Raw genomic sequence first — 72089 nt, 5'->3', positions numbered from 1 at the left:
AGAAGCTACTTCCAACTTACTCTCACTTTGTGATGAAGAGCGATCCAATGAACTTCAGTGAACTATGTCAGGCTATGTTGAGTCTACAAAACAATGTAGCTAACACGCAAATTGATTTACACAGCTTTTTTGGAATTCAGTAGCGTTTTCTTACCAAAGAGATTTGGATTTTCTCCAAAGAGAAAGTTGTTTTCATTAACCGCACTACAGCTAAGCAACAGAGACAGACAACTAATTTCCTGAAATGCTGAGCACAAATAAAGTCTACAGCGATGTGTTTGGCAGCCTAAGTATTTCCAATCAAAGCAGCTCTGCTTGAAATTAAAAAAATAAATCTAAATATTTTAACATCAGAAGGTAACTATCCAGTAAATCACACGCTCTCAAGAGACAATTGCATTACCATCAGAAAACACCAGGGAAAACTTTCTGCATATGGAATTCTGACAGTGGGATTCAGTTTCTCACCATGCACAATTTTTGCAATTAAAACTTATTAGTCCTGCATCTCTATAGCAAGAAGAACTTTAAATAATAATAACCATACATTCAGCTTGAAAGCACTTTATAAATATACATTAATTAATCCTCATAGCCCCTTTGTAAGATGTGGGGTTTATTATCCATAATACAGAGGTGAGGAAGCTGAGGCAGAGAGTTAAGTGATTTGTTGAGGACATAGAAGAAGTTCATGGATTAGATCTCAAGTTCTCTGAAGAGTATATAGGGGCTAAAAAGGAGAAACAATAGTCCTATGCTACTCCCCCCATTGCAGAAGTTTGTGTAGGAAGTGGGACTAGGGGCAGGAGGAGGTGTACCCGTAGTGCTCAAAATTATAGGGATTCTTGTCTGTGGCACAGCTTTAAGCAGCAATGGGAAACACTGCCATAAATTAGACCTGCCTCAGAGCCTAGGGATATTTCTGTCCCAGCAGCACCCAGGAATCCAGCTACCTTTGCATCCCCTCCTCACAGCATCTGTCCAAGAAGAACAGAACACGGTCTTCTGCTAATAAAGATATGGTGGTTAGTGATCCCAGCACTCATAGTTATCACAATAAGCAGACACTATTCTGTTATATTACCTGTGTGAATGTTTAGTGGACTTCTTTCTGTCCTCAGATGAAGTGTCACACCAATCAATCCCTGGCAACATGTTTTGAGATATTATAAAATACAACTTATTCCCACTAGCGCAAACAGAGCAACTCCAACAGACAATATAGTCTGAAATATCACATTCTAATTAGCCATGTATCTGACTCCACTTGGATTCCCTACACTGGTTTCTCCTACATTATACTGAGTGTCCTGCATGATGATGTTTTTACTCCACTGGAGCACAGCATCTGGAGTATGATTCCATGACTGCTACCCCCAGGCAAGAATATTACCACATTGATGTATGTAGCTCATAAGACTATCCCAGAGAATATCAATTTAAAGTTACTACAAATATATACGTGCAAGTTAAGATTAATGGTCCTCTTGTCCCAAAACTCCTTAGATGGGGTTATCCTGTAAGATGTCCTTCACCTGAAGGGTGTTTGCATCCAAAAATTTCCACAGTGGAGCCTGAGTTTCTTTATTTCAGAACTTCCAGAATAGCCCAAATTCTAGACTCTCAGGTGTTTAAAGCAATGTACATCCTGTTCTGTTCTCTAGCTATGCATCTGTAATTCACTGGTCGTTGTGGTGCCCAGGTAGCATGTACTTGGTCAATCTTTCTCCAAAATTCAGAGAGCTCACCAAATTCACCACCACACCAGCATTAAACTACTTTCTTAAGTGGGGCTGTTCTTGCTTGTTGGTCTCCAGCTCAACAGGGCTGGGCCCTGGATTCCTAAAAGTGGTTATTTTTCAGGCTCCAGGATAGGACTGTGGCTGACAATTTTCCTTCTCAGGCACAATGGTGATGTTTATCACAAGGGTATAGCTTGTCTGTGCTGGAGACGGACCTTTCTCCGGGGCAGGTCCAAGGCTCTGGAACCAACTTCTCCAGGATCTAAGAACCACCACAAACCTCTCTGCTTTCTATTCCAAGTGTAAGGCACAGTTCAGTAATAAACACACAACAGATATCAAACATATAATAATAAACAATTATACTGAATTGAAAAATCTCACATACTTTTCCCCTTTGGAGAGGAAAAGGGAGAAAGAGAGCACTACACATAACAGCTGTCAGTCACATCACTCACAACGCTACTGGAAGGCCATCAGATACCATGGTGATGGGGGTGGTACAAGAACCTGAACAGAATGGAAAAGAGCAGAAGAAACATGGCTAGCCATTCTGCAGCTACCGTTAATGAGGTAAAAAGAAAAGGAGTACTTGTGGCACCTTAGAGACTAACCAATTTATTTGAGCATGAGCTTTCGTGAGCTACAGCTCACTTCATCGAGTGGCATATGCCATTCCCTCTTCTATTCACCCTCTCACTCTCCTCACTAACAAAATTCCATTATTTTGATCCTCAAATTAGTCAGTTGGTTTAAATAAAGGTAATGAAAATGTTTTAAAGAATGTATATATTTGCTTTTCTTTCCGCCCTTTAACATAATTGCAACTAGCCTTTCAAAACTGTGAAAACCATCAACATTACAAATCTGCCTTCCCAAGAAACTGAATGCAGGAATTAGAAGATTTGAGTATAGTCATTCAGGGATATTTTAGAGAAGGACAGTGCTGGCCTTGGGTTTATGGCAAGAAGTCCTTTGATATTGAAGATAGCCAGTAGCGAAATGCAACTGGCGTCAAAGCATTAACATCTCCAGTGTTCAACTTCCATGTATTAATGGTTAGGCTATCCCTTGCCAACCTCTGAAAAGTGTCTTGAGTGATATTCCAGGGTAAAGTGAGTGGATAAAAATGCCATCAAGAAAAGATGAGCAGAGAGCATTCTTACGGAAAAACCTGAACACTTTATTCTGAGGCGTGATAAGCACTCAGAAATAAATCTTGTGCAGTTCCCTATCTGCTAAGAGTGAAGCTGTAAAATCTGGACAGAGATATAAAACAAATAAAAAGAAAACCCAGCCTATCAGGCCGAGTGAAGCTGTAAAATCTGGACAGAGATATAAAACAAATAAAAAGAAAACCCAGCCTATCAGGCCTCTTTCTGCCTTTCTCCCACCTATCTTGCTTTTAAAACTTGAAGGTATTTTAGAGCGTCCTGGAGATCAACTCTCTCATCCATTTTAGCTCCACTGTCAAGAACCACAATCCAACAGCATAGGAATATATGGTGCTTAGAGAGATTTGGTAGGTTTTATTGAATTTCATACGGCCTCAACTGGATTTTAGTCTGTTTGCAGGATTTACCACAATTCTTTTTAGACAAAAAACAAACGCAACAATTCTTTTTAGAAAAAACAAATGCTGTGATTTACAAAGGAAACACATTCCCACCCAAGCGAAATACATGCTCCAGAGGAAAATGTTTACTGAAATTTAAGTATAAGATGGGGGTTCAGTAGGTTTCCAATATTTATCATAGCATTTTTTTTCTTTGAGAGTTTCTTTGTTTTGCCTTATTGTTCTTGACATTTCATACAGCATGTTATGAGTTTTCTCAGAGGAATGCTTTTTCCAAAGAAGCACAAATTGCTGGGTTTTCTCTCATGCTAAGCATTATTAAAAGACGCTCCTTTCCCAAATAATAGATGAAGGGCAAAGTGCCTTGTGTGCACTTGCAAAATGGAAGCACAAAGCCTCAAAGAGAGATGTGGTCTAATTTCTAATATGAAGAAAATCCTCTGAGCAGGATGGTGTGTGTTAGCATTTTCCATTATGCAGCTCTTCTGTGGTTCTGATGTAATGCTTCACCAAGACTTGAGATAAAAGCCATGTGGGACCATGTATAGGTAGGAAACAACTTTCCAGATTTCTGTTTATATGGTATATACCTAGAGTTCTACTGATTTCAGCCAAAAGACTGGAAAGCCCGTCTCTCCAAGCACAATTCCAGGGAGTCTGAAAGCCTAATCCTACTTCAATTCCCTTTAAAAGCCACAGAAGCAGCCAAAAGATACAAATAAAAATCAGAATTTTAAGCTAGATCCATATTCTCCCTTATAGTAATCCACTGAGATTCAGCCCTATTGGTAGTTACTCTTAAATAGATTTGAGATGAATAGTGGGTGACTGCAAAAGTGTTTTGTTGCTCTCTTGCTGGGCTGCTTTGGTGATTGCTCTTATATACAAATTGCTTGCACATCTACATAGGCAGAAACTCTTAATAGCAGTTATGCTTCTCAAATGACTCAGTTCAGTCAGACATTTACTAAAGATCATAGACTACAAGGCTAGGAGTAAATACTGTATTAGGCTTCTCCCAAACCTCCCCTCTCTTATGTTAGCTCCAGTAGAAAAAGTACTGAGGGAACTAGTTATTTATAACCTGTGTCAGGAATCACATGATGCCTGGCTTTTAATGGAACACACCCTTTCTAATTACACTCATGTAGTCAATTAACATACTTTAGCTTCTGTCCCTTTTCTGCCAAAATCCTCAGGCTTTTCAAGTGCTTTTCATCCTTACCTCCTTATATATCAGAAATACTGAAATTAGTAGTTTCCATAAAATCACAAATTAATAAATTGCTAATTAATTGAATTTGCTGAGCAATCCTGCATCTACTCTTTTGTCTTTGCCCTGTCCCAGTAAGGAGCAGAGACTGAGAATAATTAGGCCCATCAGCATAAGTAATCTGGTTTCTGAAGCTCATGCCTTTGTCTAATGCTTCCCTGTGGATAAAAGTCACAACTTTTTGACAGATTAAGGGCCTGGGCCTGTCCCCATTGAAACCAATGAAAGATTTGCTACTGACCTCAGTAGGAGCAGGATTCCCACCTCAATAATATAGAGCTTTGATATTTCTGATAATTTCCAACAAACAGCTGGAGTTAAGGAATTGGTCTCCAAATTAACTTCTGGGCCTGCAGTGATTGATAAAAGATATTTGCACTTTGCACCTTCTTTTTCAATCCACTTTACAAACAACATATTAATCCTTTTCCAAACCCCAGTAAAATAACCACCACATATTACATGTGTTGTGAAACAAGCAGGGAAGTGAGTTGCTCCAGGTTGTATAGTGAATCACTGGTGGAACTTCGGACTTCATTCACTGTTCCTAATACTAGTCCACACTCCCACTGCTGCTGTGGACTCAAATGTCTTTCTTAACTAATCATTTCACTGATGTAGTGCTTTCTTTTTGGCAACAGAGATGCAACAAATTTACTTATTTATCATAACATTTGTGATCTGTGATTTGACAAAATCATTTATCATGTTTTATAGGGTCTTATTACAGACTGACCCAGCTCCTCACTAGTATAACCCCTTCAGGGACAATGTTTCAGGACAGTGAGGAACATGGGCTTAGCAAAAGAATTTCTTAACCATAGACACTTTACTCTAAAAGCAATTGAGCAGTACATGACTTTGAAAATAAAGTCCCGAGACACATCCTCCCTGACTCTGAGCGCAATCCTCCTTGTGAGTCTCAGGTTTGACAATGTTTCAGGCTGGGTTGAGTCTCTTTTGTTCTCTTTCTTCTGCAAGCCCTTCTTAGGTATGGTGAGGGTTAGTCGCTCTGCACAGAGCAGCACCCTGTTTTTAAGTAGGTCTCCATCTCTCTTTGCCATGTGCTCCGCTGGGAAGCCCCAACCTTTCCCTTTCCCAGTCATGCTGTCCCCACCTACCTGTCCCCATGTGGAAAAACTATGGGCAGGCCATTAGTTGAGAGTCATTCAAAGTCAATAGCTTCAGATCTAGGTCTTGAGGACATAGTATTAGTCTTTCAGCAAGGTGTCAAACCATTTTTCCTGGGGAGGGAAACTATCTATAATGTAGTACAATAGGTTATCTTTGGCCATGTCCAGGCTTGTGTTCAATACACTACAAACTGGAATTAAAATTTGATACAGAAACCACACTGTCATAGGCCTGCCCCATTTTCTGATCCATGAGAGTTCACTGGCTCTTTGTCCTGAAGACTCTCCTTTGCTATTTTCACATCTTATAAATTGTGCAGAGCCCCACTGAAGTCCATGTGGATGGAGAAGTCCTTCACACAGCTACAGGATTGGGGGCCTTTGAATTTAAGTGTTTTATTGTACTTCCTCCTTCCTTTTTTTTTACTTAAAGATATGACATTTGAGGACCCTAATCCTGCTTTCTTTATACTTCCCAAACTAAGTCAACTCAAACTCAAGGAAGAGCTGGTCTGAAAAAGATTTTGTTTTTATTTTCCATGTGGAAAAGTTAAACAAAAACGGGCAGAAAATCCATTTTCATTTACATTTTCCACAGAAAATTCAAACACCAAAAGATTTTGACCAAAACCAGAAATATTTCAATTCAGAAATGCTGCTGTGGTGTCTCATGCTCCCATTCTGCTCTAATGGCTGGGTTCTATGGCTGGACTATATCTTCTATGATCCACTGCACTATCCTCTCTTAGAGAGCAGAGGCAGAGCATGATGGGAGTTCCTGGTCCTGGTGCATCTTGGGAACGTAGTCCAGCCAGGAAGCATAGCACACAGAGGAGAATGGGGATGTGAGGTAGGTGAACTACAACTCCCACGAGACATTATGGCAACATATCCAAATTGAAATATTTTTGTTCTCAGGTGTTTGGTTTTTTCAGCAACTAAAAGTTAAAAATTTTCAGGAAATCAAACACTTCAGGAAAAAAGTTGTTTTGTCAAAAGCCCAATTTTCTGTCAAAAAAACAGTTTTGAATGAAAATTTTCAGACCGCCTTATCTGGGAGTTCTGGGGGTACAGGGAATGTAGGATTATTATTTTTTTCTTGGCTTTTAATGGATGGCCTGATCCATTGTAAAAAAAAAACAACAACAACCCTGGATCATCTTCTATATAGAAGCTCTGCTGATACTACAGTGTGCTTGCAATTTTAAGTAATAAGACAAAATGTGACTTTTGAGGATCGTTTTACATATGGATGGAGTTTTGGAGGGCACATAGTTGTGGTAAGAAGGGTTTGTTTTCCTTAACTGAATACGCATGAGTTATGGATTAAAGTGAGGTACGTCCCATTTACAGTTGACTTTACCCTATTTAGTGTTGCTCTTGGGTGCATAGCAGAACCGTGGCTGCTTGTGCCAAGGAGGGTATAAGAAGTTAATGGAACACAGAAAACTCTGAGGTTTTCTGGAGTGAAGCTGATGTTAAACCCACATAAGTGATGCCACACATTTTTGTGATACGGTTTTGAACTTAACAAAACCAGTCACAATGCCTGAATCTCCTGGGAGAAATAACTAGGGAGTGTCTGGCGTTAAGACCTGAATTCTTGTCTCAGAAACCATTGGCGATGGCAGGAAAGAGGCTCTGAAGATTTTACTTAAAGATACAGACATTAAAACTTCTCTTGGCATTTGAGCCTGTAAGACACAGCAAAGCTAAATAGACGTACCTTCCGTCCAGCGATTATGGAAAGGATGGGGCAGATTCTGATCTATCTCAGTTACACCTGTGCAACTAAGATCAGGGTTGGACCAGGAGGTTCAATTCTGTGTTCCTCACAAACGCCAATCAGCAAAGGGTCAAAGGGTGGCTTTACTGCTCCCTCAATGAATAGTGCCAGTGCAGGCCCATCTATATGCTAAGAGTGGGGACAGCCCTGTCAGCTCTGTGTTGCCCCTGCAGAAGCCCTTAGTATAGAGGGAATTGTTTGTTGGGACTGGAGGAGAGCAGGGAGTGGGTGGATTATTGGCTGCAGGAGATGTGGCCAGGGTAATCCTGCAGCCTAGCAAGTTTCTGTTGCTGCAGGCACCAGGAAGCTTTGGCAGTGAAGTCTGCCCTAGCTTATGGTTGGGGCCAGAAGAGCCCTGGAAGCAGAAAGCTGCAAGTTCTTGAAAGAGAAGATGCAAAGGTGGTTTGAGGCACCTCTTGACCCAGCCCTCTGCATTAAACCTAAGCACATGCCTTGTGCTTAGCTGAACGGGGTCCATGGTTCTGCATGCAGATTTTCTATGCATTAGAAAAAAGTATACAGAAGTATATTATATCTAATAATAATATTTTCATTTAGGAGACCCAGTAAAACCATTCTTCAGGGGCCATATCATGCTATAAATTTTATTAAGCATTTACTTTAACGGTGATTGCCATTGACATGTCTTTTATTCATTACTTTTACCATTGCCATGTCTTTCAGCAAGGTGTCAAACTGAAATAGGCCCAGGTCCTTCAGATCCAGCACCTGGAAATGAGCTCATGTAGCATCAACAGAGACACAGAAGTATTTAATTTTCTAAATCAGGGGTTCTTCTTCTTTTCCTCTTTTCCTTTAGGATGCTCCGGCTAGAGCTGGCGAAATACTTCTCAGCAAATAATTCACTGTTCTTAATATAGCAGAAAGCAAATCAGACCTCACAAAGATAGAATGGACAGCAAAGAAAAAGGCAATCACAACAATCATTAAAATAAAAGAAAATAAAAGAATCATAAGCTTCTTAATGCAAGGCGAAAACTGATTATATTGGATTATATTGCTACTCTGAAACCTACATTGGAAGAGAAACCAGAGATGCTAAATCTTCCAAATAGCAGCAGCTTCTGCTTTCCATCATTATTATGTAGATCAAGATAAGGCAGCCGGAGAATATGGCCCTGGTCTGTAGATGTGATATCATTGCTATTAAAGGAGAGGGTCGACAGAAGGAGCCGTAGTAACTTGAAGCAAAGGGCTGAAATTAAGAAACGGAAAATTCAGACAACCAGGGAAATGTCCCAACTGTAAGAAACGCACTTAATGGGTGCTACTTCAAATAAATAAAACACTGTTAGGCTGTGGAATAGCCTCCCAAAGGGAGTCATGTCGTCAGAGACATTTAAAACTAGCCTGGACACAGCACCAGTAAATGTAACACTCCTGCGCTTGTAGTGGGATGGAGTAGTACTGTGCCTTAATAATGAGTAGAGGTTTATCGCCCCCTTGTGAAAAGGGAAAAAAATTGCAATGGTCTAGGAAAAGGAACACGAGCGAGTGTCGCTTATAGAGAATACTGAAAATGTGATGATACGGTGTCCATATAGTAATTTCACTAAACGCAAGATTAAGGGAGCCTGAGGCACTGTTCTTATTAACAGACTGTAACAATTTTATGTGAAAGAGATAAATGTGAAGCGTAAAAGAGGAAACTACAAACATGAGGAACTGAGCCAATTGGGAGTTTTTTTAAAAAAAGCAATTTCCCAGTGCTCCAGTCCCAAAGTTGTGTGGCTCAGTACTGCCTACAACATAGACCTATAATGGCACTAGCTGGCCCTAAGCAGGCCCATCTGGAGAAATTTGGGGCCCTGGTACATCATGTTCACTGGCCCCGTTGTGTGCCAGCCCTCCACTACACAATCATCCTCCCATTTTGCCCCACCCCTGTGCCCAGGTTTCCTCCATGGGCAGCCCCAGGTCTCTCTGGTGCCTATCGTTCCTTAGCAGCTTTAGCAGAAGACAGAGAGCCCTGAGTATTCTACCCTCTGTACAGACTGTGATGCCATCATGAGACTTTACTGAGCTAGGCACAGTGACTTATTACATGTTCTACCTCCTGCCTTCCCCTGGCTGCATTCCCCACCCCTCTACTGACCTGTCTGACTCAAACCCACTCACCATTCACCTCTTCCTTTTCATCTCCCTTGTTTTCCATTCTCTCACCCCCTTCTTACTTAGCCACTGGGTCCTTCTCCACCATCTTTTTCCCTGGCCCCATACTACTCCCCACCTCATCTTCCTTCTCCATTGCTCCTTCCCTCTACTTTCCCACCACACTTCCCCCTTTTTCTCCCCGCTTGTTTTCCCTGAGCTTCTACCCACCTCACCGTGCACCCTCCTAAAATCAAATGACTACCGTCACTTACCAACCTTCTCTCACCCTCTGCTGTCTTCTCTGTGTTAACTGTAAGCTCTTCAGGGTAGGAATAGTCTCTTAATTATGTATGGGGATCGCCTATCATAAAGTGCCAATGGCAGTTGGGGCTTCTAGGCACAATAGTCTGGACTGTGAAAAGTATTTAGGCATTGCTCTGCTCAGCACTGCAAGGCCTAAGTGACTTAGGAGTCTAGAGTCTTATGCACTTAGGAGCATAAATTCCATTGTCATTCAGTAAGACTTATGCTCCTAAGTGCCCACCTTTGAAAATGAGATTTAGGTCTTGCAGTTCTGAGCAGAACAATATCTAGATACCTTGAAAGATCCGGGCCTATGTCAATACAAATCAGTACTACTATTTCTACTACTACTACTACTACTAATAATAATAATAATAATAATAATTAATAATTAATAATTAATAATAATCCTGTCTGCCAAAATGCTTCTATAGCTCAACAATTAAATCTCACCTAAACACTACTTTGTGACATTTCCACCAAGTCGTGGTAGCAATACAGCCCTAAATATTACTTGATCATAAATAACAGAGGACTTATATTGTGAGGAACAAAAAATATAACAGCCTTCTACAGTAATCCTGTCGCTTCTACTGTGCTGCATTGGGTTATGTTGCCTCCCCTGATTCAGAATACACAAAGCATAAATCCTATCCAAATGCAAGATTTGCTAAGTCCTGCTAGCATAATGTAATACCCACTCATTATCTCAAGCAGTGTATTATTACCACTGAGCTTAGTAAATATTTAAAATTATATTACAGTAAAGAATACAAATTCACCTCCGTGCCTTTACTGTTCTTAGTTGTGAGACTTAATAAACACAGTTTTATAGCTACTATATTTAAATACAATTAGTTCCATACGTTTCCAGCTTAATAAGAAATAATACATATTCATTTCTGCTCATTAACAGTCAGTAAATAACTCTTAGCTAATGAACATTCAATTATGCTCCATGAATACATTGTGGGATAAATTCTCTTTTTGTTGCTCGTATCAGTTCACTTCAATTCAGTTTTTTCTAATTAAAATTATTTTGCCTCATGTAGACAAAACTGGGTTTTTTGAGTCCCTGGAGACTTCTCTAAGACTTCTTTTTTATCTCTATGTACTGTCAGCTCCCTAATTAATGTTTTAAATAGGGTAAACTTTACTGTTCCTCCTGGGTTTAGTTCAAAGGGAAAAAAACAGCAAGATTTTATATTTCATACACATCCAATTCACTAATTCTCTCTTTTTCTTGTAAATCTACTTTTTTTCTTTTGTTTTAAAGTGAACTCAGTGATCGTGGAAGATGACACTACAAGAGCCCTGGGAGTTGGATATGTAATCCTCCATCACCAGTTTGGACTCCCTCTGACCAAGGAAACATACACATATAAGAAATTCCCATCAAAGTATCCAGTTCTGCACCTGCCTCTGGCAGGGCACTCCTTGATGTAAATGAGAGTGTGTGTGAAACAGGCCGTAAGTCAATACTAACTTTACCTTCATTTAGAATCAGCAAGCCACATCTAATCGAACATAATTTAGCTAACTATTCAGTGTATCTAGGTAACCATATAGACCCATATCCAGTGAAGGATTTAAGCAAATGCTTCTCTTTAAATCCCATGGACTTGCATGGGACTAATCACATGCAAGCTAAGCACATGTTTAAGTGTTTTGTGGAGACCCTGTGCTTCATTTCTGATACACGACTTCCAAACCTAAAGGACCTGATTCTGGGTGCTTGCTTTTTCCTGCTTTACTCCACTCAAGTGGTGCAAAGAGCGAGGAAAGTCAGATTAAATGGCTATGTGGGAATTCTCTCAGCATAGGGGGAGTCTCTTCCCTGTTTTAGGTTGCATGGCCATGGGAACAGGGCATCACTTCACTGCCATTATATGCCAGCTATTCTTGGATGCCTGAATGACCCATTAGAGCAATGGACAGTCCAACTGTCAGGCTGCTCTAGCTTATCCTATGGACTGGACTGGATCCTGGTGGCCCCAGAATCCAGGAAGCTGTGTATAGTTACTTACACCCCTCTTGTCAATTGCTAGAGCTTTGTTCACAGATTTCAAGTTATGTTGCTAACTCATCCTGGCAGCCAGTGAATGTGATGCCTATTTGCTTCCACCCAGGATATGAGAGCTTCGAAAGTCTCAATAAGGCAGAAGGAACAAGGGATGGAGACAGGAATGGGAATTTTTCTGAAAATACTGTAGGAATAGCCAAGCTACGGAGAAAACTTAGGTTTAGCTTAGTTTTGTTGGTGTTTAACAAGAAAGGAAATCTCCAGGCATTAGATCAGTTTGGACCAGAGCCAAAGTGTGTGTGTGTGTGTGTGTGTGTGTGTGTGTGTGTGTGTGTTTGTTTTTCAAGAGCAATGACAGGACTACAAGTTGTGTGCATCCATGTTCTAAGTTACATAACTTTCTGAAACTTTCAGTTTTGGGGCTAAGATTTTGCGGACTTGATTTCTTACTGAGGGGGGATTTTGTTTAAAAGTTGAAAAAAAAAATTCTACTCTGACTTCAGTACCAGACAAACTCGTTGAAACTATAGTAAAGAACAAAATTGTCAGACACATAGATGAACATAATTTGTTGGGGAAGACTCAACATAGTTTATGTAAAGGAAAATCATGCCTCACTAATCTACTAGAATTCTTTGAGGGGAGTCAACAAGCATGTGGACAAGCGGGCTTCAATGGATATAGTGTATTTAGATTTTCAGAAAGCCTTTGACAAGGTCCCTCACCAAAGGCTCTTCAGCCAAGTAAGCAGTCATGGGATAAGAGGGAAGGTGCTCTCATTGGTTGGTAACTGGTTAAAACATAGGAAACAAAGGGTAGGAAAAAATAGTCAGTTTTCAGAATGGAGAGAGGTAAATAGTGGTGTCCCCCAGGGGTCTGTACTGGGACCAGTCCTATTCAACATATTCATAAATGATCTGGAAAAAGGGGTAAACAGTGAGGTGGCAAAATTTGCAGATGATACTAAACTACTCAAGGTAGTTGAGTCCTACGCAGACTGTGAAGAGCTACAAAAGGATCTCTCAAAAGTGGGTGACGGAGCAAAAAAATGGCAGATGAAATTCAATGTTAATAAATGCAAAGTAATGCACATTGGAAACCATAATCCCAACTATACATATAAAATGATGGGGTCTAAATTAGCTGTTACCACTCAAGAAAGAGATCTTGGAGTCGTTGTGGATAGTTCTCTGAAAACATCCACTCAATGTACAGCGGCAGTCAAAAAAGCAAACAGAATGTTGGGAATCATTAAGAAAGGGATAGAGAAGAAGACAGAAAATATCATATTGCCTCTATATAAATCCATGGTACGTCCACATCCTGAATACTGCGTGCAGATGTGGTCGCCCCATCTCAAAAAAGATACATTGGAACTGGAAAAGGTTCAGAAAAGGTCAACAAAAATTATTAGGGGTATGGAACGGCTGCCAAATGAGGAGAGATTATTAAGTCTGGGACTTTTCAGCTTGGAAAAGAGGCAACTAAGGGGTGATATGATAGAGGTCTATAAAATCATGACTGGTGTGGAGAAAGTAAATAAGGAAGTGTTACTTACTTACTCATTCTCATAACACAAGAACTAGGGGTCACCAAATGAAATGAATAGGCAGCATGTTTAAAACAAACAAAAGTAAGTATTTTTTCACACAATGCACAGTCAACCCGTGGAACTGCTTGACAGAGGATTTTGTGAAGGCCAAGACTATAAAAGAATTCAAAAAAGAACTAAATAAGTTCATGGAGGATAGGTCTATCAATGGCTATTAGCCAGGATGGGCAGGGATGGTGTCTCAAGTCTCTGTTTGCCAGAAGCTGGGAATGGGTGACAGGGAATGGATCACTTGATGATTACCTGTTTTGTTCAATCTGTCTGGAGCACCTGGCATTGGCCACTGTCGGAAGAGAGGATACTGGGCTAGATGGACCTTTGGTCTGACCCAGTATTGCCGCTCTTATGTTGTACTTTATTTTATATATATACATACATACATACTACAAACACACATACATACTTTGTACCAGATCCTCATCCTATTAAAGTCAGTCACTGGAGCTATGTAACACCAGAGTATCTGGCCCTTTGAGCAATACATATAAAATTTGTTTTATGTTTGTTTCATAATTAAATAGATATTACCTCTAGAAACTGATCACTTCTAGTATGTCTTATATCCTTTTAGAATGTGACCCCTTTCTGTTTCTAGATCTGCCATTTATAATGATCCTTATTATTATGGACCATAGCTTGTGCTACTGGTTTTCTTTTCTCAGTCTGCATTTTGGCTACCTAACAACTGGTAATTTCTACACATAGAGTGTGATTCTTTTCTCACACCAGTTTTACACCACGTATAACTGAATTGGGTTCAACTGAACTCCTTCTAATTTACACCAGTGCAAGCAAGAAGAGAGTCAGGCCCATCGAATTTAGTAATCTCTTATGGCATTATTTGTGCAGGGTTATTGTAGCCCACCTTGAGAAAGGGCTGTGGGGATCAGTTACTGAACAAAGTGCTGAGTTTTGTTGTGGTAGAGCAGTGTGACCACCAGATGGGGCTCATTTTTCAAAAGCAAGTGGGAATCTGCCTTAAACAAAGTGGGTTTTCAATTTATATGTCAGAAATGCCTTTGTGAGTGTGTTCTATAAAGATAAGACACTGGGGCTAATCAGGATAATTAATCAGTGAATGGCTATAAGGAGCAACATCTGTTAGCTTGTGGTACAGGGGAGAAATGACAGACAGCAGATTTCAAAAATGTGTGAGTGCATGTATTTAGTCTCACACTTTAGAATATGTATTTTCTTCCATTCCATACGTACTGGAAATAAACACTAAAATGAGTTTCTGATGTTTTATTTCCCATCCTTATGGTATGGAACAAATTCTCTAGGAACAAATTCGCGCTAACGCAAAGAAAGGAGAGTTATTTCTTCCTGAAACGAGTACTAAGGGGAAGATGCTAGTGTGGTATAACTAGTCATAGTGCCACTGACGTCAATGAAGTTATGACAATCTACACCAAAGGAAAATCTACCCCCTACAGGATATATTCTGCAAAACATGGCACAATCTGCCGGCATGTTTCACATGGGTTGTATGTACAGACTGCAGATGTACTGGACGCAGGGGTTTAACACAGAGGTGAAAGTAAGCTGGTACTCCCCGGTATGGTGTACCGGCAAGAGCCAGTGCACTGTACTGGGGCAGCCTGGCTTCCCCAGAGGACAATTTAAAGGGCCTGGGGCTCCCAGCAGTGGCTGGAGCCCCAGGCCCTTTAAATTGCCTCCAGAGCCCCGCTGCTGGAGCCCTGGGATAGTGGCTGCGGGGCTTCAGCAGCTATTTAAAGGACCGGGGTGGTAGAAGCAGGGGAGCCGCGGGCCCTTTAAATAGCCCCTGGAGCCCTGGGCTGCTGCTGCTACCCCGGTGGGGTAGGGGGGAGGAGGAGGAGGAGGAGAAGTGGGGGGCACTTACCTTACAGAGTGGGCTGGGGCTGGCTCTGACCCCCTCAGCCCCTTCCACCCTAGGCCCCGCCCCTCCCAGGGGCCAGAGCTGGGCCCAGCATACCGGTAAGTCACTCAACTTACTTTCACCCCTGGTTTAACATCAGCAGATTTAACTGCAGGATCAGGATCTTAGATTGTAAGCTCTTTTTGCCTTTGCAAAACAGATGTTGCACTACAAGGTGGGTAGAAAGCTGGCTAGATTGTCGGGCTCAACGGGTAGTGATCAATGGCTCCATATCTAGTTGGCAGCCGGTATCAAGTGGAGTACCCCAAGGGTCGGTCCTGGGGCCGGTTTTGTTCAATATCTTCATAAATGATGTGGAGGATGGTGTGGATTGCACTCTCAGCAAATTTGCGGATGATACTAAACTGGGAGGAGTGGTAGATACGCTGGAGGGGAGGGATAGGATACAGAAAGACCTAGACAAATTGGAGGATTGGGCCAAAAGAAATCTGATGAGGTTCAATAAGGATAAGTGCAGGGTCCTGCACTTAGGACGGAAGAACCCAATGCACAGCTACAGACTAGGGACCGAATGGCTAGGCAGCAGTTCTGCGGAAAAGGACCTAGGGGTGACAGTGGACGAGAAGCTGGATATGAGTCAGCAGTGTGCCCTTGTTGCCAAGAAGGCCAATGGCATTTTGGGATGTATAAGTAGGGGCATAGCGAGCAGATCGAGGGACGTGATCGTTCCCCTCTATTCGACATTGGTGAGGCCTCATCTGGAGTACTGTGTCCAGTTTTGGGCCCCACACTTCAAGAAGGATGTGGATAAATTGGAGAGAGTCCAGCGAAGGGCAACAAAAATGATTAGGGGACTGGAACACATGAGTTATGAGGAGAGGCTGAGGGAGCTGGGATTGTTTAGTCTGCAGAAGAGAAGAATGAGGGGGGATTTGATAGCTGCTTTCAACTACCTGAAAGGGGGTTCCAAAGAGGATGGCTCTAGACTGTTCTCAATAGTAGCAGATGACAGAACGAGGAGTAATGGTCTCAAGTTGCAGTGGGGGAGGTTTAGATTGGATATTAGGAAAAACTTTTTCACTAGGAGGGTGGTGAAACACTGGAATGCTTTACCTAGGGAGGTGGTAGAATCTCCTTCCTTAGAGGTTTTTAAGGTCAGGCTTGACAAAGCCCTGGCTGGGATGATTTAACTGGGAATTGGTCCTGCTTTGAGCAGGGGGTTGGACTAGAGGACCTTCTGGGGTCCCTTCCAACCCTGATATTCTATGATTCTATGATTCTTCTAGGCAAGAATCTATCTTCCTACATCCCTGCAAAGTACTGAGAATACTCTTATAAGCTAGATCAGTATTTTATAGTAATAAGAATAAACTACCGTTAAATTGTACATATATATAATGCTGCTGTGTGTTTATCTGTGGATTTTGGTGATATATAATAAAAAAGCACTCGGCTTTAAAAGGAGATCAAGGATTGGCAGAGAAGGTCACTTTTGAATGTATGGCACCGTGGCTCTAGGCCTACATGCTTGAATCTTGGCATCATCCCAAATGGGAGGAACATAAGTGAGAGATTTAGTACCTGAGGGTTCTTCATTATAAGTGGGGGTGGGGGTCACAGAGGGAGAATTAGGCAGAGCGTTAATCTCTGCACAAAGCTCATTTAAGCCCAGTTGGGGTGTTTGCATTCTCTATGGAAGACTGGCTGCCGATGAAAGAGGAATTGGTTGCTGCTCACCTAGCCAAGCAGTCAGATTTTTGAACAAACTGTTATTCATAGAGAAACTACAGCAAGTTACAGAACAGTGCAAAAACAAAGCCAGCACCTCCCTCCAATACCCTCACCACTAAGAGAACCCTTTGGATTTTCAGTCAGTCCTTTCAGGGTGGATTCTCCTCTCCTCCCTCTCAGCCTTCAGATTCTCTCTCTCTCCACCTGTACCAAGGTCTCTCTAGATAGTTCAAGCGTGGCAGTCAAAAGGTTCTCCAACATTCCATGTTAGCAACTTCTTTGATTGTCCTGTAGCTGTTTCCAGACAGGGTGTATGACAGGTGACAGTGAGAAACCCCAGCATTTGTGGGGATGGGATGGCAATAAGGACAGTGAGGAAAACAGCCTGGCCAGCGTTCCATTGCAGACAGATAGTGCGGTGCGTGCCTACCTGAAGTCAGAATTTGGCAGAATCTTTGTATTATTAATTAGCCGTTACACTGTGTTTCGCACTTTCAAAGCACAAATACTATTTAAAATTATTTGACTGCTGTTAATGTATTAATCCTCATGACATCGCTGTGAAGTAGGTAAGTACTGTTCTCCCCAATCAGAGGAACTCGATTAGAAAGGTTGAGACTTGTTTATTGTTATTATTTAGTTGTTTGATGGTAGCACTTACAGACCCCAACAGAGCCACTACATGAATGCTTAGTTAGACACAAGACAGACAATAGGTGAGATAGGAGACAGTGTCACAGGGACCCACCTAAGGTAACGCAACAGGTCAGTCATTTGAGAGCCAAGACTAGAAGCCAAGTCCCAGCCCAGTGCCCACTCCACTAGACCCTCTGTCTTCGATGGGGCAATGAAAAAGTTATGTTCTTACATCATAATCTGGTTAATAAATTTATATCAACTCTGTTATGAGTGTAGTCTGAGGAACTAAACGTACCCCAAATAAAGTTAGGCTGAAACTTTGCTTAGTTTCAAAAAGTGACCAAGCTTCATTCAGGTTTGAAGACAGAGGCAGTTCCAGCAACCCTCAACTCTGACATGGAGATGGAGAATGAATAGCTTTATAAGGCTCGCTACCTAAAATTAACTCCTCTTCACTAATTATGCCACCTGACCACTTAACTTTATCTTTCTGGCAATGAATTGTCCTATCTCCGCCTAGTGGTAGATCATTACAAAATAAAGGTTTCAGGGCATTTGGATGAGGACCTGTTTACAGGATATGACATCTATTTTAGGTCCACGTTTACCCCAGCTTCTACATAAAAACCTGGGCTATCTCAGTGTTAATCCCTGTCAAATACTGATCAGAAATGATGACAACATGATGTAAAGGGATGAAATTGATGTTACTGAAGTAAACTTTACATATATTAAAAAGAGAGACAGACCTCACTGACCCAGACCTGGCTTGCTCCTATATGATTTATTGGGCTGTGCATTTGAGAGACTTTTTGGTTTTGTACCATCACAAAGGAAAGGGGGAAAGAAAAGCTCCTTGGAGCATGGACTGTCTTTTGGTCTGTGTTTGTAGAGCGCCCAGCACAATGGAATCCTGGGCCACGACTGGGGCTCCCAGCAGGCACTAACAAGGGATGCAACCTCCAAGCAGAGGCCTTGGTCAAGTCATTTAATTTTTCTATGCCTCAGTTACCCAATTGTGAAATGGGGGCAATAGTAGTTCCCTGCCACGCAGGGATGTTGTGAGGAGAGATACAGCTAGGGTGAACAGACAGCAAATGTGAAAAATCGGGACTGGGGGGGGGGTAATAGAAGGCTCTATAAGAAAGGTTTCAGAGTAACAGCCATGTTAGTTTGTATCCGCAAAAAGAACAGGAATACTTGTGGCACCTTAGAGACTAACAAATTTATTCAAGCATCATAAGCTTTCGTGGGCTAAAGCCCACTTCATCAGATGCATAGAATGGAACATATAGTAAGAAGATATATATACACATAGAGAAGGTGGAAGTTGCCATACAAACTGTAAGAGGCTAATTAATAAAGATGAGCTATTACCTGGAGGAGAAAAAATCTTTTGTAGTGATAATCAAGATGGCTCATTCCATTCTATGAATCCGATGAAGTGGGCTGTAGCCCATGAAAGCTTATGCTCTGATAAATTAGTCTCTAAGGTGCCACAAGTCCTCCTGTTCTATATAAGAAAAAGACCCCAAAACCGGGGCTGTCCCTATAAAATCGGGATATCTGGTCACCCTAGATATTGTAAAGATTGTGAGGCATGTAGATACTACAGTGATGGAGGCCAGATAGGTACCACAAATAGAGAGATGGGAGGCTTTGTGTGTGCTGCCTCTGAGAAGGGGGCCTGCTGTTCAAGGTTTGGGGTGCTGACAAGGGTCCACCCCCCACTAGCCCAAGTCCAAGGAGGTGGGAAGTGTGGGGGTCCAGCCTCCTACTTTGGTCACAGCTCCTGCAGGAGGAATGGCGGGGGGTGGTTCCCTTCCCAGCCCCCAAAGCTGGGAGCCACAAGGGCCCTGGGGTTGGCTGTGCTCTGGGGACAGTTCCCTCAGAGACCTGTTTACACTGGGGGCGAGCTGCCATTAAATCCCCCCTCCCGTTCCCAGCCTTCCTGGGGGCTCTGGCTGCAGCCGGGGCAGGGGCTGCCCAGCAGGACCCCCCCAGGGACACGTGAAAGGCCGGGAGCCGAGCTCCCCCCCGCCTGCGGCGGCCACGCCAGGAGGGCGGCCGGGAATCCCTCGGGGCGGCCCCCCCGGGCGGCTCATGCGCAGGTGGCGGCGGGAGGCGGAGCAGCCCTGCGGCGGGGACTCGGAGCCCGGCGGCCGGCGCGGCGGGGCCATGGCGCCGCGGCTCTTCCCCCTGCCCAGGCAGCAGTCGCTCTACCCGCCCAGCGTCCGCAACCCCTTCGTGCACGAGGGGCGCCTGAGCGCCCAGGACAAAGCGCGGGTAAGGCCGGCGGCGCGGGGCGGGGGGAACGGGGCAGCCCCGCCCCGCCGGTGCAAACGGGGCACGTGTAACGGGGAATAAACAGGCGCCCGGGAAGGCTCCGGCTCCGGCTCCCCCAGCCAAGGGCATGAGGCGGTTTATTCCCGTGCAGTCCTTCCACCCAGGCTGGAGTCGAGCCCGGGCGGCGAGTAGCCGGCCCCCGGCGTGCCAGGGGCAATAGCGCCTCCCTCCAGCTACCCCCCCCCCGGGGGGCTCTTCAGGGGAGCGGCCCGTCTGCCCCCCGGCGTGGGTGTGCACTAGCTGGACACGGTGGTTGTCTTCCCCCCGCCCGTCCGCGTGTCCCCGGGGTCGTTGCAAGGCGCTTGCACGGACACAGTGCAGCGCCGAGCGCTTCGACGGTGGGCTGATAGGAGGAGCCGCTTATACCAACAAACCAACCCCATCACCCTCCCGCAGCTCGTCGAAACCCACAGCGCTAGTTTCCAAATACTGTGTCTCGGTAAACGTTGATCTCTACCCCCACCCCTTAAAAAGTAGCTCCCATTGCACTGAGATGTTGTTGTTGTTATTATTTATTATTATTTTTGAAGAGTTAATCTCTCCGTTTACAGTGGCTGTTGGGTCCAATTAAAGCAGGGGTTCTCAAACTGGGGGTCGGGAACCCTCAGAGGGTCGTGAGGTGATTACATGGGGGGGTCGTGAGCCATCAGCCTCCACCCCAAACCCCACTTTGCCTCCAGCATTTATAATGGTGTTAAATATATTTTAAAAAGTGGTTTTAATTTATGAGGTCGCACTCAGAGGCTTGCTATGTGAAAGGGGTCACCAGTACAAAAGTTTGAGAGCCACTGAATTCAAGGAATAGAACTTCTGAGGTGCAGTTACTTTTGATGTTAGTACTCTGGTACCATAAGATCAAAATAGGCCCATGAGTTGGCTCTAATAGACAATTAGATCCAGTTGGAGCACTGGGATTTTAGATTCTGGTGGGGTGGGGGAGCATTTTATAAAATGCTCAACAGCAGTAGAAATTTTTTTCAGGGAAAACAAATCCAGTGGAAACATTTCCTTCCCAATCATTTCCTCATTTTTCTGGTTCATGTCACCTTGAAAGTGAAATTGAATAGCAATAAGTGACAATGAGTAGGCTGTTTATGTTATCAAAGCTTAGGGGAAATGTAAAAGAAATCAGCATAAAGAGTAAGTCACTGTTTAAAATGATCTTACTTTAATAATCTAATGACCCAATCCTGGAAACAAGCAGGTGAAATAATTATGTAAATGAGTAGTCCCACTGACATCAAAATTGTAACTCATGTGAATAAAAGAAAAGGAGTACTTGTGGCACCTTAGAGACTAACCAATTTATTTGAGCATGAGCTTTCGTGAGCCACAGCTCACTTCATCAGATGTGTACAGTGGAAACTGCAGCAGACTTTATATACACACAGAGAATATGAAACAATACCTCCTCCCACCCCACTGTCCTGCTGGTAATAGCTTATCTAAAGTGATCAGCAGGTGGGCCATTTCCAGCACAAATCCAGGTTTTCTCACCCTCCACCCCCCCCACACAAATTCACTCTCCTGCTGGTGCTAGCCCATCCAAAGTGACAACTCTAAGTTACACCCTTGCATAAGTATTTGCAGCCTGAGGGCTACGGTTGTTATTTATAAAGTAGGAAAGAACATATCTTAAAACATTATTTTTGTTATAACTGTGAACTTTTAAACACTGTTCCTTGGTTTATTAATCTATACAATGTGAATAATACCTGCCTCGCTTTGAGATGGTAGTATAAAAAGCTGAATTATTATAATATTGATCTTAAAAGGACTCATGTTAAGCACTTTAAAAATTCTTTCCTGTTCTTTTTAAATTAAAATTAAATAATTGAAAACATAATTTTTTTTTTTCATGTTGACTGTCTCTTATTTATCGGTTAGCTTGGACAATGCAAAGAGGGTAGGCAGTTTCACATTATCGTTAACAGATTTTGCTGCATTGAAAGGCTCAATTGAACTAGATTCTACGGGGTAGTGGATGCAAATGCTGCAGGGGATTGGATGACAGACTTTTTTTCCTTTCACCCTTTAGAATTAAAATACGTGGAAACAATTATTTTAAAACATTAAAATCCTATAGTATTAAAATCTAAACTTTGAGCCAAATTTGACCTGCTTTAATGGTGGGCTGAAATGCTTCTTAAATACAAACACACCAGGATCTGCAATCATGGACCCCACGCCTCTCAATTGTGCCATTGACTTCAGTGCGATTTCCCCAAAGATGTAGGTTTCCATACTAGTAAACCTGGTTATAGAATACAGAAACTTGTTTTCAGAAGCCTGCAATTTGAAACCATGGTCCATTACTCCAGCTTTCTACAATAATCTCCACTTTGTTCAGCACTCAAAGTATGTTCCTGTAAAGCTACAGGGAGAGTGGGGGGAGACTACACAATGGTACAGTGTCAGGTCCCAGTGCTGCAAGGTGCAGTGTGTGGTGAGCTTGGCACCCATTCACAGCCCCCTCGAGGCCATTGGGGTTTTCCATGAGCGCTGGGTTCTGCCCGTGAGGTGCCCCTTGCAGGTCAAGGCCTGACAGAGAGACAAGGGGCCAATGGGAACTAAAGATCCTGATTTTCACTCACATTTTACTCACTGAATCTTTCTTGTGGACATTGGACAGCATAGAATGTTCATGTTCAAACTTCTGCAAACAAACAAATGCTCTTCTCTAGTTTAGCATTGAGAGGGAAGAAAACGAAGTAAGAAAGGATACAGCCGTGGGTAGAAGAATGGACATAAGGAGGAAGGGTGGTTTAGATATCAGTCTGATAGGTGATACTGGCCATAGAATGTCTGTGCCTAATCAGGTAAAGAACGTGAGCAAAGCCAAATAGCAAAAATTAAGATACACCAATGCGAGGAGCCTAGGTAACAAAATGGAGGAACTAGAGCTACTGGTGCAGGAAGTGAAAGCAGATGATATAAGGATAACAGAAACATGGTGGAATAGTAGTCATGACTGGAGTACAGGTATTGAAGGGTATGTGCTATTTAGGAAAGACAGAAATAAAGGCAAAGGTGGTGGAGTAGCATTGTATATCAATGATGAGGTCGACTGTAAAGAAATAAGAAGTGATGGAATAGATAAGACAGAGTCTGTCTGGGCAAAAATTACATTGGGGAAGAAAGCTACTAGAGCCTCCACTGGGATGGTGCTTGGGGTGTGCTATACACCACCGAGATCTGATTTGGATATGGATAGAGACCTCTTTAATGTTTTTAATGAAGTAAATAATAATGGAAATTGTGTGATTATGGGAGACTTTAACTTCCCAGATATAGGACAAATGCTAGTAATAATAATAGGGCTCAGATTTTCCTGGATGCGATAGCTGATGGATTTAGAAGATAAATAAGGACAAATTTACTTTTGATTGGAGATGGTCCAATTATTTTTGGAATAGTAGGATGTCACGACAAGATTGAAGGAACGCTGAAAGAGATGAGAGAGAGAGACAGACAAAAGGAACATTGTAGCCAATGGAGTATATTGAAGAATAGAATGAATAGTACTTAGAAATGTTTTTAATCTCCAACGTGAATTACAAACATTAGTTAATTTAAAGGGGAGAGGTAAGAATCAAGACAGTGATATAGTTTGGTAATGATCATTCAGCTGTATGAATCAGAAATTGCTTTCCGGAAGTTATTTCCTGATTGGGGCAGCTGTTTGGCCTTGCTTTTAAATAAATTGGTTAGTCTCTAAGGTGCCACAAGTACTCCTTTTCTTTTCGAACAGGAAGTAGTCATTTGTAAAGATCAGATTAGAAGTGCTGTCTTTGAGGGAGGAATGCTACTATTTAGTTGCAGGTTTAAAAAAAAAAGGTAAAGCTTGCATGATTGCTAATAAGAGCCAATCACCTGATATGGCACTAAAATACTTAACACAACTTGCTTGTTTTTGGTACGATACACTTCTTGCTGCAATGTACCTGTCCGGTTTTGGAAATTCATTGTTAAATGGCTGTGGATGTAATGATCCTTCAGATATAACTTTCCAAATGGGGGTTTCCCAAAACTAATTCTTCTGTTTCTACTTTCTGTTGTTTGTGACCTGATTGAAAAACATTGCAAAATTATTTCAAGATTCAACTTAAATACAACACATTAAGCTCTTTCATTGTAATTAGTTATGTTGAGAGGCTTCATGACATCCAGTATACCTTTGGATGAATATGGTTTGTGCATTTATTCTGTTAAATACAGCAGCAGTATTGTAGAATAAAGCAGGATATGGTTACATCATGATAAAATTTAATACCATGTCAAATATTTGCATTCATATTAGCATGGTTTGTAGTTTTATAACCCTTACTGAATAGCTGGATTAGCCAGTCTGCATTTTCCTGGGTACATGTGTCTATGATGTACCTACCTAGCATGTTTGAGAGAGCTTTACAAACTGAGTCGAAGAGGAACAGTTTGATTGTGGCAAGACTGCTTTGTGTGTATTATACTATGTGTAAATATTGAGTCTGTTCTTGTTATTGACCAAGGAACAGGGAAGCTGTGTCTTTTTCCCTTCAACAGCTCCTCAGAGTGCATTTCAGTTTTAGCCTGTCTAAACAAAGTTTTTTCTAAATTTATGAAAAATAAAGTTGAGGCTCTATCTCAGTGTGTTTTGAGGATTCAAAGAGGCACATTTCAAAGCAGTCAGGAGGTAGGAAGTAAAATAGATTGTGTTGTCTTCATCAAGCCTGTATGTTTTTAATACTTTTAAGTGACTTCAGTGTTTGTGAAAAATTCCCAGAGTGACTGTGGACTGAAGACTATTGTCCATAGAACTGATATCTCCTGGGCAGCCGTAATGACATGGGATACTCGTACTATGCTAGAACTTAAATAGTAGAGATTGTCTTTGGGGTGAACAGGCAATTTAGGTATGGCTTCACTACATTTATAGCTCAGGGTACAACCTTAGTGTTCCCCCTAATTCAGTTCCCAACCACGCCCATAAATGTCTAGCTGCAGGTAACTGGGGCTTCATGCTCGACATAGCTAGCTCATCAGGGTGTGTGCGCATGTGTGGATGCTTGAGTGCCACTAAAGCTCAAGCTACTAATGCAGGGGGAACTTAGCCTGTTTCCATCTTGGTGTTTCTGCTGAGGCTATACCAACATTAGTGCATGTTACAGTTGGCTTGTTGTGGATGTGTTCCCTAGGACCAGGACTGAGACACATCAAGCAGATGTCAGTTGGTAATGATGTTTGGTTACTAGCTATCTGGACTGGATGTGAATTGATCACCTGGAGGCGACCATTACCATTTCCAGTCCGCCACGCCAAGATGTTAGGGCGGAAACACTCTGGCGAGAGGAATGATTATCTGTTATAATCTCCAACCAGTCCCTTGTCGCCAGCCCCACAAATTGTCTGCCTGGTTTTGACCTGTCCCATTGTCAGTGGTCCCTGTTGAATAGTTTCCAGACTGGGCAAGGTCTCTGTGTAGCCAACCAGTATCACTGTGGCCTTTGTGACAGGCCTTTGTGCAGCTGCGGCACGACACAGACAATGACGGACGTTGTCGAGGAATGCCTGCTGACTAGGTTCAGCGATGGCCTAGAAGAACTGGATCATACCACTGAAGATGCCATCGCTTGGCTAGATGACTATGCACACACTAAATAAATAAATTTTCCAATCCCCTGTGCCAGTCATTCTTGTAAGATCCTTGACTTAAAGATTCAGAAATTCCAATTCCAACTATAGAATTTTCCCAAGCACCGTTTGTAAAAGAAAATAACTTCCCCCTCCTTTTACGTAAACATCTGTAGTTGTGTTAGAATCACATAATACTTTTCGTGTTTAATCATGTAGCAGTGACATAAGTACTTTAAAGTCCACATTATGTAACCAGAGCAAATCAGTGGTCAGTGATTTCTGTTGGTGCATTTTCTTCCTTTTTTTCCCCTCCTAGACTGTCCTGTTGGGGATTATCCTGCTTCCATTTCGTGCCATATGCATTGCATTAATTTTGCTGCTAACATGGCCAATTGCAGCTATTGTGACTTTCTGCCACCCTGAGAGAGGGTCTGTGCCGCTCATGGGATGGAAGAGGTAAAAAGCAATTGTCAAACTTTAGGTAACTTTTAGCAATGTATTTTAAAAGCTTCAAACTTTAATTTTTTTTCCTTATTATTAACATGATCAAAGAAATATTGCAAATACATGCTGTGGAGAATGTGTCTGCTTCATATGTTTCAATTCAACAGCATTTTAGTGCATTTTCTCTGAGTGATTGTAAAACAGAAATAAAGTTTCTGCAACCTCATGCAAATATCGGAAAATCTTCTTCTGTGTGGTGGGCTATGTAGTTTGCTCAGCTCATTGCAGCAGAGACCTTGGGAGCTAGTTTAGATGTTAAAGATAGACACTTTGCAAGCCAGACCTTTCCTTAGAGGTGGTGCTGGAAAGGAATATTTGGGCCACGGAGTGGGGTACTCCTTAACAAAGGAAGTAAAACACCTTTGGAATTCTGCCCAAGGATGATGGGAACAAGAAAATACATCCCCATATATTGCTGATGTTACATAATAGGCAAAGTTTGTATTTGGCCACATTTGTGCCCAGATTGCTCAATAATATTATGCATGACAACAAAAACACTTGTGGCCGCTCACAAGTCTTTTCTGTTAGGTGTGATGTCATTAAAGGGCTGTTTCACAGCTATATCTGTTATAAGCAGGGATTCTGGGTTTTGATCGCTCCGCTTTGGGCCTTTCAATATCTTGGGTGCATTCCAGATTCTTCCCTCTCTGCAGCCATATGATGCCAGGCGCGAATAATAATAGGAAGTGGGTTACAGCAAAACCGGGGAGTAGCTGAGAGTTAAAGTTCCTCTTTAAAGGAACATGATCATTTTCCATCTTAATCAGGGTTTCTTTATTAAAACGGATCATTTAAAAAAAACAGGAATGATGTTATTTGACTGGCTAATTTTGATTCAAAGTGGAATCCCTGTAGTTTTTAACGTAAAAAGGAGGCAGTAGTGTCTGACTTCCCACATAGCTGGTGCATGAGTCCAGTAGTTATAATGCATGATATGGAAACCTTACTTGCATGCTCTTTATTCTAAAGTGGGAAAGAAATGGTGGCCGGAGCACATAATGGAGTTTATTCACTTATGCATGCTATTTGTTTTATTTTCTTTTTAAAGGAAAGTGATCCAATGTGCCTTCCAGTGCTTAGGTCGTGCTTTGTTCTTCTTGATGGGCTTCCAAATTAAAGTGAAGGGGAAAGTAGCAGGTCCCTTGGAAGCCCCAATCTTTGTGGCAGCTCCTCACTCAAGCTTCTTTGATGGAATTATTAGTGTCGTAGCTGGATTTCCATCGAGCGTATCCAGGGTAGAGAACCTGTCGACCCCAGTATTTGGCAGTAAGTATTGATAAAGTTACAGGTAAGGGATAAAATTTTCCTAAGTGCCATAGTGACTTAGGAGCCAAAGTCCTATGTTAAAAAGTGACTGAGGGCCAGATTTTCAAAGATATTTAGGCACTTAAAAATGCAGCTAGTCGCCTAGTGGGATTTTCAGATCTCAATGGAAGATAGGCTCCTAACTTGCTTAGGTATTTCTGAAAATCGCACCATGCACCTGTCTGCATCTTTAGGTGCCTAAATGTCTTTGAAACCCTGACCTATATTTCCACTGTGTTTCCCTCCCTAACACTGTCCTGCCATAATTTCTAGCTCTATTGTCTTCCTTTGTGTACATGACTCAAGTGACCCTTGACAATCATCCTGTAAGTCATTAGCCAGAAGATTCTCCTGTTGACAGTGTTTGCCTTTGGGCAACTTGGATGGGAGCTTTCCAGAAATTTCAGACTCTTGAGGGGAAGGAAGCAGGAAGACCAAGGGGCTTCAGGAGTAACACAAAGAAACCAAAGGAACACGGTTCACGTGACTTTGGGGGGACTTTTGCCACAGGGAGACCTTCTTGCCATAGAACTGGAGGTAGTGAGCCCACGCTTAAGGCTTAGATATGCCCCTGGCCTGTGACAATGAGTAGCTCAGAGGAGGCTTGAAGGAAGCTGTGGAATTGACAATCCCAGTGCAGATCTGCCGGACGTTTCCAAGAATGGGCAAGTTGTGCAAAGGCTTCTTTACTTGACATGGGTGGATGGAATGGACTTATCAAGCCCTCAAAGTGCTGAATTTGCAGATGAACATACAAATTACTTGAGGTCTTGGGGGTGGGGAGTTATGTAAAGAAAATGCAGAACAAACCCAGACCAAGGAAATTCAGAAAATGGCATATTCTTACCACTGCTTTCTACATCTGAACTCTCTGAGCATTTCTCCTCTGTGTGTGTGTGTGTGTGTGTCTGTCACTGAGCTGTGAAGAAGTAAACCAAAAAGGAAACCATTCCGTAGATTAGAATAGAATATATGCTTGATTTTTCCCATTGTCTGAGCCTTCCTTCTCCTCCCATTGACCCAAGAAAAAAGAAGACCCACACTTATTATTACTGGGGCCATATACATGCTGTAGCACTTTTACTAATCTCACGTCCTTTATTTTTTATGGTGGCCAGCCTGAAGTTTACAGCATTCTTCATAAGCAATATAACGCAAAGCCAAACTCCCAGTCAGCAACTAGGAAAAGTAACCTAAGAACACTAGACTAGCATAAAAGACTTACTGATATTTGCTATGTTTCAAAGTAGCAGCCGTGTTAGTCTGTATCCGCAAAAAGAACAGGAGTACTTGTGGCACCTTAGAGACTAACAAATTTATTTGAGTATAAGCTTTCGTGAGCTACAGCTCACTTCATCGGATGCATGTAGTGGAAAATACAGTGGGGAGATTTTATATACACAGAGAACATGAAACAATGGGTGTTACCATAATGGATTTTTTAAAATGCAAACAGATGGACATCATACCAAAAGGACTGACAGTAAAAAATCCATTATGGTAACACCCATTGCTTCATGTTCTCTGTGTATATAAAATCTCCCCACTGTCTTTTCCACTACATGCATCCGATGAAGTGAGCTGTAGCTCACGGAAGCTTATGCTCAAATAAATTTGTTAGTCTCTAAGGTGCCACAAATCCTCCTTTTCTTTTTGCTGATATTTGCTATGTAGCGTTGGGAGCACAGCAGCAGGGAAGATGGTCTCGTGGTCAAGGCAGGACTGGGACTTAGGAGATCTGCATTCAGTTCCTGACTCTGCCACAGATTGTATGAACGTGGGTGAAAAATCACAAAAATTCTCTGTATTAGGGGCGGTAATATCTTGTTTTTTCCCATTCTTAGCCTGTCTTTTCTATTTAGACTGGAAGCTGATCAAGGCAGGGTCTGTTTCTTTCTATGCACTTATTCAATGCCTAGGACAGTGGCACTTGATTTCAGTTGGATCTTCTAGGTACTAGTGTGCTATGAATAATAATGATAACTTGAATCTCTCTTTCACAGCAATTATCAGATCCTTCCAGCCTATATTGGTATCACGTCTAGACCCAGATTCTCGAAGGAATACAATCAATGAGATAACTAAACGAGCAACATCAGGAGGCCAGTGGCCACAGGTAAAATAGGCTGTAAAGTGTCAGTTTTCCTTTTAAATTGTGAAGCTTAAGGCTTAAAAGTCCCATTCAGTTGGACACTTGCCTGTAGCTGTAACTTTCAAACCAAAGGAGACATCATCAACCCTTCTGGGTTTATAAAAGGCTTTTAAAAAAGAAAGGGGGTTCCAGCGTAATTACTCTTGAGTGACTGAGGAATCAATTCAGAACCCAAATGTACTAACAACTTGTAAAAAATATATGTCAAGAACACTCACAGGGATGCTTTTTTTCCCCCCCTCTCCCTGCCCCGAAGTTTGGGGCCTTGAGCCTGTTGACCAGGTTGCTTGAAACTTAGTAGGCATTTAGCTTCACCTGTATTTTGGAAGCCACTTTACTATCTGTGTTCGAGCTCAGCATGAGAATAATGGATATCAGCACTGCACACCTACTCGCTTATGGTAACTTTTCAGCACCATGCTGTTTCTCTGCTTCTAGGACTACATTATCTTCCCAGCCTGAGTAGCTGGATGCTGGGGACCTCCATGGAGAGAATAGTGTTTGGAGGAGCAGCTCCACAGATACTGTGCCAGGCCAAGGGCTGGGATGGGCCCTGGAGCCTTCGCACACCCCATTCTTCTTGGAAGAGCAAAGCCTAAAGGATCCCTGACGAAGCTGATTCTCTAGTTCTGACCTCTGCCCACTGCTGCCCTGTCATAAAACCCCCTGACTGACAATGCACAGGGAGCCTCACACAACTGAACTCCCGAGGACAATTTGACCAAATCCTGAGCCTGTCCTATCCCACGCATTGGAATGGCACCTCTTCTATTGTGTGTGGAGATCTTAAAGGCAGAGGAGCATCCAAGGTAGAAATCTGCCCTGATCTCGTGCGTGTGCCTGTGTTTGTTTTTGTTTTCAGTGACTGAGAGAACAAGTTCAGTGGTTGAAATATCATGAGATCTATTTTTCTCAGAGCAGGTCCCTTCCTGGATGATTGAAACATCATGAGGAAACTAGCTATCAGTTTATTTTTTGTTCCATAACTGGCTTCCTGAAGCAAAAATAAAAAGCTTGTGAAAAGTCAGAGATGCCAATAGCAAGATATTTGTGTTTTTGTTGAACTGGAATGCACAGCCCTAATGATAAAGGGGCGGTCGGGACAGCCAGCAGCCATAGATCCCCATTTCCAGGAAACAGAAAACCAAAACACATGTCATTTTCTCCCTGGGATGAGATTACTTAAATGTACCATGCATCATTTTCATTTCACATGCAGCTTGCTCCAGGTTCTTTAGTTAGGATTTAGGCTTCTTTAATTTGACTCACAGGTGCTGTCATAAATATAAAGGGAAGGGTAAACCCCTTTGAAATCCCTCCTGGCCAGGGGAAAGCTCCTCTCACCTGTAAAGGGTTAAGAAGCTAAAGGTAACCTTGCTGGCACCTGACCAAAATGACCAATGAGGAGACAAGATACTTTCAAAAGCTGGGAGGAGGGAGAGAAACAAAGGGTCTGTGTCTCTCGGTATGCTGGTTTTCTGCCAGGGATAGACCAGGAATGGAGTCTTAGAACTTTTAGTAAGTAATCTAGCTAGGTATGTGTTAGATTATGATTTCTTTAAATGGCTGAGAAAAGAATTGTGCTGAATAGAATAACTATTTCTGTCTGTGTATCTTTTTTGTAACTTAAGGGTTTGCCTAGAGGGGTTCTCTATGTTTTTGAATCTAATTACCCTGTAAGATATCTACCATCCTGATTTTACAGGGGGGATTTCTTTATTTCTATTTACTTCTATTTTTTATTAAAAGTCTTCTTGTAAAAAACTGAATGCTTTTTCATTGTTCTCAGATCCAAGGGTTTGGGTCTGTGGTCACCTATGCAAATTGGTGAGGCTTTTTATCCAACATTTCCCAGGAGAGGGGGGGTGCAAGTGTTGGGAGGATTGTTCATTGTTCTTAAGATCCAAGGGTCTGGGTCTGTAGTCACCTAGACAAATTGGTGAGGCTTTTTACCAAACCTTGTCCAGGAAGTGGGGTGCAAGGTTTTGGGAAGTATTTTGGGGGGAAAGACGCGTCCAAACAGCTCTTCCCCAGTAACCAGTATTAGTTTGGTGGTGGTAGCGGCCATTCCAAGGATAACGGGTGTAATATTTTGTACCTTGGGGAAGTTTTGACCTAAGCTGGTAAAGATAAGCTTAGGAGGTTTTTCATGCAGGTCCCCACATCTGTACCCTAGAGTTCAGAGTGGGGGAGGAACCTTGACAGGTGCATGTTCAAATTTTCGTTAACGCATTCTTACAGCCGCCTTGGTTGTTTTTCTATTTGTCACAGGTATGGAACTCTGCTACGCAGGCATTTTAATCAAACACTCTGGTCATGTCTAGGAAAGCTTTTGAGTAATGCTGTGCTTAGAAATGGAGATGTGATTGAGCCAGTGCAGTTCATTTTCCTGAAGGAAATGTGTGGTTGGATGGAATATAGACCAGGTGCACCAGAGCTCTGCTGAAGACAGGGGGCAGACACAGTGGTGGCTTTAAGACCGTTTTGCTCTATCCCAGGTATTGGGTTCTGTTTCGGCTTGTGGCATAAATTAGAGTAGACTCGTGGATTCCCAGTTTACCAACGAGGAAGCTGAGGTATAGCTATGTGACCAACCCGAGGTTGTGGAGTGAGTCAGCGGCCAAGCTGGGAATGTAGTCCGTGCTTACTGACTCCCAGTCCTGTGTGTTATCCTTCCTCTTTTTTGGAGGAATCTGACTGTAAACATGTTTTCACCACATAGTCTAAAATATCTAGGGCCAAATGCTGCCACTGTTACGTGGGTGCAGTGGAGGAGAAAGCAGGGGCCCCTTCCCTTAGAACAGTACGCATCAACAGAAGAACACCCCTGTTAGCAACAAAGGGGCCCAGCTGTTGTTTCCCCTGTACTCCTCAGCGCAAAGGAGGCATGACCTGGTTAGAGTGCTTTGTCTGTTCTCAGCATATATGCTGAGGTAAGTGGCATGTGCTAGCCAGGAGCACATGTGGCTGCTCCCAGTTTCTTTTAGGTTCTCAAAGGGTGGTTCTCTTGGTTGCATTTGTCTACTTGATTCTGGAGGTAGGAATATGAACATTTCTCTCTGGGCACCAGCCTCATGTCCTTTATGTATCAGTTTTCATGCCCAGGTACCTAGGCAACAATTTTTGTTCTGGTTGTACTATGGTTGGTACAGGAATGGTCATGTGTGTACCACCTTTGTGCTTCCTCTATCCTTGGAGCTGCCCCTCTGTCATACATTAGAGCATCCTTGGGGTTGCTCTAACTTACATCTACCTACCTATGGCCCCAAGCAGAGTATCACTGGAGCACAGGGATGCCTTGGGCATGCCTTCTTTTCCCCCAGCCATGCCCTGTGCACTAGGAGGGAGTGAAGTAGGAGCATCTCTTTGTAATTTTTGCTACAGTGACACTATTCAGGAGTTGCATGTTCTTGCCCAGAGAGTTCAGAATTCCAATAGGTGTTGCTAGAGTGCCCTGAAAAGACGAAGCTGCTGGTGTGCTCTATGTTCCTTGAAGGGTTGGCTGTGCTGTGTCATACTGTATCTCCTTCTAGTCCCATTGCTTCCGAAGATGATTCTAAGACCTCCTGGGTATCCAGTGTATCTGATCCTTCCAGGCTCCAAAGCCATTCAGTAGCACGTAATGCTTTCAGAAGTCCTCACATCACAAATGCCCCCACCCTAAGTCTGTGTTTTGCTGTTGCCCCTTGATCCGTGATCATACCCTCCCAGTTGGCATCTGAGCTCGTGTTGATAGCATCTGCGTCGGTAAGTGCTTGAGTACCTCCTGTGCACTTGATGTCAACCCAGACTCAACGTTCATTCAGCTTACAGATCCGTAAGGAGCGTCTGGCAGAGAAAGAAACAATCGCTCATTCTTTCCAACACTAGATACTGCAAGGGAAACATTGGAGGCCTTTTGTGCTCTGCTTCAGACTTGACAAAGACCTTCCCAGAAGTTCCCTCTCTTACAAAGCATTTGTTTCCAAATCCAGACGAATAAAATTGCTGTCAGTCACTGGCATCCTTCACTAGTTCTTTCATTTCCTTGCTGACAAAGTGATAAAGTTGTGGTGCAGTATCAGGGCTCATCGACAGCTCAGAGAGCTTGAATAAGAAGTCACACCTTCAGGCATGTATAAGTTGTTAAGGCAGAAGTATAAAGTATATGTATGTAAATATATATACACTTTTTTCCATCCAAGGTACTGATTTTCCCAGAAGGCACCTGTACAAATCGTTCTTGCCTGATCACCTTTAAACAAGGTGAGAGACATTGTGTTGCATGTATTTTGTTAGAAAATCATGGACAGGCATGATGTACAAAGTCACTTCATCAGTTTGTAAATATATTAATTTGGACCAGTGGGTTTCTTTTGTTTATTTACAGTCTGCAAGGGTACTGTCAAGTCAAGGATGTTTAAAAAGCCACTTTTCTTCACCTGTGCTGCTAGTAACACCTTAGATTATTAAAACTGTTTTTAAAACCTCTACTACTTTATACCATTTGCTGTGAATTTATTTTTTCAATTTCCAGCAGCTTGTAGAATGATAATAGACTAGTTAGTTACACTTTGTTTCTGGGCAGCTTCTAGACAATTTAACTGTGTCTTTTTCATGCTTTAGAGCAATGATTCAATAGTTGTGTAGTTCAAAGGAATGTCTATTTAGTTTTATGTAAAGCATCTTCATTAAAATTAAAAATAAACAGTGGAAACCCATTTTCACAAAACCTACTTCTGGGAGATTTGACCTGACAATGTTCCTGTAATTTGAGGTGCATTTGTTTTTTATTTAGTTAACCCCTAACATTTAATATACTTAGTAATGCTTCAAATGCATAAACTACTCGGAATTTTACTGGTTCCTGCAGGATAATTAATAATTGCATTTATTTTGGTTTAGTTTCATAATAGTAGTCTTGTAATTTTTTTGAAATTTAGAGCTGAGCAACTAACTGAAGTAATCTCAGTGCTTCAGTGTATATTTGTTCAGGTAGTAATGAAAAAAATAAAAAAAATCTTTGTCATGCAGCTGATTTATGAAATCTAATCTGGTTCATATTTAGCAGGATTAGCAGAACAGATTATTGGCTGCACAGAATAGATGTTCTATAATGGCACTGTCTAGTAGAAAGTGGTCTTTGCTGCTGCTTGCTTACCAAAGCTATGCTGGTTTCCCACGTTATGTCGTTGAAAAAACAGCTCCTTATTCCAAAGTCACACAATGCTAGTATAGGCACCTATGTGACTAAATAAGGACCATAAGCATTATGTGACCATCTTGACTGTCATTCTCCCCAATGGTCATGTGAACATGTAGCCAATATTATTCCCTTGGTGACTGGAGAGACAAGATGGGTAATATCTTTTACTACCTCACTCACCTTGTCTCTCTAATGTCCTGGGACCAACATGGCTGCAACAACACTGACTATGTCCCTTGGGAACTGACGTTCATTCAGGTGGGAGAAAATTAGTTCAAAATAATCCACAAATCTGAGGGAATCACTTCTCTCTGACCTAAAACTCTGTTCTGGTAGAAGAGAGGATCTCCTTTATCTGGAATCTGACTAGTCATGCTTTTAAAAAATAACTGTGAGGGGATAATTTTTCTTTTCTTTTTTTTGTTTCCCCATTACGTTTTATTTGTCCTCCAGTCCTCCCTTGTCTTAATCACTAAGAATTTTAAGTGATTATGTTTGTATATTAAAAAGTGATTTTTGGTTACAGGAGCCTTTATTCCAGGAGTTCCCGTGCAACCGGTGCTGCTCCGATATCCAAACAAACTGGTGAGTAGAACATTCTCCTTTTTGCAACTTACAAAGCTAGAAATCAGAACATTCTTAAAAGACACACAGGTTCTAGGCAGTCCATTGTCATCAAGTTTAAAGGCATTCCTAGAGGCCCCAGCTGCTTTGCCTTAAAGGGTTGGCTGAGAATTCCCCTGAGACAGGGGAATCCTCCAGTGATGCAAAACTAGCGTAGCTCGCTCTACTGCATCGTTCTTCTTCCTTCTTGGTGTGGCAAGACTGAGGGGCTATCCTAGGACTGTGGGGGCAGAAAGGTTGCTTAGTCTTCTACTCATGGCTGCACCAAGATTGCACTTGGCACATCTGAAGATTGAGGGCCTACCAGTGTAATACAGTAGAAAGTGCTTAAGAAATTAAATACTACTTTAAGAGCACTCTTGCTATATTTTGTTTACTAGGGGTGAAAAGCAAATTTGTAACAGTAATGTACAACATGTTCCCTTTGATTGACTGCAAGCAACATGGAAGCAATTCCCTCAAACTACGTCTTATTGTTTGGGGAGTGCTTAGTCTTTGCTTTTCATACTTCTACATACGTTTTCCAAATACAAATGAGCTTACTGCATTCTTCCTAATATTGAAGCAACCAGTGTAGCATGTGCTTTGGAAATGTCCCGTTTAGCGCTTCAGTATTAGTATTTGGTTTTGCAATGTCTTGTAAAAAATTGAAAACAACAACCCAATTGTTTTTAATACACTTTTTCCATATTCTAGCATATATGCAATTGGAAATCAGATACAAATAAATTTACCATAAGAAACGCTTATGTCCTCCTCCAGTGCAGTTATGTTATGCCGCCGGCCCAATTAAATTATTTAGAATAATAAACTCTGCTTTCCTTTTTGTCGTTTCACACTCGTTAAATTAATTGTAATATGTCATAACTTGATTAGCTTTGCGACAGAAACCGTGTTTTATCTGTGTTCTGTAAAGCTGCATGCCAACTTCTGGTTATGTATCTTTCACAGTAATGTGGGGGGGAGACCAATTGTGACCCATTAAGAGAAACAACCTTTGAAATAGTTTCATAAGATAATTACTAGAAGGCCGCAAATAAAGAGAGTGCACTGCCTCTCACTAACCCTTTTTATTAGGCGTGCATGGAATTTTAAGAATTGTCCTCGATTGCACATCTGGTTCCAGCCTGCTGAAATACTTATGTGGCTGATAAACTTGAGGATACTTTTAACCCTCGATTCACGTATGTAATTCCCATACTACTACTTCCTCTGATACGTGGGGCAAAAATCACTGCCACTCTTCTCACATGTACATAAGAATAATAGTTTGCATTGCATCCAAGAAACTCAAGAAACGTACATATATAAAAATGAACTTCCCTTCACAACACGAGTGAGGAAGGTAGGGTAAATGTTACCCCTAGTTTACAGATGAAGAAACTGAGACAATTTGTCCGAGGTCCCATAGGGGGTGAGTAGCAGAGCTGGGAATAGAATTCTGGTCTCTTCGCTCTTACTTCTATGTTTTAATAAAAAAAACCAAAACACTCTTTCATTTTTTCTCCCTCCTCTGAATTGTCCCATATAAAAGAATGCCACCAGTGCAGTGGCTGCATCAGACCCCAATGACAAGGTGGCAAAAGTCAACAGGAGTGAATACTGAAGGAAGAACAAAGTCCTTTAATATTTACACAGCTAAATGTTTTACATCAGATTGGAAGTAAGCTGACTAAAGCCATGGCCTCCTGAATATAATTAGATCCTGATCCAAAGCTTACTGAAATCGCTGGAAAGGTTCCCTTTGACTTCAGTGGGCCTATATTGGACTTGGCTAAGATCCTGGCCCTATTAAAATCAATGGAAGTTTTGCCATGGACTTTAGTGGGGCCAGGAGATCACCCTGGTCTTAAATAAACATATAATTAAATACATTTTTCTCATTACCTGTCACAGCTAATTAAGGTAACTTTCATTCCTTACGAGCAGGCAGCTACAAGTATTTAGCATATGGGAATTTGGGGACTTCTGATTCAGTTTTACTTCCACTCTCCGCCACCCTATCTTTCCAAGTTCTTGTAGCTGTTAGAGCAATTCTTCTCCCTGAGTAAGCTCAAAAAACCCCCAAGGCAGACATTTAATGCTCTTCATTGTAATTAATTAAGCTGAAATAGATGTGCTTGTATTTGTGGTCCGGGTGATGTGCTCTTCTTCCCTGAGGCTTAATTTATGACTGCTGTAATACACCTAACTTACAGTGGTGTAGGCTAGTACACTCCTGTTTTTCTGCTGCCTGTGTGCCACCCCTCTTTCTCTCCCCACCACCACCAGAAGGATCAAACATTTTTGAGGTGGGGGCCGGGGAGTGGGATCACTTGTGTCCTGTGTCTTTTAGGGCAGGTCTATGCTACTGTTTAAGTCGACCTAACTTACGTTGCTCAGGGGCGTGAAAAAGCACCCCCCCCGAGCGATGCAAGTTTTGCCCTATATACGTTCTCCTGCCGACACAGCTTCCGCTTCCGACTGAGGTGGAGTAATTATGCCGACGGGAGAGCACTCACCTGTTGGCGTAGCACGTCTCCACCAGGCACGCTACAGCGGTGCAGCTGTGCCAGTGTAGCACTGTGGCCTAGACTTGCCCTTAGATGCCAGTACTCTCCTCTGATGGTGTTTCCCCCCAGTTACCACAGTGGGACCCACACCTGTGTTGGTGAACTTTCGCCCCCCACCTTTTTTTCTAAGCCTTCTTCCCATGCGGTTAACTCGCGAAGCGTATGATTACGATGCTAGACATGAGTGTAATTTTACTACTGCAACAGGGTGTAGAACGATGTCCTTCAGCTGACTTCCGCAGGGAAGTTGCCAACGTTTCATTACATGCCCATTGCAACATAGTGTGTAGGTTCAAATTAAGTTAGGGGGCAAAGGCCCAGTGCAGTTCACAATAGGTTTTTTATTAAGAATAAGAGGATTGGAAAATCAGTTTTTTGGTAGTTTTGTTTGGAGGAAATGAAGGGTGCACAAGTAAATGTTACAGCAGGAAGGGGCAGAAATTCCAGGTGGGAGACAGAAGTTACTGTACACAGGGAAGATTACAGAAATTGTTTTCCCCACTTGAAGGTACCAGACAAGTAGCATGCCACCATTTCTGTTGTGGCATTTGACAGTAAAAGAAGTCGATTGAATGCTTGTAAGACCTCGCATAAAAGTCTCTTAAAAACTTGCTAACTTTTTCTTGGAGAATGTCAACTCATTATTAGCCGTGTCTTCCATAAGTTCCTGCACTTAATAGAGGGGATACTTAGATGAATTTAGGGAGTGAAATAACACAGTATAAAGTAACTGGCAAGTTTTTGCTTTCACAAGTTAGCAATACGTTATTACTTAGCTTCTAAGCTGCTTGGGGTAGGGTGTTTTTCCTCTTGTGTTTGTACAACGCCTTGCACAGCTTGCTCCTGGGCTTCGATTAGGGCTCCACAGTACAAACCACAATAATAATTAAACAGTTTAAAATCTGTAGAGTACATCTTTTTGTTTGTTTGTTGAGAATCTGTCTCTGGAAAATAGGTTGATAAAATAGGTGTTGCAAGATATAGTAATGAAGAAAAACTATGGTTGATTATTCATATGAATTTTTTTGTCTTGTCACACATTTAAAAGGCATTTTTATCATTTTTCATGATAAGCAGAAGTAATCTTAAAAATGTGCTTATCCTTGTAATAGTTTTGATAATGCAGCATTATGTGTTCATGCAGCATACGCAATGCATGGTTTTAGTCCTGAATTTAAGGATGTGTAGTTTGCAACAGGCATCAGAATCTTGATCAGTTGTGGTAACATGCAAAGTATCCAAACTTCCTTTGCAGTAGCTTTTGTGTAAACCGTCTATAAATACAGCTCAGTGTGTTGGACCAACACTGAGTGGGTTGATAGCTGGGACATATGAAGCTGTATTTTCTTTACCTATTTAGTGAGGCTTGTCACAGTCCAGGGCAGGCACCTGCATCTGTATTCCCCCTTCATGGTCCAGCAAGAGCACCCATTCGCAGGGTTCCAGCTCCACAACCATCATCTCTTGGGCAGAGACATGCATCTCTCTCCTTCCTGTCCTGGGTATTTCCAGGCTGCACAGATCCCTTCCTACACTGTGAATTCCCCAGCAAGGCAGAGTGCCTCAGCAGGCCTGCTCTGCCTGCCTTCCTCGGGGGCTATAAGCAGCATAATTGCCCACAGTTAAGTTACCACCCAGCTCTTCTTGAGCAAGCACCTTTAAGGTGAAAGTATTACAGAGAAAGTATATTAAAAACAATAAAAGAATCTACACACATGCTAATACGCTTACCAGAGATCACCTCAGCTCCAACAAGGGCTCTGGCAGGTAAAACAGTCTTTCAGACCCCACCAAAGGGTTTGCTGTGGTCATAAGTTCATAGCTGCTGTTAGCTCAAAACAAGCACCCCATGAATCTGTAAGTCATTGCTGTGTGCAGTTTGGGTCTTTGATCTGGGAATAGGCAATTTGTAGACCATGGGTGTCCTCCTCAGGGCGAAGCTTCAAAAGGCTGAGTTCTTGCATAACTGAAGGGGGCACATTTGCCTGTATACGTCCCCCTAGAGATTTCCTGGAAACTCACTTAACTTTAAAAGTTCAAATAGTTTCAAATAGTCCTTTGAAGCCCCTAACATTTCCCATGCTTTGCATTAATCCTGTCTTCCCCCAGAGACATTAGATACAATCCCACAATAGTACATCAGTGTTTGCATTTTTAATGCAATGAACTACTCTTATTCTTAAACTTGATTCAGTAAGGTTTAACTTCATCCTATAATGTTTCTCCAGGGTATTGCAGGAAATTGCCATATTTGTTCACAAGGCTGTCCAAATATGTTTGTGTTCCTTAATTCCTCCAGTCGTATTGTTCCATACACAATTGATCAGGTACCCAGTTCATTCCCACAGTTTTCAGAGTGGCAGCTGTGTTAGTCTGTAGCAGCAAAAAGAACGAGGAGTACTTGTGGCACTTTAGAGACTAACAAATTTGTTATTCTAAGGTGCCACAAGTACTTCTCATTCCCAGTGTTTCAAAGCAGAATCCTCCTTCAGAGACCCAGGAATGGGAATCACTTGTGTAGCATTTGAGAGCTAATGTAAGAAGCCAAGGTCTTTTTAGCATCAAACCTGGGCTGTTGCTACTCGGGCTGTGAAACCCCTGGTAGCTGGGCTCTTTGGTTTTAGATGCAGCTTAAGTAAAACAGTAAGCAAAAGTAGTTTGATTATAGCGGAAGTTGGAAGTTTTCTGCCAAGCCACAGTGTCCGCCTCTTGAATCTCAGATTTCCCCAAAGTACATCAAAAATTCTGCTGGTGTTCTCTTCTGTTAAGATTCCAGTATTTTATCACAGCAAGGTTCGGCAAACGAGGTCAAAAGGGAAAAAACAGGCAAGAAGGCCATAACCCAATTGAACATATGGTCAGACCTTGTTATTTTGAATCAGTTTGTACCTTCTTACAAGCGTATTTTCTATAGTAACTTCTCTGGCATACAGAGGTAGACAAAGTCTTTTTTCAAATGCATGAAATTGATACCATGAGGTGATCACTGCAGCTATCTTAATGGAGAGTGCTTTTAATACATAAGTGGCTTTGATCAAGCGATGTAAAAATGTTGCCTCCATCTATAATATAAATGCTCCCTTTGTCTGTTTACTTGTGTGACAGTTTTGTCAGTCCCTTGCTTAATAATGGAACAGTATAGATACAATGAACTTTGACGACAAACACCTTTCTGTTCCTGCTAGCCCTGCAGAGCCAATACAGCTGTAAGTGATTGAGCAGGGTTCTAGTCTTCCTCATGCAGCACCAGTGGAATTCAGCTGCATTCCTGTTGTAGAATTTTTATTAATTGATGATGTGGAAGAGGCAAAAAGAGGAAGTTACTTTTCACATCCCAGGCTGAGTTTGATCATTCTAAGGGCAATGGGCAGGAGGGGACAGGCAATAAAGGGAGGGGAAGCATGGGCTAGTTGTGTTTGGGGAATGGCCAGCAAGTCAGAGATCTGAGTTCCATTCCTGCCTTTGCCACTGGTATGCTGAATGTATCTACATCTTGCCTTGCCTTAGCCTGCCCACCTGTCACATGGGGATAGTGATGTTTTGTAAAGCACTTTGACATCTATGGATGGAAGTAGATTAGTACAGAGTTTTAAAACTTAAAAAAAACACCAGATCATTTATAAAGAGGAAATGACCTTAAAGACAACAGTCATTGTACGGAAGTTGGAGGAGGAAGCTAAAAGTATAAAAAGCAGTTTAATGAGGCAGTCAGTATATTCAGGGTGTTGAGAATAAGGTATAAATTGGCAATCTTGTCCATAAAATATTAATAGGGTAAATCTGTGTCCTTATAAATGAGAAGTTTGAAAATGTATTAAGCAGCTTTACAGAGTTAAAAAGTGAAATACTATAGGTAAATTAACCTTTCTTGGATTTACAAAGTACATAAGAATGGTCATACTAGGTCAGACCAATGTCCATCTCGCCCAGTATCCTGTCTTCCAACAGTGGCCAATGGCAGGTGCCCCAGAGGGAATGAACAGAACAGGGAATCATCAAGTGATCCATCCCCTGTCACCCATTCCCAGCTTCTGGCAAACAGAGGCTAGGGACACTTTAGAGCATGGTTTTGGTAAATTTTAATCTACAGTATAGTCATCCTCTATTTATGAGAACTAGGGTAAATGTGCACCACATTTTGTTTCTGTTTAGGGCTCCTTTTCTTTCTAACCATGCTCAGTACGGATGTGATGGTGGGAAGATAAGAACAGCCTGCAACAACAATTTAAAAAAATCATTTCAACTAAGCTGTGATTATCCCTGGTCTGATTCTATACAAGATGATTGGGAAAAGAAAAAAATATGGGCTCGTGCCTTTCTTTAGCTTCTTTGTGCTGTATAAAGAAGGCCTGAAATACACTGTTGGTGGTTTTTGTTTTTAAAATTTCTGTATGTTTCTACACTAGAAATTCCGATGCTGTCTAGATTAATAGATTCTAAGGCCAGAAGGGACCATACTGAATATCTAGTGTGATCTGTATAACACAGGCCATAGAATTTCCCCAAAATAATTCCTACAGGAGATCTTTTAGAAAAACATCCAATCTTGATTTCAAAAATGTCAGTGATGGAAAGTCCACCACAACCCTTGGTAAATTGTTCTGATAGTTAATTACCCGCCCAATCAAAAATTTACGCCTTATGTCAAGTCTGAATTTGTCTGGCTTCAACTTCCGGTCTAGGCTGGAAGACCCTTTGATGACTGGAGAGCCTTGTGTAAATGATGAGATCACGCGTGCTAAAGGAGTAAAAATAGTATAAAAAATATCCTATAAAAAAATACTACTGTTAAGTGGGAGAAGATAATCTTCGTCAGACTGTTTAAAATAACATCTGTTTGACCTCAGGGATTAATATTTCAGAATAAATGAAACATTTGTTGAAGATTCCACATTTGTGTCCCCTGCTTTAGGGAGATAAGAGCTTAGTGCCTCTCACTGGTCCTCCAGCAAAACCACAGAAGATCAAGGCTTCACATTCCTAACATTTCTATGATGAAAAAACAAGCAGAATTTGTTCTTAATTAAACCAAACAAACTGACCCAGCCTTTCAGGCCCTAAAGTAGCACAAGCCCCTCAACTCCCCCCGCCCCTCCCCTTTTGGTATCCTTTGTAGGTCAACTTTAAAACACTGGAGTGAAGCAGTAATAAAGGATTGGTTTTGCATAAATGGAAGGCATTCCTTTCTAAAGCAGGAATTAGGCAAGACCATGTATACCCTAGAACGATGTTCTGGCACAGATAGTGCTGTGATCTCAAGCAGAACTACCAAACCACGGTGTAAAGCTGCTGTTCCTGGAAGACAAGGAGTAGATTATAATTAGGGCCTTTTATAGAGCTCATGTCAACTCCCAGTGAAGTCTTTTAATGGGAGCTCAGTAAGAATCTAGGTGATGTAAAACATCAGTCAGTACAAAATTGCGTGGGCAAACTAATGCATGGGTTTAATCTTTTCTCTTGGCACACTTGTTTCCTTTTTCATATGACAAAAATGCAGCTGGTGAAGATATTTATAAGGCTAAGGATTCCGGTCACATTAACATTCTTTTCTTTTTTAATAAGACAGTAAAACATCCTCTGCTTCATAATTGTATGCTTATAATTTTCTGTTGTATCATGTCTGTTCTCCCCTCTGGCTTGACTTGTCATACATTTCTGTTTTTTTGTTTTTTGTTAGGATACTGTGACCTGGACATGGCAAGGCTATTCATTGTAAGTTTCCTAACCCTATTAAAAACCATATACAGGAACTTCTCCCATTAATAAATACACTGGCAATGAGCAAACCAGCCCTGTTAAGTCCACAGGAACACATTTCTTGGTTTCTTCTTCTAATGGCATGTATTTGGGGGGTCACACTGACATTATGTGAGAGGCTCCAATGTTTAATCTTTTAGTAGATAGAGCACTAAACTGGTGTTCAAGACACCTGGGTCTGTTCCTGACCCTGCCACTGGTTTGCTGGATGACTTTGGGCAAATAACTTACTCTCTCTGTGCCTCAGTCTCCCCATCTATTAAAAAGGGGATAATTTTCTTTGTAAAGAGCTTTGAGATCTACTGATAAAAAGAGCTAGGTATTATTATGGCAGCAAATTTTGTACTTGTTTTATTTTTCTGTCCTATAAGGATCTGTCATTTTCCAGTTATATCACCCTGAGGATCCTCTTGCTTATACTGGTCTCAATCTGGAGTCACTCCAGTGAAGTCAGGAGTTTTAAGCTGGTGTGCAAAGAGTGAAAGTGGAGGAAAACCGAGCCCTATTGTATGTGTAGCTGCAGGTGCATTGCATTCGTAACATTTCTCGAATAATTCTTTCCAGTTATTCTAGCATTAAATTTTATAAATGCAAAGCTTCTGCCCCTGCAGTAGAGTGTCCAGTGAATAGTCTAAGGCTTGACTGCTTACAGACTTTTGCAATGTAGTTAGATCCGAGTGGTTCCTACAGATGGTAAAAAAAAGTTCAATTCTGGATTTTCTGGTTGCTTGTAACACTAGAATAATAACTGTTATAGAAGAGAAAAATGTTGCAGTTAAATAACTGCATATTGTCAAAAGTTGATTTGGTTAGTCTTCTCCTTGCTTTTGTTTTTTTCACATGTTACAATGAAGCAGACATGGAAGTGAAATTCTTAAGGTTTTTGTTTCCTTTTTCTTTTGGACTGTCACTACTGAAAAATCACAGGCATCAGCAACTTACTTTATTTTTATCTTCTTTGGTGCCATTTTAACCTCCAGCATACTCATTTCTCTGTCTGACTTGAAGTTTCACCCCAACATACAGTAGATAAAGAGGCCAGGACATAGCAAACATCTCTTCCTCTCCTCCATCAGATACAGAGAGACGTTCTTTCTATATTCAGACCCTTACAGTACTTTTCATCTTGCACAATTAAACAAGAGTGCCTTTAGCTTTAGGAGATTCCAGTGAAGAGAGATCTCTTTGATTTCAGATACTAAAAGTGAAAACTCTTCAAGGGACACCCTCAGAGGCCAACAAAGGTCAATAGCTTAACAAAGGTGGCTTTCTAATAAGAATGATTCTAAATTGAGCTCATGCAATTGAGCATATTAAAGCTTAAATATTTGATGTCATATATTTTATTTATAAAACCTCAGTAGAAACATTGTGTATAGTTTTGTAAAATTCTTATAATTATATAGTAGTACTGAAATGAAAATGCATTAAAATTCCAATGTAGTATAGAATTTCTTTCCACATTTACATGAAATAACCAAGGAGAACTATACTTAAGTATATTTTAGGAGCATTTTAGTCATGGTGTCCTCTGTCATTGGCTGATTCTAGTATTTACATATTTGATGCAGTCTTACCAGTTGAAGATCTAGTTCTTCTCATTGCTAATGAAGGAATTTCCTCTAATGTTTTGTCCAGCCTGGACACTGGTTCCAGAAAATTCCATTCACACAACTTGTACATGATAAAGATTTTCTTTTTTGAAAGTCGAGTAGAGAAAGTAGAATTTTCTTAATAGCAGCTAAGATTTAAGGCCAAGATTTTCAAAAACAGGTTCCTATAAACACTCCTAAGCAAGTGTCCTGATTTTTTTTTAAATTTTAATAGTCCCAGGCAACCACTGTCTTCGGTGTGAGTTGGTCCTGTGAAAATGCTTGGTTTTGTTCATATAATCGCATACTGGATTTGCTGTTGGAAGGATGGAATGTAGATTTTTTTTATAGGCTTTGAATGTGTGTGATTTTTACATGAGCCTTATTGCATACAGGTATTTTTTTTATCTTAGTTTATTACTTAGATGCTAAGGTAATAAAAATAATAAATACAGTGGATGGGTTTGTATTACCTCAAGTGGCTTGAGTCACTCAAGAAACTGCTCTTTCTTCCCCATAAACTTAAGAACTCTATTCAAGAACAATAAAACAGACACTTTACAAGAAGAACAGTCTTCACTTTCATGCAGATTACTTGAGACTCAATTTCTGAACCACTTTGAATGAAAGAAGTGTTACCGCAGTTACATTGATCATCTTTTCCTCTTCCTGGCCCTGGATTTAGGGCTAAGCATTATTTTTCTTGCCTTAAGAAACAAGTTGCATTTGAAGAGTGACACCTTGGATGTCACAGTCGTGGGCACACCAGAATATTAAGATTAATGAAAAGTATGGGTCAGATTTATCAGAGAAATAGGTGAAAAGATTGGGATATTGTAAACAGGCAGTCTGCAAAGGGACTTCAAGAACTGAATCCTCAAAATCTTACTTCCCATTCAGTTTGACTAATGTCAACATCAACAGTGTGCTTTCCCTTTGTTCCAGAGCATCTCTTCTATACAAAATTATTCTAGATCCTTGTAATTAGACCATATCCATCAAGTCATTTCTTAAGCCAATTATTTCACATGTCCTAGGAAGGGATGATGCTAAAAAGAATTTTCCAAATACATTTAAAAGAAAATGCTGGAAACAAATGGGTGCTAATGGGATCTGCCAGAATTGTATATCTGGGCACACAATTGCACAATACACATGGAAAAGCCCAGAACTTATTTAACAAAAGCATAAGTAAATGAACTGAATGGAGTTTTAAAAGGAACATGAGGATAAACTAATAGGATATTAAGTATCAGAGGGGTAGCCGTGTTAGCATGCGTCCACAAAAACAACGAGGAATCTGGTGGCACCTTAAAGACTAACAGATTTATTTGGGCATAAGCTTTCGTGGGTTAAAAACGCACTTCTTCAGATGCAGGGAGTGAAAATTACAGATGCAGGCATAAATATACTGACACATGAAGAGAAGGGAGTTACCTCACAAATGGAGAACCAGTGTTAACAAGGCCAATTCAGTTGGTGGATATGCTCCACTCCCAATAATTGATGACGAGGTGAGTTCAAAGAGAAACTGCAGAGCTGCAGTTCATTTGCAAATTTAACACCATTAATTTGGGCTTGAACAGGGACTGGGAGTGGCTGGCTCACTACAAAAGCAATTTTCCCTCTCTTGGTATTGACACCTCCTCATCAATTATTGGGAGTGGACAACATCCACCCTGACTGAATTGGCCTTGTTAACACTGGTTCTCCACTTGAAGAGAAGGGAGTTCTCTTACATGTGTCAGTATATTTATGCCTGCATCTGTAATTTTCACTCTATGCATCTGAAGTAGTGGGTTTTTTTAACCCATGAAAGCTTATGCCCAAATAAATCTGTTATTCTTTAAGGTGTCACCGGACTCCTTCTTGTTTTAATAGAATATTACTTTCTTTTTTAAAAGGACAACGTGAAATGGCATAGGTGGGTGTAAACACAGAGGTAAAACTGAAAACCTAGATTTAATACTTGAATAACTGAAAATGTAATCAAACCTTTTAAAGCTGCACTCCTTACTCAAATATGACATTTTTTTAAACTAGAAAGGAAGCCTCTTTAGACTGATAATAGCATTAAAAAAAAACCTCCCTCCATGGGGGCCAATTAGTAAACCAGAGAGTATGGGAGAATGACTAGCTCTATGTAGCAAGACTCTTTCTTCTGCTTCCCATACTGTGTTCCTCTGTTAGTTGCTCTCACTTCTCTTGCTGGCACAAACCCTTATGATGGCACAAACACTAGGATGTGACCAAAGAACTTAAGATTTGCCAGAGTAGATATGAGCACTGGTGGAAACATGACTGAAGGACTGAAGCAGACTTTGAGAGGAGAGGATGAAGGGAAGACGATTGGGGAAAAGCAGGGGTGGGGGTGAATGGGGAAGAATAGCGGGAAATGAGAGCAGAGGCGAAGGGGTGATTTAGACTCTGTAGGCCCTTGAATGAAATTTCATTATATCCTGAATAATGTCTCCCTTGTTACTCAATCTGGAAATAGTGGAGGAAGGTCTAATAAAAGAGCTAATTGATTGCATCTTACAGCGCTGGCATGCATTTGGTAGAGCACTTCTTGGCCCCTCCTGAAACCTGTCCACCCACATTCTGCTTTCACTCACTCCTTTTCTTTCAGAGGGGTAGCCATGTTAGTCTGTATCAGCAAAACAACGAGGAGTCCTTGTGGCACCTTAGAGACTAACACATTTATTAGGGCATAAGCTTTCGTGGGCTAGAACCCACTTCATCAGATGCATGGAGTGGAAAATACAGGAGCAGGTATAAATACATGAAAAGATGTGAGTTGCCTTATCAAGTGTGAGGTCAGTCTAACGAGACAATTCAATTGACAGCAGGATACCAAGGGAGGAAGAATAACTTTTGAAGTGGTAATGAGAGTGGCCCATTTCAGACAGTTGACAAGAAGGTGTGACTAACAGTAGGGGGAAATTAGTATTGGGGAAATTAGGTTTAGGTTTTGTAATGACCCAGCCACTCCCAGTCTTTATTCAGACCTAATCTGATGGTGTCCAGGTTTCAAATTAATTCCAGTTCTGCAGTTTCACGTTGGAGTCTGTTTTTGAAGTTTTTGTTGTTGAAGAATTGCCACTGTTAGGTCTGTTATTGAGTGACCAGGGAGTGACCTTTTGTGTCACTCTTTTAACTTGTGGGATAGGAGCCTAAAATTGTTTTATAAATTCAAGTCAGCTGTTTAAAATTCATAAGAAAGGTCCAGCTGGCCCTCCCACTCCACCACCTCTTCTCTCTCCCCGTCCTTCTCAGAAAACTCTTCCCAAACAGAATAAAGTTTTCTGTAGAATTTGCCTTTATTTAAGGTTACAAGTAAATGCTTCTCTCTTTCAGCTTGAAAGTGCTAACAGAATGAACATTTTTGCAGTCAAATGTGGAAGTGGTTAACTGTACCTCATTTCCCAACTTCCCCCGTGTTAAAACTTCATACTGCCTTTTAAAGCATTCAAGACCCAAAGTGCACTGGTGGTTTCTTGTTATAATAATGGTTAGCATTTAGATGGTACTGGAAATGTGAAAAATCCACATACCTGTAAAATCTTAACCAGTCCTCCCTCTGCTCCTGGGAGGGAAGTCAATAGGTAGTAGCCTCATTTTTCATATGGGAGAACAAACACACACAGAGATGAAGCTCATACAGGGTTAAGAGCCAGAGCCAAGGCAAAAACTCAGGATTTCCTGTTTGTCAAGCCACTAAACTTCACCTCTTACAAATTCATAGATTAAGTGCAGAAGGAACTGTTAGATCATCTAATCTGCCTTCCTGCATGACACAGACCAGTTACTTCTGTAATGAGCCAAACAGGTTGGGTTTGAATATCATCTTCCAGAAAGTCATCAAGTCATGATTCGCTGTGTCCCCTAATGCATCTTCAGCCACGTTTTTACAAAAAAACAAAATAATTGCTAGCAAGATGTGAACTCTCAACTTTATATAAAGCACGGTGAATGTGTGTGATAACTACATATATAGTGCTGTAAATGCATATGGCACTAGAAAGTGTAACATGTTCTCTGCTCCAAAGAACTTGCAGCATAAATACTAACTTTAATAGGAGCAGGAACCAGCGCTACGAGGAAGAAAACCTAAGGCAGCATCTCAAGAAAGCGCAGCTCAGGGCATATAGAGATTATTGCCAAAAATAGACACTGAAAAAATGTTAACAAAAGGTATTTGCAAGTCAGCTGAAAGTAGATTACTTTTTAAAAAAAAATAAATCTTTTCCCCCCTCCCCAGCAAACAACTTTGTGTGATGACTTTTTGCCAGCTGTTCACCAGGATAGAAATTGAGGTAAGAATTGGAGAAACGTTATTAAGTTTGGATTTTTTTGATAAACCTATTCTTCCTGTATTTTTTTTATCAATATCTACCAGTAAACAAATGTCTTTTGGAAAAAAGTGCAGTTCTTGTCTTAATAGATTAGCTCACCTGACAGGGAAACATGGTAGGTACAGCTCTGAATCTGCTGCCCGTGCTGACAAGTCTTTTAATTTGACAAAAGCCCATATGTAGAAGGGTCGAAAGGGTATTTGTTATAAAATCACAATTAAATACCATTGTTCACAAACATTTGGACTCACTGTTCTTGTAAAGACTGAACAGGTTGAATTACAAAATAACTTGTTCTCCCTCACTGCCACCCTGGAGTGGCAGTAGAATGCTATCTATACTGACTTCGTCACGCGGCAGTTGTCATGTGATCTGTGTAACGTGTTTACACTAATACTTCCCTATAGCTCAGAGCTAAATACTTTTAAGGAATTCAGTGACTAAACTGAGTGTTTTCATTCTCAAAAAAGAGCGTACCTTGTCTAATGAACCTGTTGTCTTATTGCTTACTCTTAACTTTATTAACATGTATGGTACAAACAGTTGTATCTGATAAGAGAGAGAAAAATATATGCATGTCTCAGATCTTGATGAACACAAAAATGGATCACTCACTTCCGAGCAGAGACTTACTAACCAAGTGTAATAGTGAGGGGCTATCTCATTACAGCTAAATTACTTTGGCAAAGGATTCTACACAACACTTAATAATATACCAGGAAGTACTAACAAATATTGTAAGCTAAATTATACTTGTTAAATAGAAGAACAAAGTTGATTTGGGTGGAATACAGTCTCTGTCTGTTTATTTTCAAAATTTAAGACTTAGCCATGGGTCTCCCAGGAGTTGATGTGACTTAGCAAGTTCCCTTGTTGGTATTAATATGCATGAATTGCTGTGTAATGCAAAAGAAAATACAGCATACCTATTTTATATTTGTATGCAAATACTGTGGGCCTGATTCTCCTTTCAATTACTGTGGTTTTACACAAGAATAACTCATTTGAATAAATGTCTTTATTAGACATGTAAAGAAAGAAAATAGTTAACGTTCTGTGTATTTTTTTAAAAAGGACTCTTGCTGTCTCAGAATTTAATGCTAGTGCACCTGTAATAAAACAAATCTGCCCTCAAATTTTAAAGTTATAAAAATTAGACATGAAGCATTTTACTGTCTGCATCTCCCCTCAGGAGAGAAAGAAATTGAATTAATAAATGAATTAAAATAAATTAGACATCACCATGAGCTTCCATATATTTCTGTGCAGAGATGCACAGCAATGTACCAGTTGTATTTTAAGAACATATCATGAACATATTCCACTGAATTGTATATATTGAACGTGAAACAGTTAAGCTTAGAATCTGATAGGCAGACTTATTGCAAAAGATATACATGGTAAATAGCATAGGAGGGAGGGAGAAGGCCAAAAATAGGTCAGGGAGGTATTTTCATTACTTGAGTGAGTTTAAAAGGATTTTATCTTGCAGGGCTGGAATTTCCCTCTGCAGTGCTCAGGAATTTCTGACTAGAAGAGAGTATTTATTCATCATCACCTGGAAAGTAGTTGTGCTAGCCCCAGTCACAGATGGGAGAAATTAAATCAAGTCCTTCTCCTGAGTGTGTGTGGTTATGGGCAAGTCACATGCAGTGAGCCTCAAACATCACCATTGCCTTTGGAGGAGGTAGAGGTGTAGTCGTAGCTGGTGAAGAGTAAGCTTGCTCCTTCATACAAGGACCTGAGACCCAAACAAGCAGGCTTATGTAGATTAATCATGTCTTTGGTTCACATTTTTGGATTGTTCAAATGTGTTCTGACTTCATCCTACTTGAGTGCCTGCATAGTGTGAATAACTGTGACAGCAGAGGATGTCAGTGCTTTGCTTTGTTAGCCCAAGAGAGTTACCCACTATTTCACTCAGGACACGTTGGGGAGGAGGAGTTAACTTAATAATGGGCAGGGTGGGGTATCGGACTGAGAACAAAGTGTATTGTTGTCCTCAAGGATCAGCTCTAGGACCTTCAATGCCAGAAGCGTAGACCTCTGCCTCTTGAACACCTGCCATTTGAGAGCACTCCTTTAGCGGGGAGTCAGTGGTTGGTTGTTACAGCCACTTGAAAAGACGTGCTCGCAGGCAGTAAGCCAGTGCATTACTGCACACAGGCATCAGGAAGGAGACGGCTCACCAAACTGCAAAAAAAAACTCTGACTGTTAGCGCTGTGTTTATACAGAGAGCACAAACAATATATGACAAATGAGTAACAGAAACCGTTATATGGCAAATTACTCAATTAATATACAGGACTATGTGCAAACATCACACTGAATTAAACAGCAGTTATGCATCCCTTTCCCATCACATTGCTTTGAAAATGAACTTTTGCCTGTTTGCGTTATACGGAAGCCAACTATATTTATGCAAGCCAAGCCCATTTTCCTTGTGCTCCTTTGTTGACTTGTTATAAAGAATCACAGATGCTAATAGTGCATTTATTGAAACCCTTAACGGCAAACATTGATGTCTCTTTTAATAACAAAAAAGACATTATGTTCACTCTGATGCAAATTCACTCATTTTTTTTCTTTATTTGATGTCTCAGAATAAAGACTGACTTTTATTGTGGTAGTAGAATTATGCACATTTATGACGATGTGCTAATAGTTCAAAATGGACTTGTAAACTAAGTTACCAAGTCCTGACCTTTTGGAGATGCCCTAGTGATTGAGAAAGTTGAATATAATTGATAATGCTTCTTACTTTTCTAATAAATTACCACAAGTACTCCTTTTCTTTTTACTCCAATACAATAACCCTTCTTATAATTTCATAATAAATCTACTCAATATTTCGGGGACACAAGCTATTTCAGGGATATCTGCACACCACCTGTTTTCCCTAGGACCCAGATTTTCCATTTGGAACTTTGAATTAGTTGTAAGTCTTTAAACACTCAGCTTCAAATTAGTTAAATAAATCCATTAAATTTATGAATATGCATGCCCCCAAAGTGGATAACGACTCAACTGTTTCAAATAGTAGCATACAACTCACTTCACGTTTTTTGCTAGTAATGCCCATTCTGGGGTCCAGAACCCATCTTCTGGACATTTTCTCTCAACCAAATATGTCTAACTTAATTCTCAGTCTATTTACTACCTATTTCTGAGTGCTGTGGATCAGAAGACAAAAAAACCTAAGAAAGAACACAATTTTTATCTAACTCTAGGTTGATCGCCAGTTGTTACAGAAAAAGAGCAGAAGAATGGATAGTCATATAATGACGTTTTGACAAATTTAACTTTTTATTTTATCATTATTGACAAATATTTAAAAAAAATCTTTGTAAGATTCATTTGTGTTTGCTCAGCCTCTTATCTTATCTGTGTATTAATTTTGTTCATATTCCAAAAATAGCAAGCATATATTATAAAATTGACTTTATCCTGAAATAAGACCATTTATCATTTTATTTTCATTGGAAAGATTTCCAGTCATTTATTTCTCCATGTCACTATTGTTGGGGCATCTGCCCTTTTCCAAAAACAAAATATAGAATACCAGTCCTCAAAGTTCTACAATTTAGCTGCAGCATCAATATGTGTTCAAAAGATTAGCATTAGTATAGACTGAATTTGAGTTGTAATATAGAACTAGGTACCTAGGTATTTAGCACACAGTTTTGAAAGTGTGCGTACAGTCCCTGAGGCCCAAATACTGGAGCTCAACTCCTAATTTTATGAAGAACTGTGTTTTTAGGCTATTCACCCCTTTGGTTTTGGATTTCATATTAAAGCAGCTACAACAGATCTCACTAAACCAACATGTAGCAGCCACAAATCTACAAATAATCTGCTGTGTAGTGTTTTGTTTGGGTAAGTAAAAAAACCTGAGTTGTTTCTAAGGCTATGGAGACCTCTAGTGGCTGATTACTTAATTGCTTGACTGATATTTTTTTCTCCTTTATGATGCAAAACGCTATCAGTAATAAATTAGTGGCTGTGCAGATTACTGAATAAATTATATTTTTCAGTTTCTACCTGTTCATGTTCCTACTGAGGAAGAGAAAAAGGATCCTTCTCTTTTTGCCAACAGAGTCCGTAATATCATGGCAACGTATGTATCCATATAAAAAAAAATTCTCACGTGCTTACCAAGAATTGTTCTTATATAGCCTGGGCACTGGTTCAACTATATTTTGAACTGTTTTAGAGATCTGAAATATTTCAGGGAGTGGTTGACAAAGCCATGATTCACCTGAGTCCTAGGTTTTGTATTTGAATCTCTAAATTAATTGTATAAGGTGTAAAAGCCCCTGTAACTAGACAGTGCCAAATTGGCTAATTATTACTGACTAGTAATAAGTTTAATTGTTCTGTGCTCCACTATAATGCATTTAATTGGTGTAAAGCTGGGGTAATCATTTGCATGACAAGACATAAGGGCACAGATTCAGTTTTCTGTACTGTGATTAATGGGCCTAATTCTGCTCTGTTCCAACAGTGTAAATCTCAAACAATTGTCTTGACTCCAGTGTAATGATTGTGGATTTGCACTGGCGTAACTATGAACAGAATTTGACCCGCTTAAGTGGTGAAAGGATAAATTCTCATCTTGTCTATGTATCACCTTTTGAGACCAGCACCGAGGAAGGTTTTGCAGGGGGGAAAGGTAAGATTCAAAAATCTCTTTCAGATGTTTGTCTTTTCTACTGCATTTCAGGGCTTTGAATTTGCCAGTTACAGACCATACTTTTGAAGACTGCAGACTTATGATTTCAGCAGGACAGCTGACCTTGCCCATGGAAGCAGGCCTGGTGGAGTTTACCAAAATCAGCAAGAAACTGAAGTAAGAGTGGTTTTGCTATTCAGAGTTCTTTAATGACTTCAGAGCTGCACAAGACATTGTCGTGTTCTCCAGAAACAGTAATATTTGGTCTGAAGTAAATAGGGTGAAATTCAATAAGGACAAATGCAAAGTACTCCACTTGGGAAGGAACAATCAGTTGCACACATACAAAATGGGAAATGACTGCCTAGGAAGGAGTACTGCAGAAAGGGATCTGGCGGTTATAGTGGACCACAAGGTAAGTATGAGTCAACAGTGTAACACTGTTGCCAAAAAAGAAAACATCATTCTGGGATGTATTAGCAGGAGTGTTGTAAGCAAGACATGAGAAGTAATTCTTCTGCTCTACTCTGCGCTGATTAGGCCTCAACTGGAGTATTGTGTCCAGTTCTGGGTGCCACATTTCAGGAAAGATGTGGACAAATTGGAGAAAGTTCAGGGAAGAGCAACAAAAATGATTAAAGGTCTAGAAAACATGACCTATGAGGGAAGATTGAAAAAATTGGGTTAGTTTAGTCTGGAAAAGAGAAGACTGAAAGGGGACATATGTTTTCAAGTACATAAAAGGCTGTTACAAGGAGGAGGGAGAAGAATTGTTCTTCTTTAACCTCTGAGGATAGGACAAGAAGCAATGGGCTTAAATTGCAGCAAGGGCAGTTTAGGTTGGACATTAGGAAAAACTTCCTAACTGTCAGACTGGTTAAGCACTGGAATAAATTGTCTAGGGAGGTTGTGGAATCTCCATCACTGGAGATTTTTAAGAGCAGGTTAGACAAACACCTGTCAGGAATGGTCTAAATAATATTTAGTCCTGCCATGAGTGCAGAGAACCTTCGAGGTCCCTTCCAGTTCTATGATTCTATGAACAGAGGACAAATTTCCTGGTTGATTATTTGATCTTACGTAATGTATTTTAGGATTTGAAAAGTAATATAATCTCTATAGAAATTAGAGAAGGAAAGGGCCCTCTGGGGCTAAATTATGCCTTGGACTATGTGCCTGTGTGAGGAAGTAAGAATCTGCCTACTGTAGTTAAATAGCCCCCTGCTACAGTAGTATCTAAGCACCTCACAATCTTTAATGTACCTGTGAGGTAGGGAAGTACTATTATCCCCATTTCACAGGTGGGATGCTGAGGCACAGAGAGCCCAAGTGACTGCCCCAGAGTCACATAGGAAATTTGTATGGAAGGAAGGAAATTGAACCTGCATCTCCCAAGTGCTGCCTACCACCCAAATCATGGGACCACACTTCTTGTGTTGGGGATAGGGTGCTGTCACTTCTCCTGACTGAATGAGATGTGTTCTGGGGTGCACTAGATGTTACATCATTACTCAGCTAGCAGGTTAGTTGCAGCTAAAAGGTGCCCTCTCCTATTTGGGAGCTAATGCTGTGACATGAAACATTGAGGGCTGGGTGGATTCAAATTTAAGGCCATGAAACGTTGTCTTTAGTTCTGTTGCTGGATGTTGCCTATGCTTCTGAAAACTCTCATCTTCTGTGCAGTGAGTGCTGAGATACCTAAGCACAGAATTAGCTTTAATAAAAAACAGTAGTTTTCAGGGGTTAAACACTGATTCAGTATGCAGTATTGCACATTGAAAGCACAACCTTTTCACTGCACGACATACTCCATGCTATCCAGTTTTCTGCTGTGGAAACTGCAGTCACTCTCTTGCTACTAAAACTCCGTCTCTCTTGAGCCCTGCTGCACAGAAGTTAATTATGTCTCCTTCTGATTCTTATAGTCTAAAATGGGATCCTATCCGAGATCAACTGAATACATTTGCTGCTATTGCAAACGCCTCCAAAGGGGGAAGAATTGGAATGGAGGAGTTTGCCAAGCATTTGAAGCTGCCTGTCTCAGATGCTCTCAAAGAGCTGTTCCTACTCTTCGATAGGGTAAGGATTTATGGCACTGACTGAAATAACTGATTCTTAGTAACATTCTCTTAAGAATCATTTTCCCTAAAGATATTTGCAAGCGTAAGTCCAGCTCACTAAAGGAGTAAATTGCCAACCAAAATCCTATAGACTAGAGAAACCAGTGGCTGCCTTTCTACATTTTTTTAGCAATAAAAGTTTTTAGGTTAATCTGTTGCTTGTCAGATGCCATCCCTGCAACATGAAGTCCTCTGGTTAGTCCGTAGAACAGGTACAGCACAACATGCAAATTGTGCCATAGGGCCCAAAACCTGGCCTGGAGGGGACAAGACAACATCTGTGGATAAAGGACTGTCCCAGTTCTCATGCTCATTCTACACCTGACCTTCCTGCTCAGCAAAGGTGCTAGATGTGATGAGTATTTGAATGTATCTGTGAACCTATCAACTGGATTCCGTCTTTTCACATAGGCCACTGAGCATCCATCAGATGGCAACAACTTGGAGTTTGTCAGACATTGATTAATTGATTCACTTTGCCTACCTCAGTGGGTCAAATTCTGTGCTCCATTACAGCCAGGCAATGCCATTATAAATTGACAGGATTGTAAGGCTGCAGGTAACTGGGTGAGCCCAGTACGTGTAATAGAAGTGCACGTCCGTGCTCGTGAAAACATGCTGTAATTTGAAAGGTTGCCATTATGCACTGTGCGCTATGTACAGTCAGCATGGTATGCTGCAAGCACTCCAGGATCTGTTGTTCACATTTTATTTTGGGAGTTTCGCAAACTCTGCATGTTTTTCCTGGTCCTGCTTTTAGTAAACTTCCCTATCAAGGAATTGTGCCATATAGCACTGACAAGACTTGTTGTGAGATTCTCCAGGTCTGAATGAATTCATCAGCAGAAAATGAAGGGTCCAATTTCTTCTTCTTTTTAAAACGCTGACTGTACTGAAAGTACCTGACCTACAGGCGTATGTGAATATTTCATCGCCATGGACCCTATTTAATCCCAGCTGTTCAGTAATGACCATAGGGTGTCTCTCTCTCTCTCTAGGAAACTCTCTCTCTAGGAAACTATTGGCTAAGGCCCTTCTTTTCCCCAAGCTGGGACTTTCCCGTATGCTGAGTCAGCTGTAGTCATTTGAGGATCACTCTCCATGCTTACAGTGTGGTGCTGATTACCAGATTAATGTACGGCTTCATGAAGCAGGGTCCTAGAGCAGTAGAATAGTTGGTTTTTTTTATTCTTACTGAAAACTCTATCCACTTGCCCCAAATGAAATCGGCTATGCTTAAAATCCCAGCTCTTTGACTTAGGATAGCAAGCTTAATGCTGAGGCTCATGTAAGTCTGGCTCGAGCATCTCATCAACACCCTGTTCTTCCTGCCTACCTTTTTTTTTTTTTTTTATTTCAAAATATTCAACTTGCATGCAAGAACACAGCTGTCTGGGGAAAGAAGGGAAATGGGTTTTGAGAACTCTCAGCTCCAGGTCACTGACTTGAGCCTCACCCAAATTTGTAGCCACCAAAAGGCCATCTCAATCTCAGATAGTAAAATGAGTAGACAGGGGCCTGTGATACAGAAACCCCCATCAAACCTGACTCTTGTTCAGTCTAAGCAGAGAGGCTAAAGACAAAAAGTGAGACTAAACTATCCTGACGGTTAGCTTGTGGCCATCACAGTAAGTGGGAGGTTGAGGCCCATTGGCATGGCTGGTTGGGCAATCTTGTATTGCTTCTAGCCATGCTGCACCTATTTGGACAAACAAGTTACTTTAATTTCTAGGATTGTCAGTGCAGCACCGAACTCCAACAAAAGTCAAGACATTGGAGAGGAGAATGCAGGGATGGATACAACCGTGGTAAACTGAGCGGATCTCCTTGGGAAGTTAAGTTAGTTGTCTAACCTTGGCTGTGGTCCTTTCTAATGTTGCATTGCTCAAAGTACCACCAAGGACATTTTGAAAATTTTGCTGTATGGTTTTCAACGCCTCAGTTTTACCCTAAAATGGTTTCACATCAGATAAAACGAATCTGATCTGTAAAATAAAAAACAAGCGTTCGGAGAGAGAAATACTTGTCAAAAGCAGAGGGTGGCTGCAGGGAGTTCAGGCAACCAAAGGCTGCATCAGACATGCCTGGGCATGGTGAATACTAAAACTTCAGACAGATAATCTGTATTTTGCTCACACCCAGCTCAGACTCCATCAAAGCTCTGAGGCTGCAGGATTTTCAGCTCTCATCTGGTTAATTCTCTGCAACACATTCACCATGTTCCTCGCTCAAGCCTTGCTTGGTGGAGGGAGCAGTGGTGGAGGGGGCCTTGCGAGAGGCCTTGGGGGTCTTTTAGCAGGAGGTGGACAAGGAGGAGGAAATCTTGGAGGACTCGTTGGAGGACTCGTCAACATTATCAGTGAGGTAGCAGCTCAGTACACCCCAGAGCCACCCCCACCTCCTCGCAGTCACTTCATGAATGTGGAAGCCGGCGAGAGCGAGGAGATGCGTCAGTTCCGCCGACTCTTTGTCCAGCTGGCTGGAGATGACATGGAAGTGTGCGCCTCCGAGTTGATGGACATTCTGAACAAGGTGGTGGCCAGACATAAAAACCTGAAGACAGAGGGCTTCAGCCTGGACACGTGCCGGAGCATGGTGTCAGTCATGGACAGCGACACAACCGGTAAGCTGGGCTTTGAGGAGTTTAAGTACCTGTGGAACAACATCAAGAAGTGGCAGTGCGTGTACAAAGAATACTACTCTGACCAGTCGGGAACTCTTGGGAGTGCTCAGCTGCCAGGTGCCTTCAAGGCTGCAGGGTTCCAGCTGAATGACCAGCTCTACCAGATGATCATTCGCAGATACTCTGATGAAAATGGGAGCATGGATTTCAATAACTTCATCAGCTGCTTGGTGCGACTGGATGGCATGTTCCGTGCCTTCAAATCCCTGGACCAAGATGGAGACGGCCTGGTGAACATGAACATTGAAGAATGGCTGCAGCTAACCATGTACTCCTAAGAGAGCACATTGGAATGAATACACTCCAACTGTGTGCTCTTGTTAATGCCTGTGTTACTAATGGGAGCCTTTCTCCTTGTTGCTCAAGAGCCACTGTTTGTAAAGTCATTACAAGTTGTGTTGCTATGAAAGAGCACGCAATACTTTAATGCTTAAAAACCCCTTAGTTTATTGTGAAATGTTTGTTTTTTCTACTGTGTACGTTTTACAGTTGTTTGGATTGCTGAGGGGCTCGAAAATGGAGCATTTCTTGAGCTGTGCAAGATTGTGTGAGTGTGTGTGCGTGTGCATGTGTGCATACGGGTACCTATAATAGAAAACTAGATTTGGGTTCAAAAAGGAGAGAATGTTGATGGGTCAGAGTAGTTGTTGCTAAGGCTTTCTTCTCATGTAGCTTGTTGGTGACTGGTGGACGTATACACATAAGAAAAAAAAATCAGAAATGTATTCTCTATTAAGATTGGGGTTGTTCTTGATAAGTATTTTGATTTTTATGTATTATCTATCAGAGCTTATTTTGCTGGAGACAGAAGCGGTGCTTGCCTGCAGGGAAATTGCTAGTAAATAGAGGTGTACTGATTTCTAATTTGTAAGGAATTATTTGTAATGGGGAAAATAAATTGGAGTTGTAATTATTATAATAATCAATGGATTTTGAGAGACAAATTAAAATCTCTCCTCTTTCCTACTTTTGCTCTCTCATTGTTTTCGGCTGAAATGTTTCCTGGAGACCTGGTGCTTGGCATATACTCTTTTTATTCCTGCAGCCTTCTAATAAATATTTGTATTGTAAAGTGCAATAATCTGAGTAGTGTTAAAATACAGAATTGCCTGTTTAGAGGGCTGTTGAACTGTTGCGGTCACCTGTTAGACAGACAGATGGACAAATTCAGCCTTGGCTTATCTCCATTGAAGTGGAGTTTCCTCAGGAATGAATTTGACCCACAATTTCCAACTACAGTAATTCCATTCATGTCAGGGCAGAGATGCTTGCAGTGGCGTTAAAAGGCAAGAAGCAGCAGGAACTGTAGGTGTGTGTGCCTGCGGTTCAGAGTGTCCTTGGCTGCTTTAAAGCAAAATTTAATTTACATGGGCCTAGTTGATATTAACGTGTGAGAGAGAGGGAGAGAGCTGAATGGAATGAGTCAAGCAGCCATCTCTAGTTACAAATATCCAGAGGCCTATGCCCCTCCTACACTACCTTTGTAAGAAAGTGTCATCAGCAGCTAACTAAACAACAGAGGGGTTGCATTTGATTATTAACAGGTTGATGTATTTTGAAATAATTACAGCTTCCATTTCTACGTTTCTGGAAAATACTGTTCACTGAGTCTGTGTACAAATTGTCATTGAAATCTGATCACCTGTTCGCAATGTACGAACCATCATTTAAATCGCTTACGGTGCACGATACCAGACTGAATGACAGGAACTTAGTAAAAATAAAATAGTCAAATTGTGACAAAATAGGCTAACTCCTGAACCACAACCACCACTCATTCACAAATTAATCAATCAAAGAAGCATACTTTTATCTACATAAGCATTAAGACTAGGTGGGTAATAATCCCAGTGAAAGAGAGAGAATGACACCTTTTGTGAATGTTGCTATATTAATGTTTGCTCTAGAATCTCTGTCTTTCAGGCTAGTGAGATCTCACCTGTGGGTACAGGTAATTGTTGGGCAGGGAAGGATTAAAATAACAACCTCCTGCAAGATGTTCCCTATTATGAAAATGAGACCTGTAAAAGCATGTCCCTATTGCTGTGTCCAGTAGAAATTCCTCTCTCTCTGTTGCAGACCTATAAGTGATTGTGATGATTTTCTCTGACATGCATGAACAGTTCTCCTAGGAAATATGGTTTCTGAATCGAACTAGAAACGATGGTAAAAGTCAACATGAAAACTATCCCTGTTATGACGCCTTTTATAGGCACAGTGAAAGTTGGGCCCCTTGGGCAGTGGCACCTCAGGCTTTTTCCACATCACTTTTGCATCCACCTGGCCTTGGAAGGGGTTTTGCTAGTTGGAAAAAAGGGTAATTCAGGGTCTGTGCCCTATCTTTCTCCCTATGGGGCTCTAAAGAGACCATTTGTTATGGGGCAGGGAGGAGGTTTTTTTCTTCTGCAATATGCAAGCTTTACTGCTCCTGAGACCACCATAAATGTACTTAACTGAGCACATGTCTCTGAATCAAAAACGGAAAATACTTCTTAAATATATAGTACCCCATAGTGTAAATGGCAATGCAATGCTGAAGTCTGTTTTAAACTCAGAACACATAGTAAAATTAAGTTATATTTAACTTTTTACTTTTTTAGCAACATACAGATATTTAAATGATCTACATGTATTTGCTATGCCAAATACCCAATTAATAATAATAATTATAGCTGGGGAGCGGCATTCAGCACACTGCAGGATCCCCAAAGTCACACTAGCCAGCTGCTGCTTCATTCATGCTTTCCAGACCCGTACACCCCATGCTCTGTCATAGCCACCCTGAACTCTGCTGGGTATATCGCAGGTAGCTAGCCCATGGAAGCCTGTTAAATGCCGCTATTATCCTAGTGTATGACTTGGGCTATATAATAACCAGAGGCAGCGACTTCTGCATCACCACATGGTATATGCAGATGGTGAGAGAATTGCGGGGGGACATTTCACCGTACCGTTGCAATGAGTTAATGTGACAGACAGACCTGAAATGAAAACCAAAATTTAAATTGAAAAGGCAGCTGTGCATGGAATGCTCCACCCCTTACCTTTGCTATTTGGGGAATTGACGTTTTGGTTCACAAGTCACCTCTCAGAATAGCTTTGGCTGCAGAGTTTAAATTTCGCATATCGTGCTGCAAAGCACAATCTCCTGTGAAAGCAGAGAAGCTGCTAGGCCAAACTTATCTGCAGTGACATTGCTTGTTACTGTTTAGTGTTTCTCTAGATGCATTTTTAATTCAGTGCCCATCCTTTTCCCTCCTATCCTTTCTCATGCCAGGAGCCACGTAAACATCTCCGTTTCTGCTTCTGCCCCTCTCACCTCTCCTTTCATCGAGTGTCAAACCATCTGGCAAGTAGCCAGCATCCTAGGAGTTTGTATGATTAAGTCACAATATGACCTTGAAGTGCAGTTTTCACACCCAGATATCCAAAATGCTGGAATGAAGTACTTCTAATTGCACTGTGTTTAATTCTTGGTTTTGATACCTAGATGGAAATAATTTGACCATACTAACTTTGTCATGCTCCATTTATTAATAACGAAAGCATTAGACCCCATTATGAACCAACTGGATTTCCAAATTCTGTGTGTTTTTGTTTTAAACCAAGGCCATATTCACTTAACGTAGCTACCTCCCCCAACCTCTCACTCTTGCATTCATATTTTTATGCACCACTGGGACAATCTTAAACCATTTAAAAAAAAAAAAAACATATTAAGTCCTACCCAAGCTAAAACCTGTACTTTATGCCACGCCACATGTATGAGGGAATTGTAAATTCCTGAAAACAGTTCTAGTGAAATCAGCAAAAAACTTTCATATAATACAAGCATTTCCTGGACCTTTGATGAGAAATTAACAATCCAGGCATTCAGATGGTAAAACTACACAATAAAAACTACACAATAAAAAAAAATAAAAATACGATACATTGTATATCTAGCATTTTGGATGTCCACAGTGTTAAAATGTCTGGCGTCAGAACCCACTGGATGAAAAAAAAAGAATTGTACTGGGGTACCAGCTGACTATTAATTGCAGAGGTTAAAGTGCAGAGATTGAGTAGAAAATTGCCAACAAACATCGAATATACCATGGTACCTGTCTAACAGCAGGCTGGTAATTTTATTAGCAGTGAAGAATTGTATAAGGAAACTTGTTAGCAAACCCGCAAGTCTCTAAACAGTCGGTGATATTCAACATTCTAAATGCTTCCACAAAGATTCTTTACCCTATCAATAGAAAACAAAACATGGGTGTCTGTAAACTGGAAGTGTATTGGCTTTAGAGACTGAGTAAACTTGGATCTAGGTAGCAATTGTTTTAAACCTTGCAAAGTGTATTGGTTATTTTTAATTGTTTAAGAGTAAAAATACTTTCTCACCAACATATCTGAATCCAGGACCATCCAAAGTACAGAAGTATTCATTCAATAAAGGAAATCCACAGTATGCAGATCCCAAGGATCTCAAGGCACTCTACAATTTAGTCTTGGCACTGTTCCATTAGGTAGCTTATTAGCCCATTATACAAATGGGGGATCTGAGGAACAGAGACGCTAAGTGTGTTGTGTTGAGCTTGTGCTGTCCTATTGGTAGCAGAGCCAGGAAGTTATGCAGATCACCCTTCTGCTCTGTGTGTTTACATACAAGACCATTGTTCCTTCATTTGTCTGTAAAACGTTCCATATTGATCAACTTCGGAGGATCTTGACACTACTATTTTGCCTCCTGGAAGAATATTTTAATTCAGAAATGTACCCCCCACCCCCCATGAATTCTGCACCACCAACATTCAGTTTTTACAAATTTGTTTGCTGTTTAAAAAATTTTCATGACTGTCTCATGGGAATATTTCAGCCCAGGGATCGCCTGTCACCTTAACCTCAAGGTAGTTGCTCTGTGTATGGTCACTTAACTTTCAAATGTTGCTGTTTCTTACCCATGACAGAATGTCTCCCAAGTCCACAAAGAACTTTTAAGATGGTCACATAAATACAATCAACTCAAATACGCACATGTTTTTCAGCAGGTATTTGCCACTTCCCCTCACTGCAAATAGACTCGCCAATAATTTCACCTCACCTGGAACTGATGGTCTGTCCCATCAAAGGAACTGCAGTTTAGGTCTGAATGAATTTATTGTAGTATCTTCCTACTGAAAAACATCTGGTTTTCCTACTTCCAATACAGGCCATTAGGATTAAAGCGCAATATCTTGTTGTTCGACTCATGAAGTGTCTCAGGTATATTTACAGCCTTCTGAACGTACCCAGAAGGCGCCTGGTAACTTCTTGACAATGCGCATGCTATATCCTATCTTGGTGTTCTGTTTCTTATAGCCAAAAGTACTTTTTGAGGTGAGCAAACGCTAATAACTAAGGTTTCAGCGTAACAGCCGTGTTAGTCTATATTCGCAAAAAGAAAAGGAGTACTTGTGGCACCTTAGAGACTAACCAATTTATTTGAGCATGAGCTTTCGTGAGCTACAGCTCACTTCATCGGATGCATACCGTGGAAACTGCAGCAGACTTTATATATACACAGAGAATATGAAACAATACCTCCTCCCACCCCACTGTCCTGCTGGTAATAGCTTATCTAAAGTGATCATCAGGTTGGGCCATTTCCAGCACAAATCCAGGTTTTCTCACCCTCCACCCCCCCACACAGATTCACTCTCCTGCTGGTGATAGCCCATCCAAAGTGACAACTCTTTACACAATGTGCATGATAATCAAGTTGGGCTATTTCCTGCACAAATCCAGGTTTTCTCACATCCCCCCACCCCCATACACACACAAACTCACTCTCCTGCTGGTAATAGCTCATCCAAACTGACCACTCTCCAAGTTTAAATCCAAGTTAAACCAGAACATCTGGGGGGGGGGTAGGAAAAAACAAGAGGAAATAGGCTACCTTGCATAATGACTTAGCCACTCCCAGTCTCTATTTAAGCCTAAATTAATAGTATCCAATTTGCAAATGAATTCCAATTCAGCAGTTTCTCGCTGGAGTCTGGATTTGAAGTTTTTTTGTTTTAAGATAGCGACCTTCATGTCTGTGATTGCGTGACCAGAGAGATTGAAGTGTTCTCCGACTGGTTTATGAATGTTATAATTCTTGACATCTGATTTGTGTCCATTTTTCTTTTACGTAGAGACTGTCCAGTTTGACCAATGTACATGGCAGAGGGGCATTGCTGGCACATGATGGCATATATCACATTGGTGGATGTGCAGGTGAACGAGCCTCTGATAGTGTGGCTGATGTTATTAGGCCCTGTGATGGTGTCCCCTGAATAGTGGGGTGGGAGGAGGTATTGTTTCATATTCTCTGTGTATATATAAAGTCTGCTGCAGTTTCCACGGTATGCATCCGATGAAGTGAGCTGTAGCTCACGAAAGCTCATGCTCAAATAAATTGGTTAGTCTCTAAGGTGCCACAAGTACTCCTTTTCTTTTTGCTAATAACTAAAACTCTCTTCTTACGCAGGTAAAGATTTTAATCCTTTTGTGAACTGGTGCTTACAAAACAGCAACCAGAAGTCAATTGTTCATCTATAGAAATGGTTTCTCCGGTCACTTTTAAATGGTATAAATGTACTGATTTTTTTTTCCAGATTTTTTTTTAAAATAGTAAATTAAGCATTAGTACAGATTGCATAGCTTGATTCTATTTCTCATATGATGAACCTTTTAAGTGATCCAAGCTATTAACTCAACTTTTGCCATCTGTCTTTGTGGTTACAGAATGGAGATGGTACCATAGACTTCCGAGAATACGTGATTGGTGTGTCTGTTCTTTGTAACCCTGCCAACACAGAAGAGACTATTCAGATGGCATTTAAGGTAAGTTCAGTTTAGCACAGCTCTGTAAACCTGACAAACCTGGGCTGACTGTAATTCTGTTCTCTTTCAACTCATAATATAAATGTATAGATTCAATCTGTCATGTGAATGTAAGTAATGCTCTCAAACCAATTGACATTTGTAGTGAAGAAAATGCAGATGTCAGCTTCATAGATAAGTTCTTCAAAAGCCATGTGAAGGTACTAAGGAATATGTAACTTGGCAAGATAAGTCCAAAAATGATTCATCAGCAGTTACACACTTCTGTGAGGGCGTTTTGTGAGTGATATGTAGATCAGAATAGTTTGGTGGGGCTCAAGTGTTCAGTTATTCTTTAAAAAAAAAAAAATCACAATGGACATGGTCAAGGCTCATAAAATCAAAAATGAGTTACCAGCTTGTTTTGGATCATGGACACTTAGACTTTGAGATCCCTCCATTCTCTCCACTGCTCTGCTTTTGTGTATTCCTCGTGCAGTGTCTTGAGATATGAGGGACAGTTACTCTGAATAGGACTCTCATAAGAGAGAGCAGTGCTTACTCAAGAAGTTGCCTATATTTTTATGTGAAATTATTGTGTCCTATTGCTGCTGTATATAGCTAAGTGTTCCGGCAATCCAGCCTGTTCAACCACTGCTCCAAAAGTTGTGCTTTCTCAGAGATGTTTTGTGTCTGAAGATCCTCAGAAAGACTGGCCTCCAAACCATAGCAACCACCAATGGTATATTAACTGTTGCATTTGCTTTGAAGCAGATAATTTAGACATCATTACTCTCCTCAGTGGGAAGCGTTCTACTCTGAAATGGAGCTATGACTTTTCTTCCATTATCTGCTATCAAACAAGGTTGCATTTGCAATGGGTTCTGCTTGGTTGCAGGGGTTCACCCCCAGGGAGCTCTTTGCAGAACTGGAGCCATCATCATAGGTGCCAACTCTGTGGGTGCTCCCGCTGCTGGAGCACCCATGGGGAAAAATCAGTGGGTGCTCTGCACCCACCGGCAGCCACGCTCCCCTCCCCCCACCACCCCACCTCCTCCGACGACTCCCCTGAGCGCGCCACATTCCCGCTCCACCACCTACCTCCCAGTGCTTCCCGCTTGGCTGCCACCAAACAGCTGTTTGGCCGCTCCGGGAAGGAGGGGGAGGAGCAGGAATGTGGTGCACTCAGGGGAGGAGGCGGGGAAGAGTCGGGGCCGGGGCGGGGATTTGGGGAAGGAGTCGGAATAGGGGCAGGGAGGGGGTGGAGTTGGGGCAGGGACTTTGGGGGAAGGGGTGGGGGTGGGCCCAGGGGCAACAGGGGATCGAGCACCCACTGGCTGGAGCAGAAGTCGGCACCTATGGCCATTGTTCCCCTTATTTCTGACACTAGTGAGCAGTTAGTGCAGCTGCTCACTGCCACTGCCATACTAGAAAGGATGGGATGAAATACGTAGTGGGCGACAAATCATGCATGTTATTACAATATGGATTTTCATCCTAGCCGAAATAGTAGCAAGTTCAGTCAGTGTCATAAAAGTTTAATTTGCAGAAAAAGAAGACAAAAGCCTGATGGTATTATTTTTAGTACTTATACGTGGGACACTTTTTGTAAGTTATCACATCCCTTTTAAAAAAAAAGTTTATAACAAACTATGGGCCGTGTTTTTTGAAAAAGCTAATTTAGTGGTATTTTTCATGACTAGTTTCTGAGCATATTCTCCAGTACAGCTTATTTACAGCATATCATGGAGCCTTTGATCTCAGTGTTGTCTTTCTTTTGAAAAGTTCCTTGAAAAATGTCCCATCTCATTCTCTGGGGAAATTTTTTTTTTTTTTTTAAATTAAATACAAATTAGCTGTTGGGACTCGAGTCTTCAAATCACAGTGACAACTGCTGAGACATCTTGAATGGCAGAGACCATTACTGGGTGCTTTCAAAGGTTAATTTGAATTGAAATTGCTGGTCTACCACATAGGCAGACTCATACTATGGATGTTCGCATTACAGTTTTGTAATCTTTCTACTTCAGCTCTTTGACATTGATGATGACGGCAGCATAACAGAAGAAGAGTTTGCTTGTATTCTCCGGTCATCTCTTGGAGTGCCTGACCTTGATGTTTCTCAACTCTTTAAGGAAATAGACACAAATAATTCTGGGACGGTCACCTATAGTAAGTATATTCCATAGAACTAATATGCTTATACTAAGAAAGAGCTTTGATATTACTACTCTAAGATCTCAGTCTCCGATTATTACAGATTCAGAACTCCTTTTCCCCACAAAAGAAGTCTAACAGGTGCCTAGACCGCTCATATATTGCTACTGTTGAGAAAAAATGTGTGGTCGGGGAACATGAACAAAGACAATGTATTCATTTCTCCTTAATTATGTCTACTCTTGGAGCTGGGGATGTCATTCCCATTCGAGGAGACATACTTGCCACTACCGTGCCAGAGACCCTAGGCACATAATCAGGGCTGCTAGCCCGTGCCGCCACTCTCGCTGCCATGGCTACATTCTATTTTTAGCGCATGAGCTCAGTGGGAACAAGTGCAAGTATTTCTCCTCACGCTGGGAATCACTCCCCCAGCTCTCAGTGTACATGTAACGTAAGAGATCTTACAACATCATTTCTTCTGGTTTTTATATGCCACCTCCATCACCATGAGTGCCTTACAAGAGATTCCCACAAGCAGCCAATGGATTAACTTCTTCCATACTTCTGCTGACACAATCGCAACAATTGGTTAGATTTTCTGCCTACCCATCTGCCCCCCCTCTTTCTTCTTCCTTCATTGCGGGTTTTATTATGGCTGACAGAAAGCTATGCTGAAGCCGTGAGCTTTGCACATCCCTTTTAAGGCAATGAGACTTGTGGTCGTTCTAAGCCCCTGTATTAGACAATTCCAAAGTCTGGGATTTATGCTGTGAAATCTGTCTCCCACACTAGTGAATTCCACCATTGAGACCGATAGTTACCTCTTATGCTTCATAGCCGCTATGAACCATTATTTATAATGAAATAGTCCACAATATCCTCACTTGTTACAAGAGTTTTGACAGGTGTAAAATTAACTTTTTTCAGGTCACCATTCAGTTGGCATTTCAGTTTCTGGAAGTTTTAATAAGACTAACTATAAAACCGCTACAATATAAATAGTAATTCCAAAACTTCCCACCCTGGAATCTGTTGCCCCTTCCTCTGAAGCATCTTGTCCTGGTCGCTGTCAGTGAAGGGATACTGGTCTGTGTGGCAGTCACTATAATTTTCTTTGCTGTCATGCTGTTATTGTGCGGTAGAATATTTTGCATCGTTGCTGCTCAACACGGTAAAAAAACACCTGTCTTTAATTTCAGATGAGTTTAAGGACTTTGCATTCAAGCATCCAGAATATGCCAAGTTATTTACTACATACCTGGATCTACAGAGGTGCCAGCTACAGACATCAGACGAAGAAGGCGATTATCAGACACCAGGAGACACATTCTCACAGAGTAAGACATCAGTCTCAGAAAAGACCCCAATCGCAAGAAATAAAGTTTGTCCTGACGGCAATGAAGAAGACCTCTCAAGTACTTCAGACAAAAAGGATGACTAAGTATAAACAGCCTGATGATTTTGCATTTACACTGTGCAGATTTCACTGTTTTATATCAAATGTGCTTGTTGAATATTGATAAAAGTTAAGATTAAGAATTTTTTTTTACTTTTTTCGTATTTCTCTGTGTCTCAAAATGGGGGGGAGGGGGAGATAAATAATTTATTGTGTTCTATTAATGTATTCCATTCGGTGTTGAAAGTAAAAATGCCCCCTCTCAGGTAGATTGCACAATACATTCTGAATCTAAGTTAAATGAATACCATAGCCTCTCTTGGTGTTGGTCTCACAGGACTGTGAATATTGATTACTCTCTTCCAAGCAAGGTGTTTACAAGGTAGCAGACATTGTTAGGGTAGCCACTGAGGAAAAGTAATCTCCCGATAGGGGCTGAGGAGAAGATTTGCTGCTCTTTCTCGCTATAGGACATTTAAATGTCAGACTTTGTTTTCTTTAGTCTACGGGCACCCTTCTTCATTTCTGAAATTTCAAAAGTATAGAAAATTTAGAATTCATAGGAGAACAAATGTTAGGAAGTTGGTATTTTAGTGAGTGTGTGGCTGTCTTGAGGCTTTCCTTAATCTGTTGTCAGCTACAGTCAAAATTTCTCAGCAAAGCCATGTTGATTCACTGATGTTAATAGCAACATCTTTGGACAAAGGCCTACTGAAGATGGAATGGGTTGTATTTGTAACAGTAAAAATGAATTGGAGTTCAAAGATAGCAGATCATTATTTGAATAGGAAAACACAGAAAACAGGGCCTCAATGGTTAGAACACTAATTGTGGGGGGGAGGGGGGACTGCATATAAACAAACACAGTTTTTACTAATTTAATGCCATATGAAAACTAGAGGAAAATTTCGATCTAACAGTCATCAAGTGATCATGACCTTGTTCTGGACAATTACAAGGTAATTGTCAAGCTATAGATCTAATAGTTAAAATCTACTGTAAAATCCGCTTTCAGAAACCATATCTGCACCTATCACACCCTGAGAGCGTGCTCCAAAGGCCACTTGGTGTCAGTGGAAAGATTCCTGTTGACGACAGTATTCTGTGCCTCAGTCCCCTACCGTGCAATTTAGGACCAGAGGTTTGAAATGTTGCTCCATCATCTTTTCCTCCCATTAACCTGTAAGGGATTTATATTCTTAGCTTTCAACAGTCCTAGGAGTTACTTGCATAAAATACCCTATTCATCAAAGGGAGAAGTGGCAGGTTAGTTTCAATTAGAGAATACCTGCTGAAAGATGGCCAAGAGGCTCAGGAACATTACCTCAAAAGCCTGGAATGTATTGTATAGCATCAGCAAGAGACCTAGTTCTGCTATTTAAGGTCCAGGTGCAATAGTGGCTTCTGACCTTTGATCAATCAATGATTTCACTGTATCCAGGTATATTTACATGTTTTAGCTTTCATGTGTGCTCTTCTGTCATATTGTGGCGTTCTCATGTTCCAGATGCTTTAAATAAATACCTATTTTTAAAGAATGTGTGAGAGTATTGGAGGAAAGACACACTGGCTACATGGGCTGCTGGGTTTTCCAGCAAGTCGTCCCTGGCAATGTCTTCGTATGGTGTAAGGTACAAGGTAAGTTGAAGTTACATTCTTAGCCATGAGAACAATGGTGCTGTCATTTACTGCAAGGCTAGAGAAGTACCATATGGTTGCCACTTTCCTGGAGAGACAATGGCAGAGAATTCTCCCTGCTGACTCGCCTAGTAAAAGGGAACATTGGCACAAAGGAACCGGACACAAAGGAAAAAGAATTTTGCAGTCATCCCTTTTGTGGAGACTCTGAGATGCTTGTCTGTCCACAGACTGTAAATGAGGACACATCATAGGCAAGTAAAAGGAATCGGTGATTCAAACCATAATTCATAAATAGAAATTATGTCTGAGTGTAAGTTGAACTCTAGGAATGTGCGCTCTGACCCCACAATAGCATATACCAGTGGAAGGATCTAACCATCATGATTTCTGAGACACCGTCCTACATGTAGTCAGTTGATCCCTCACTTTCAGAAGCTGTGTTTGAAAGTGTACTTACAGATCCCAGCCTGTGACAGATTTTTGGCTTGCCTGTTCAGCCAACTGACGGGATTTTTTTGTTGCCGCCTCCTGCTAAGCAAACAGATTTGCCCACAAAGTTAGGAACTACCAGTATTCAAAAATTTGTTACCGATGTGTGTGTGATCCAGCTTAAATTTTGTTATTGGCTGGGGCCACCTCTCTACCACTCTTTGCCATGGCTATACAGTACCCCATTTGCTGAGGGCTGGTATAAACAGACGCTTACTGGGTGTGAACTTACCTTGTATTAGCATGCTGCACTCTGGGTGTCTGTGTGGACCCTGCTGGTGTACTCTAAAAGTTCCCTAGTGCACTTTGAAGTA

General features: G+C 41.3%; 2 protein-coding genes across 2 annotated transcripts; both read left to right on the top strand.

The window, feature by feature from the left end:
• Window positions 1–19897: 19897 nt before the first annotated feature.
• On the top strand, window positions 19898–71183 carry LPCAT2 (lysophosphatidylcholine acyltransferase 2). The gene is made up of 14 exons (XM_048816509.2): window positions 19898–20080; window positions 26070–26209; window positions 27309–27526; window positions 29569–29681; window positions 33902–33962; window positions 35429–35487; window positions 43756–43790; window positions 49689–49743; window positions 53818–53900; window positions 54507–54632; window positions 56381–56534; window positions 66012–66110; window positions 68120–68261; window positions 69449–71183. The coding sequence occupies exons 1-14, from the start codon at window positions 19898–19900 to the stop codon at window positions 69688–69690; spliced, it is 1710 nt and encodes a 569-aa protein (XP_048672466.2). The 3' UTR covers window positions 69691–71183.
• Window positions 57253–60339, top strand: CAPNS2 (calpain small subunit 2). The gene has a single exon (XM_048816518.2). The coding sequence runs from the start codon at window positions 58793–58795 to the stop codon at window positions 59534–59536; it is 744 nt and encodes a 247-aa protein (XP_048672475.2). The 5' UTR covers window positions 57253–58792; the 3' UTR covers window positions 59537–60339.
• Window positions 71184–72089: the final 906 nt, after the last annotated feature.

The sequence above is a fragment of the Caretta caretta genome, chromosome 12 (assembly GCF_965140235.1).
Source record: "Caretta caretta isolate rCarCar2 chromosome 12, rCarCar1.hap1, whole genome shotgun sequence".
In the NCBI taxonomy this organism is placed as follows: Eukaryota; Metazoa; Chordata; order Testudines; family Cheloniidae; genus Caretta; species Caretta caretta.
Note: the sequence above shows the minus strand (reverse complement) of the source record. Positions and strands in the feature narration are given on the sequence as shown.

What these genes read in the sequence shown, in the direction of transcription:
- LPCAT2 (XM_048816509.2), top strand. Translation starts at nt 19,898, where the DNA reads ATGCGCAGGTGGCGGCGGGAGGCGGAGCAGCCCTGCGGCGGGGACTCG. An exon ending in GTCGACCCCAGTATTTGGCA is followed by an intron (nt 27,527 to 29,568) that starts GTAAGTATTGAT and finishes TCTCTTTCACAG; the next exon opens with CAATTATCAGATCCTTCCAG. An exon ending in TCACCAGGATAGAAATTGAG is followed by an intron (nt 49,744 to 53,817) that starts GTAAGAATTGGA and finishes TATATTTTTCAG; the next exon opens with TTTCTACCTGTTCATGTTCC.
- CAPNS2 (XM_048816518.2), top strand. Translation starts at nt 58,793, where the DNA reads ATGTTCCTCGCTCAAGCCTTGCTTGGTGGAGGGAGCAGTGGTGGAGGG.